At 35.8% G+C, this 72,089-nt stretch overlaps 2 protein-coding genes and 1 long non-coding RNA gene across 10 annotated transcripts; 2 read left to right on the top strand and 1 right to left on the bottom strand.

The window, feature by feature from the left end:
* Positions 1-32,474: 32,474 nt before the first annotated feature.
* Positions 32,475-35,062, top strand: LOC113358557. 6 transcript variants are annotated; one of them, XR_003364671.1, is made up of 7 exons: positions 32,475-32,715; positions 32,929-32,971; positions 33,566-33,807; positions 34,011-34,056; positions 34,263-34,354; positions 34,430-34,517; positions 34,616-35,062. XR_003364671.1 is itself a non-coding variant. In XM_026602155.1 (7 exons), the coding sequence occupies exons 2-6, from the start codon at positions 32,945-32,947 to the stop codon at positions 34,439-34,441; spliced, it is 468 nt and encodes a 155-aa protein (XP_026457940.1). In that variant the 5' UTR covers positions 32,475-32,715; positions 32,929-32,944; the 3' UTR covers positions 34,442-34,517; positions 34,616-35,062. The 6 variants fall into 6 exon arrangements, 2 of the variants coding, with proteins under 2 accessions (XP_026457940.1, XP_026457941.1); XR_003364672.1 differs by having other exon boundaries at positions 34,255-34,354; XR_003364670.1 differs by having other exon boundaries at positions 34,152-34,354.
* Positions 35,063-45,560: 10,498 nt separating this feature from the next.
* LOC113360588 (protein FAR1-RELATED SEQUENCE 5-like) lies at positions 45,561-46,911 on the bottom strand. The gene is made up of 3 exons (XM_026604085.1): positions 46,819-46,911; positions 46,520-46,651; positions 45,561-46,436 (listed from the first exon to the last, which is right to left on the bottom strand). Exons 1-3 carry the CDS (start codon positions 46,909-46,911, stop codon positions 45,561-45,563), a joined length of 1,101 nt encoding a protein of 366 aa, XP_026459870.1.
* Positions 46,912-47,228: 317 nt separating this feature from the next.
* On the top strand, positions 47,229-49,897 carry LOC113358556. Of its 3 annotated transcripts, none has more exons than XR_003364666.1 (3): positions 47,229-47,751; positions 48,535-48,947; positions 49,285-49,897. It is a non-coding gene; the product is annotated as an uncharacterized LOC113358556 (long non-coding RNA). The 3 variants fall into 3 exon arrangements; XR_003364667.1 differs by having other exon boundaries at positions 47,231-47,751; positions 48,535-48,840; XR_003364668.1 differs by lacking the exon at positions 48,535-48,947 and having other exon boundaries at positions 47,231-47,751.
* Positions 49,898-72,089: the final 22,192 nt, after the last annotated feature.

Raw genomic sequence — 72,089 nt, 5'->3', positions numbered from 1 at the left:
ATGCCAACCATGTCAGCCGCACCACTGTGCCAATGGCATGCCATGCCATCCACGTCTACCGCGCCAAGGAATTCCAACCATGCCAGCCGCACCACTGTTCCAATGGCATGCCATGCCAGCCGAGTCTACCGCGCCAAGGCATGCCAACCATGCCATCCGCACCACTGTGCCAATGGCATGCCATGCCAGCCACGTCTACCGCGCCAAGGCATTCCAACCATGCCAGCCGCCCCACTGTGCCAATGGCATGCCATGCCACCCACGCCGCACCATACCATGCCGGCCTTCCCTATACGGCTACCAAAACGAAGGCGTGCGAAGATCAACGGCCACCATTCCACCTTAGATGCAAATCTTAGCCATCCAAGGTCGCCAACCAACGCATGGTAACATTTGGCCCAAAACCCTAGTTTTGGCCACTACAAACCGCGCCAAGGCATGCCATGTCACATGTGCCAATGACATGCCAACCACCTTTCCGCACCATACCATGTCGGCCTTTCCTATGCGGCTACCAAAACGAAAGCGTGCGACGATCAACGGCCACCCTTCCACCTTAGATGCAAATCTTAGTCGTCCAAGGTCTCCAACCAATGCATGCTAACCTTTGGCCCAAAAACCTAGTTTTGGCCACGCCAAACCGTCCCAAGGCATGCCATGCCACATGTGCCAATGGCATGCCAACCACCTCGCCGCGCCATACCATGCCGCCTTCCCTATGCGGCTACCAAAACGAAGGCGTGCGACGATCAACGACCACCCTTCCACCTTAGATGCAAATCTTAGCCGTCCGAGGTCGCCAACCAACACATGGTAACCTTTGGCCCAAAACCCTAGTTTTGGCCACACCAAACCACGCCAAGGTATGCCATGCCACATGTGCCAATGGCATGCCAACCACCTTGCCGCACCATACCATGTCGGCCTTCCCTATGTGACTACAAAAACGAAGGCGTGCGACGATCAACGGCCATCCTTCCATCTTAGATGCAAATCTTAGCCGTCCAAGGTCGCTAACCAACGCATGCTAACCTTTGGCCCAAAACCCTAGTTTTGGCCACGCCAAACCGCGCCAAGGCATGCAATGCCACATGTGCCAATGGCATGCCAACCACCTTGTCGCACCATACCATGCCGACCTTCCCTATGCGGCTACCAAAATGAAGGCGTGCGACGATCAACGGCCACCCTTCCACCTTAGATGCAAATCTTAGCCGTCCAAGGTCGCCAACCAACGCATGGTAACCTTTGGCCCAAAACCTTAGTTTTGGCCACGCCAAACCGTGCCAAGGCATGCCATGCCACATGTGCCAATGGCATGCCAACCACCTCGCCGCGCCATACCATGTCAGCCTTTCCTATGCGGCTACCAAAACGAAGGCGTGCGACGATCAACGGCCACCCTTCCACCTTAGATGCAAATCTTAGCCGTCCGAGGTCGCCAACCAACACATGGTAACCTTTGGCCCAAAACCCTAGTTTTGTCCACGCCAAGGCATGCCATGCCACATGTGCCAATGGCATGCCAACCACCTTGCCGCACCATACCATGCCGGCCTTCCCTATGCGGCTACCAAAACGAAGGCGTGCGACGATCAACCGCCATCCTTCCACCTTATATGCAAATCTTAGCCATCCAAGGTCGCCAACCAACGCATGGTAACTTTGGCCCAAAACCCTAGTTTTGGCCACGCCAAACCGTACCAAGGAATGCCATGCCACATGTGCCAATGGCATGCCAACCAACTTGCCAGCCTTCCCTATGCGGCTACCAAAACGAAGGCGTGCGTCGATCAACGACCACCCTTCCACCTTAGAGGAAAATCTTATCCATCCAAGGTCGCCAACCAACGCATGGTAACCTTTGGCCCAAAACCCTAGTTTTGGCCACGCCAAACCGCGCCAAGGCATGCCATGCCACATGTGCGAATGGCATGCCAACCACCTTGCCGTACCATACCATGCCGTCCTTCCCTATGCGGCTACCAAAACGAAGGCGTGCGGCGATCAACGGCCACCCTTCCACCTTAGATGCAAATCTTATCCGTCCAAGGTCGCCAACCAACGCATGGTAACCTTTGGCCCAAAACCCTAGTTTTGGCCACGCCAAACCGTGCCAAGGCATGCCATGCCACATGTGCCAATGGCATGCCAACCACCTCGCCGCGCCATACCATGTCGGCCTTCCCTGTGCGGCTACCAAAACGAAGGCGTGCGACGAACAACGGTCACCCTTCCACCTTAGATGAAAATTTTAGCCGTCCGTGGTCGCCAACCAACACATGGTAACCTTTGGCCCTAAACCCTAGTTTTGGCCACGCCAAGGCATGCCATGCCACATGTGCCAATGGCATGCCAACCACCTTGCCGCACCATACCATGCCGGCCTTCCCTATGCGGATACCAAAACGAAGGCGTGCGACGATCAACGGCCACCCTTCCATCTTATATGCAAATCTTAGCCGTCCAAGGTCGCCAACCAACGCATGGTAACTTTGACCCGAAACCCTAGTTTTGGCCACGCCAAACCGCGCCAAGGAATGCCATGCCACTTGTGCCATGGCATGCCAACCACCTTGCCAGTCTTCCTTATGCGGCTACCAAAACGAAGGTGTCCGTCGATCAACGACCACCCTTCCACCTTAGAGGAAAATCTTATCCATCCAAGGTCGCCAACCAACGCATGGCAACCTTTGTCCCAAAACCCTAGTTTTGGCCACGCCAAACCGCGCCAAGGCATGCCATGCCACATGTGCCAATGGCATGCCAACCACCTTGTCGTACCATACCATGCCGGCCTTTCCTATACGGCTACCAAAACGAAGGCGTGCGACAATCAACTACCACCTTTCCACCTTAGATGAAAATCTTAGCCGTCCAAGGTTACCAGCTAATGCATGACAACTTTTGGCCCTAGTTTGGGCGCGCCTAAATAAAGCCAAAACCTTAAGTTTTTGCCGCGCATAAACCAGGCCATATTAAAGCCATACCGAGCATGCTTTCATGCCACTGTCTACCAAACAAAGGGTTGCAATAATCAACGGCTACCGTTTCTCTTAAGATGCAAAATCTCGACCGTCGAAGGCCACCACCGAGCCGGCAAGTCTCCCAAGATCAACTTGCCAGACAACAACAACATGCTACATGTTTTCCACGAAAACACTCGAGACATCAACAAATGTCACAAACTGGGGGATGCTCATGGGGTGTTGGTTTGGCGCTTTACAGCGTGCGGCGTACACTACGACCGTTATAAGACAGTGTCATAAGGATCAGGCGGTTAGTAAATACAGGGGGTAATGGCGAAACACTTTCTTTTATGGAACATCAATTCCAGGCGTTGCCGATTACCACCTCCTCCCATTTACTCATCCGTTTTCCATTTCTTAATGAGACCAGAGTACGTTTCACTTCGACTTGTATAAATAGGTCCTACTATTTCCACCGAACAACAAGTCAGGTCAGGAGGATACAACACTCAGAAAATATTTGCTAGTGTTCCATATGTTAGCTTCCCACTTTCTGATACAAGTCGTGAAACAACTACTCTTCCAGAATCAACTATTCTGGTCTCAACACTCTCTTCGCTTCCCTTCCCAAAACCAACCCTTCTCCTTCACTTTGTGACCGAAGCAAGTCTGGAACGACCATTTCTTGGTTTAGGCCGGATTTGTACAGATTGATCTCTCGAATCTAAAGTACTCCCTTGCAGTATATTGTTTAGGGTTTAAACTCATTTCTCACCCACACACCCGAAATTACCAAAATCAACAGAAATCGTTTTCACCCTCAAACAATCGCTTCATTAACTACTGCTTCATGATGGTGCTCTAGCAACAATCCCTTGAACTGGACGCTCCAAACTTGTTTCCTAAACACGTACTCAGCATACGTAACTCCAGTAATATATTCTTGCAGCGCAAGAAGACATTTTTGAACATTCCATGGTATTTTGTTTAGCACATCCTTCATATCCTTATCAGAATTGAACTTAAACACAAATAAATATTTCCCAACAATCTTAGTTTCTCTTTTCTTGTATTCTTTCCAGAGAGTATTCAAATCATCTTTGATGGCATAAGTTTCAATGTCTTCATCTGAAGTGATTAGTTTCCCAATCAAACTGTTTGACCAAGCAGTGGCAGCCTCTTTCAGATTCTTTGCAGAATCGATAACACCTCTGTTACCCTTGATAGAAGTACTCCTCATTTTTTCAGTGATATTATTAATGCTAGTATTGTTGGTATTGGTGTTACTGCTAGCCTCCATGGTATTACTGAAAAACTCTCTATTAGGGTTTAAGATATTCTTTGGGAAATGGTTATTCCAAGGTTTTTCTTTGCTTATATTTAGGGTTGTTATTATAGATAATGCACAACAGATATTTTGTTTCCTAAGTAATTGCTTAGAATTTTTTTGATTGGTAACTGGAAATCTTCTGTTAGCAGTCAACTGCATGTGATCCGAAAAAGAGTGAGGGTTCCTCAAATCACGGGAAAAATTAGGGGAATTTTTTTTTTTTTTTTAATTTTTCGAGTTTGGATCGGTGTTTGACTCAGAGGAAAAAATTGGTAATTCATGGTTACAAAAACTTGACTCGGGGGAGGATGATTTTTCTCATTTTGAGAAAAACTCAAAGTTGATATAATTTGATTTTGCAAAAATGCAGTATGAGGTCGAGCTGAGGTAGGAAATATAGCCAAAGGTGACAATACTGTATTGAGAATCAAGCATGTTTTGAAGACAAAGATCCAATATAGGAAGGAATCCATTGCACAATCAGAGGAACCTGCAAAATTTAGAAACCCATATCAGAGAAAAACTCGACTAAAATTTGATATGAAAGTTAGAAGAAGAAAGAATCAACAAATCTAAGCCACAAATTATATATCATAAACTAGATTGTAGATGAGAATCACTAATTGATTAGGGAAGAAGGAAAAGTTGTAAACATAAGAAACACCTGAGAAACAGTATACTAAAACACAGAAAAAGAATCTAAACACAGGAATATCAGGATTAAACATAGTAAGACAACAAAATATCTAAGCTAGAAATCATTTTTGAGAAAAAAATTTGAAACTGGGTTGACTCAGTGTCGCCCGATTCACAGAGCCAATTGTATATTTCAAAGTCAGGCTTCTTTCTGTGCTTGAAGGAACTTCATCAACAAAAGGTGTGTGGATACTTGAACTCACTTATCACTCAGAAGTCTCTTCTATTTTATCTCCTATTGAGACTAAGTCGTTTAGCTATATAGACTTTACATTAAATACACATTTGATATTTCGAGCTGAGTTTAACTTGCTTATATCTTTCTCGAAATATGTGTTGGAAAGCTTTTTGTTTTAACTACGTTCATCATTATTCTTTATGAAAGTCAAAAGATGATCATGTGAAAATATCCTTGTAACATCTTGCATGATTTGTTTGAGACAGTCATTTGATGTAGACTCGGAATGTTTCGTATTGATCATTCGATTACTTGAAAATTTCTTATAAGCTAATAGTTTGTGTGAGACATATATTGTCGTCTTCTAAGAATGTTTCAATGATTGAAATGGGAGTTTATAAAAATTAATCATTGTCTGGATATAGCATAGTACGCATACCCGTATGCAAACTGTTGTAAGAATAATTCTTGTCCGGGAACCATGTATGCATACCTGTATGCGAATGGTTTTAACTGTCAAAGTACGGGAACTAAGTTTGCGTGCCCGTTGAAAACTGTTTCACCTGAGTTCGATCTGGAACTACAGTATACGTACCCGTTTACGAACTGTCGGAAAAGATCAAGTCCAGAACTTAAGTTTATGTACCCGTTCGCAAACTTATGTGGTTAAATTTTAAAATCGGTTAAGTATGATTTCATACTCATGAACAAATACATTTATATATTAAGGAATGTAATATTTGCAAACTGTGGCTAAAATGTTCATTAACTGATTCTTTTGAATCAAACCGGTTTTGCTTCAATCGTGTCTTGCATACTTCAATGAGAATACAAACAATTGAAAAATTCTATGAGTAATACAATTAGATTCACTTGATTATCATTTGATGTAGAAGTGTTAAGATGAACATGGTTAAGACAAAAGTGTTCATATGGCTAACTTCATTTAACCACTGTTGAGCCAAATCAATATACATGTTTAGGTACGGTTACCCATATCTAAATGAAGGTATATTTTATTTGTGTGTAACAAGCTAAGACCATCTAACAGTGGAGAGATATTTCCTTGGTTTTGAGCAAGCTTAGATTGAATCTTACATCAGGTTTTCATCCAAAGGTGAATATTGAAAAAGAGGGGGTCTAACAACCTCACCCAATATTTCACTTAGTAATATGTATGGACTAGCTCCGATATACTTTCAAGAGAATCAACTAGACAGTCAGACTCAATCTTAAGAAAAGTATATCAAAGAGTTATATCTCAATTTCTCGATTCAATCCGCAATCAAACAAATAGGAATTTGCGAGCCTGATTGAATACAAGAGAAATAACTTGAAAGGTACCAAAGACCAATGTTCAAGGATTAATCAATTTCAATCAACAACCAAAGGTTGGATTTACCAATTGATCGATTCAACGCACAACCTGTGATATTTCAATTATATAACAAATTATAATGCGGAAATGAAATAACACAGGCACCAGAAGTTTTGTTAACAAGGAAACCGCAAAATGCAGAAAAACCCCGGGACCTAGTCCAGATTGAACACCACACTGTATTAAGCCGCTGCAGAAACTAGCCTACTACAAAGCTAACTTCGGTCTGGACTGTAGTTGAACCCTAATAAATCTCACACTAATTCAAGGTACAGTTGCGTTCCTTACGTCTCTGATCCTATCAGGATACTACGCACTTGATTCCCTTAGCTGATCTCACCCACAACTAAGAGTTGATACGACCCAAAGTCGAAGACTTGATAAACAAATGTCTCTCACACAGAAAAGTCTATAGGAATAGATAAATCTGTCTCCCACGTAAATACCTATGAGTTTTGTTCCGTCTTTTGATAAATCAAGGTGAACATGAACCAATCGATAACCAAGACTTATATTCCCCAAGAACAACCTAGAATTATCAATAACCTCACAATAATCTTAATCGATTAACCAAACAAGATATTGTGGAATCACAAACGATGAGACGAAGGTGTTTGTGACTACTTTTATATCTTTCCTATCGGAGATATAAATCTCAAGCCAATCTTACGATTGTACTCAATCACGATAGAAACAGCAAGATCAGATCACGCAATTACAGAGAAAATAGTTGGGTCTGGCTTCACAATCCCAATGAAGTTTTCAAGTCGTTAACCTACATGGTTTCGTGAAAAACCTAAGCTTAAAGGATAATAACCTCTAGTTTATGCAACCAGTATCACACAGGCGGTGTGGGGATTTGGTTTCCCAGTTGCTAGAGTTGTCCTTTATATAGTCTCCAAATCAGGGTTTGTGTTAGAGCATTGTTCGGTCGAACTCGCATGCGTTGCTATATCAAGCATGTGTGTCAATGTTAGTGATCAAAACCATAAGTCTTGATTTCTAGTGTATTATAGATAAGTCTCGGACTAGGATAGAAAGTGTAGTTGAGCTCAAGGACTTCATGGCGATTCATCTTACAAGTAGAAGAACTTCTCGACAAAAAGGTATGTGAATACTTGAACTTATCTATCACTCAAAAGTCTATCTACTCTATCTCCTACTCTTTGAGACAAGAAGTCGTATACTATATATATAGACTTGGATTATACACATTTGGTATTTCGAGCCGAGTATACCTCGCCTATCTATATCTCGAAATATGTGTTGGTAAGCTTTTCGCTTCGATCAAGTTTATCTTTACCATGTGACGAAAGTCATGATATGTTTCAATTATCTTGAAAATTTCTTTGACGAGAAATGGTGTAACAACTATATAACGTCCTCTAAGAATGTTTCAATGATTGAAATGGGAGTTTAGATTTTATAACCAATGGTGGACATAAGCATTGCTGTGGAAACACATTTATGTATAAGTCCTATCCTTGAACCAAAGTTTGCGAACTTTGTTGATCAAGAGAACCGGAAGAATGGCGTGAGCCAAGTCCGCGAACTGCCGAAGTTCTCAAACCCGAGAATTTCTGCTGGAGTTGACAAACTACTTGCGTGAAGCTAAGTCCGCGAACCCAGTCTGCGAACCGGCGAAGTTCTCATACCCGAGAATTTTTATTGGAGTTTGTAAACTCTACCCGGTAACTTAAGTCCGCGAACCAAGTCTGCGAACTTGAGAAGGTTATATATCTGAAGATGATTTCTAAATTTAAACATAAAAAGACTAAGGAATGCATTTTGCAAACCGTGGCTATAAAAGTTCATGAACCGATTCAAATGAATCAAATCATCTTTGCTTCAATTGTGTCTTGTGTATTACATAAGGTTTCCTTGCAATTGAACAACTCTCTAACTAGTTCATTTGAAGTCATTTGAACTAGTTATGGTGAAGAACAACATGGTTGATATGAAATTCTTAATGGCTAACCTTTTGGTTAACTATTGTTGAACCAACAAGTGCATATGTTTGGGTACGGTTAACAACCCCAGAAGCGTGCATTGTCAAGTGTGTGTAACAAGCTATGTTTTCGATCTAACGGTTGAGCAATATTAGCTTGAATCTAAATCAGGTTTTCATATAACGATGGATATTGATTGCTTTGTTACCAAGGTAACTTAATTGCAAACCCTGATTTGAAAGACTATATAAAGGAGACATCTAATATTGTGCAAAACTAATCCCCACACCTCACGCGTGATACTAGTTTGCATACTAGAGTCGGTTCTCCTTTAACCTTTGGTTTTCTTCTTCTAAAACCAGGTTAACGACTTAAAGACTTCTTTGGGATTATGAAGCCAGACCAATACTACTTTTATTGTAGTTGTGTAATCTGATCTTCCATCTTCATTCGTACGAGTACAATCAGATTGATTGGCTTGATATTGATATTACCGATAGGAAAGATATAAAAAGTAATCACAAACATCTTCGTCTCATTGTTTGTGATTCCGCAACATCTTGTTTCGCTGCCATACGATTAATATTGTTGTGAGGTGATTGATAACTCTAGGTTGTTCTTCGGGAATATAAGACCGGATTATCAATTGGTTCATGTTCACCTTGATTATTATCAAAAGACGGAACAAAACCTTTTATGGTTTATCTGTGGGAGATGGATTGATCATTTGATAGACTTGTCTGTGAGACAGATTTGTTTATTGTCAAACCTGTGATTTTGGGTTGTAGCAACTCTTAGTTGTGTGTGAGATCATCTAAGGGAATCAAGTGCGCAGTATCCTGTTGGGATCACAGGCGTAGGGAGTACAACTGTACCTTGGATCAGTGGGAGACTGATTGGGGTTCAACTACAGTCCATTCCGAAGTTAGCTTGGAGTGGGCTAGTGTCTGTAGCGGCTTAATATAGTGTTTGTTCAATTTGGACTATGTCCCGGGGTTTTTCTGCATTTGCAGTTTCCTCGTTAACAAAATTTCTGGTGTCTGTGTTATTTTTGTTTTCGCATTATATTTGCTTATATAATTGAAATAATATAGGTTGTGCGTTTGAATCAATCAATTGGAAATCCGACCTTTGGTTGTTGATTGATAATGATTGATCCTTGGATATTGGTCTTTGGTACCATCCAAGTTATTCCTTGTATTTGATTAGAACTCGCAGTTCTTGCTTGAGTAAATCAAATCAAGAAGAGAGATATAAACTCGTTGATATACTTTTAATTGATTGAGTCTTGTTGATTCTCTTAAAAGTATATTCAAGTTTGTCCATACAGATTGCTAAGAGAAATATTGGGTGGTGTTGTTAGAACCCCGCTTTTTCAGTTTGCAATCTAAGTTACCTTGGTAAGAAAGTATTCAATATTCACCGTTAGATGAAAACATGATTATATTCAAGCTAATATCTTTCAACCGTTAGATCGAACTTAGATTGTTATACACAAATGAAATGTAACTTCATTTAGGTTTGAGTAATCGTACCTAACGTGTACACTTTGTTGGTTCAACAATAGTTTACCAATGGTTAGCCGTACGAGCACTTTCATATCAACCTTATTCATCTTCACCATAACTAATTCAAATGACTCAAATGAACTAGTTAGAGAGTTGTTCAATTTCTTAGATCTTATAGAAGTATACAAGACACAATTGAAGCAAAATCGGTTTGATTCACTCGAATCGATTCCTGAACATTATAGCCACGGTTTGCAAAGATTGCATTCCTTATTATATAAATGTTTTAGTTCATGAACAAACCGATTTTAGAAAGTAACCTACTTAAGTATGAAAATGGGTACGCGTACTTAAGTAACCGGGTTGAGTTTGTTTTTCACTTTCAAACTCCAGTAGAAATTCACGGACGTGAATACTTACCCGTGAACATACTATGTTTATATCCAAAGATGGTTACATGTTCTAAACTCTCATTTCAATCATCGAAACTTTCTTAGAGAATGTTATATAGTTGTTATTCACAAACTATTTTTCATCAAAATGATTTTCAAGTTATTGAAATAATCAACATGACTTTCGTCACGAGTAAAGATGAACTTGGCCAAAGAGAAAACTTATCAACACATATTTCGAGAAATAGATAAGCGAGATAAACTCGGCTCGAAATAGCAAATGTGTATAATCGAAGTCTATATAGCAATACGACTTTTATCTCAAAATAGAAGATAGAATAGATAGACTTTTGAGTGATAGATAAGTTCAAGTCTCTACATAACTCTTTGTTGATGAAGTTCCACAAGTTCCCTTGAGTATTTCTTCGTCTTCATTCGATTAACGTCGTGGAGTCTAGAGTTCAACTACACTTACTATCCTAATCCGAGACTTAGCTATAAGTAGACTACAAATCAATACTTATAGTCTTTGATATAATTTTTCTTAAGATTGAGTCTGACTGTCTAGTTGATTCTCTTGAAAGTATATTGGAGTTAGTCTATACAGATTGCTAAGCGAATGTTTTACTTATAGTGATTTAAACTCAGCTCGAAATAGCAAATGTGTATAATTGAAGTCTATATAGAAATACGACTTTTGTCTCAATATATGAGATAAAATGGATAGACTTTTGAGTGATAGATAGTTCAAGTCTCCGCATACCTTTTGTTGATGAAGTTCCAACAGTTCCCTTGAGTAGTTCTTCGTCTTCATTCGATGAACGTCGTGGAGTATAAAGCTCAACTACACTTACTATCCTGAACCGAGACTTAGCTATAAGTAGACTAGAAATCAATACTTACACTTTTTGCAACTAAACTTGACAAACAAGCTTGAGATAGAAACGCTTGCGAGTTCGACCGAGCAGTGCTCTAACAATATCCCCCTTTGTCAATTTTAGTGATAAAACTATCAATACATATAGAATACAAAATAAATAAACTTTGTAGCTTCTCTTCCAAATGCTTGATCTTCTTGGTTCTTCAACATTACTCGAAATATTCGTCACTTCCAAGTACTCCAATGAATCCAAAGGTATTCAATTCAGCATCATCGTTGTTGAAGATCCGTAGCTATAACAATGAGAAAACAATAGCTCTCAATCATTTTTATACAGTGTCATAGTATTATTACACAACATCAAAGTTCAATTGTATCACAACTTCGACAATAATACTATGGTGATATGTATCACTCCCCCTTAGTCAATACTCCATCTCACATGAAAACCACTCCCGTTGCATAATGATCCGAAAACCATATGAATTTGTAGTGTGAACTACACATTAATTCTCCCCCTTTTTGTCAAGAAAATTGGCGAAGGTACAAAAATTAGTGGGATCCTAATGAAATTTCCATAGAGACACTTCATGACCAAAAGAAAAGAACATAAAAAACTTTTTTTAGATGCAATCATATAGCCGAAACTAAATGTATTCATCAAGGAGTTTATAAAGATACAAGATAACCCCTATAATATTCTATAGCCGCACTCCCCATAAAGATTTCGCAATTAAGCACAAGTTCAATTAAGAACTCTCCCTCATAAAATGTCATTCCAAAAGGAACAACAAGAGCGACCTTACTTTCATAAGAAAAGAAGGATTTCTTTGGACATTACCAAATCACATGAAAACATGAATTTGTATCCAAAAATCTCAATTAAATTAACCACAAGAGAACCCATGATTAATTTAATCGGAAATGCTCACATAAGAAAAGTTACGGAGCCGTACAGTATTTACATAAAAAATATGGATCATGGAAGATCAATAATGGGGAATAAACAAAGATTCATTCTATTCTTCATCACTATTTGCACAATGACATATAATAGACTTTAATCTTTGTAAATAAAAGTTCATCATTTCTTCCATCAATATTTGCATAATGACGTAAAAGTCTTAACTTTTGTTATGTCAAAAGTTCATTCAATCTTTTATCAATACTTGCATACTGACATATGAAAGACTTAACTTTTGACCACGTATGGGACAATCATAGTTCACGGACGCAAACACGCATATCCCATAAAAAGTTGCAATATATGAAACCATAAATATTAATACTGCAAAATCATCTTCCAAATCAACTTTAGAATTTAACTAAATAAATCTAAAAACATTGCAAGATGAAAATCGTTGGAAATAGCTATGTGTACTCACAATAATGGTTATTCCAAACTCTAGTTATCCTTCTTAAAACACAAGAATAAATTCTCATAAGAAGTTTCCTTGACAAAAATCAAAACTAACTCTAAAACCAAAAACCGATAAAGTACGAAAAATTAATCATCATCTTCATCATCGGAGACCATAAGAGTGGCTTGAATATTATCTATGTCATCCTTGATTTCTGAAAACTTAGTAGCAATCACAAGCAATTGTTCTTGCACATACCTTACCTTGGCACTAATCTTACCTACATCCTTTAGAATTTGATGAAGAAGATTCATGGAAGAGGATTCACTTGAGACATCAAGGGTGTCACACCTTTGCCTCTTACAAGCATTCTCCTTCATACGTTTGAAAGTACATGGGCGAAAAAGCTTGGGAGTTCGAAGAGAGTTGCCGATATTAGCAATAGAGTGTTCAAGGAAAATTTGTCCAATCAAGCAAGGAAAGCCTAACTTCTTGTTGGGTGAAGTCATCGAAACCATTTGAAAAATTATATATCCATAAATATCGAGACTTGGGGTACCCAATTCAAGGAAATATACCAACTCCGCAAACTCGCGACTCCAACGAGAATTTTCAATTGTGGAGGGATAAAGATTAGAGATACCAAGCTTTCCGAACGACATCAAAGCAAGACTAAGATAATTAGTTGGAAACTTTCCTTCATTCCAATTAACACTCTTGCCACAAAGACCATGTGAGATGGTTTCATAAGATGGTCTTTCATCACTTGGTCTAGGAAGGCGAAAATTACCCAAAGGGATTTTGGTAATCTTTGAAATCAACTCTCTATTTACACGAATCCTTTGTCTATTAACCATGGTCTTGAATTCCATGTCGTCATGATTAACATCATAGATGTTAGCATAGAAGATTCTTGTAAGAGTGTCAAAACTTTCACCAAGACCATCAAAGATATTTCCAACATTGAATTTTCCAAAACAAATTAAATCCTCTTTATGTCCACTAATAAAATACAATTTCTTTTCTAGAATAAATCCATTAGATGAAATCCTTTCAAAAACTCTAGCACAAGAATTATTGACAAATCTTATCCTAAGAGAATTTTGGTTTATAGGAAAATTCATGCTAGAAGATGAAGATCCCAAGTTTTTTGAAACCATAAAATTCATCATCAAATCTAGAAATTGGAAAGAAATAGGAAGAAAACACTTACTTGGAATGAACCCTTGAATACCCTTTTTCTTATTTTTTTCCCCAAAGATGATTTAATGGAGGAAATACATGAACCCTAGAACGTCCACGTACGCGGACAAGATGGGAGAAGGAATAAGGTACCCGTACCGCTCCTTTATATATACCCATAGATGGGCTTGGACCCATTTCTGAACCGCGACCCACAAAGGAAATATAGGATTTTCTTTGATGTTCAAACACCAAGGATGTACAACTCGTGAAAACACACATTCGTGTGAAAAGACGGTGCAGTAGAAAGCTTATTCAAACATCTTAAGAAGGACAGAATAAAACATTAACCCAAGCATACACAAATCAAACCATTTCTTGCCCCATCTCAAGATATATACAAATGCAGTAGTGCCAAACAAGTTACCAAGTGGCAAGAATTGCAGAGAGACCCTCATGCACCATTTACGGTTGATATTTGTGAACAATACCAGTGATATAATCAGGGTTAACAGAGCTTTTTAACTTTCTTTTCATACGACCAGAAAGAATATTTTTCTGACATCTTAAACCTGTATCAACAACACGAGAGCTCGTTTCATTGAACTCACTTGACTAGGTCCTGGGGGTTTTCTGCATTTGTGGTTTCCACGTTAACAAAACTTTTGGTGTATGTGTTATTTCTTTTTCGCATTATATTTTTTATATAATTGAAATATCACAGGATGTGCGTAGTTAAATCAATTGGGAAATCCAACCTTTGGTTGTTGATTGAAATTGATTGACACTTGAACATTGGTCTTTGGTATCGTTCAAGTTATTTCTCATGTCAATCAGGCTCACAGATTTCTATCTGTTCGATTGCATATTATATTGAGAAATTGAGATATAACTCTTGGATATATTTTTCTTGATTGAGTCTGACTGTCTAGATGATTCTCTTGGAATTATATTGGAGTTAGTCCATACAGATTGCCTAAACGAAATATTGGGTGTGATTGTTGTACCCCCGCTTTTTCAATTAGTATCAGAGCAGGCAAACACGTTTAAGACCTCATAAGTCTGTGTTTGTAGCAATCTAACTTTATGGATAGATGTACTATCTCAAAAAACGCATCACCGGTTCAGAAACGTTCTGACTTGGTTCAAAGCTATGCTTCTCCTGAGAAAGCTATCACATCTTCTCCATTATCTGAAACTGTGTATAACTGGGTAACACGCCTAGATGAACAGTTGGATGATCTTTCGGATTAAAGTGATTCAGACGATGGATACGATGTTGATGAGGAAGTCTCGAAATACATCAAGCTTTTTGACCATCTCATAAAGAAAAAGAAGTCAACATCTTGCTTGGCTGAATTTCTGACCCCTCTCTGTCTAGAAAACAAGAAAATGAGAAAACTCTTTAAAGGTTACGATTGTGGATATAATCTCTTACAATCCCTTCTTAAAGATCGTGAAGAATATGTGCATTCGACGAATTCTAAATGTGAAAATCTTCGTCGAGTTCTCTTATGTTGAAAGAAGAACTTGCTGAATCTGAAGCTAGATGTATCTCTCACAATGTTGTTTTAAAGACAGATAAAATGTTTTCTCTCACGAGAGAAACAATTAGAGACTGAGCTTTCTGCTGCTCAGAACAAGGTAAATGTGCTGGAAGAAAACTTGAAGAAGTTTAATATTTTAGTTCAACGAAATTATCTACTATGGTGGGAGCTTGTAAGAAACATCGTGATACACGAGGTTTGGGCTTTGAAGGAATGGACGCTCCTAGCATTAGCAAGATTGATTTTGTTTGTACTAATAGCAATTTCCTGCAAAAAAAATTCACTAATGGAAAAAGTGGAAAATTACCTTATGCGGCAGAAGCGTCAATGAACAAAGTCAACCTCTTGTTCATATGAGAAAGTTTAATAACATTCTCTTCAGATGTTCTTATTGCGGAAACAAAGGTCATCTTGAGAACAGATGTCATTTTCGTTTGCGGAATAAAAAACTTCATAAAATTCTTATTTGGATGTCTAAGAAAGTAATCAAACTTGTTTCTCATATTATTTGCATGTAAAGATAACACACAGGCTTTTTACAATTGCAAAAATAATTGTGTTATAAGGACAAATGACTGCGTTTGTGATCCAATGAGTAAGGAAACTTCTTCAAACTCTTCTTCCGTGGCTAAAGGAAGTGTTGGATCAAAAGGGTCAATCGTTCCTGAATATATTCATATCAATAATCGTGTTTCGGAACTCAAGACCAGTATAAATAGACTCGGGGGTAGCATTAAGAAGGCAAGGAAGGAAGCAGCTCCAGGTATCTCTTGTCCTCCTCTTGTTAATTCTCTTGAGACTAACTCTATTGACTTCCCTGATGATGTTCAAGAAAGAAAAGGGGAAAATGTAAATACCCTTGATGAGCTATATGCTCGTCGAATTACAACTTGACTGCTTACAAGTGTGCATCCTCTTTGAGACCGTGTGGGGATGCTCATAATTCTCAAGAAGTTATCTTCTTCTTGACAAAGTGATCTTTGTTGTGTCTATTTTTTTCGGTTTAAAATTAAAATGATCATCTTACTGCTGATCCCTGCTCCGTTATTTATTACATGATGATCAATAACTCATGAGTAGATTCTCTTTGTTGCTCACTTTGAAAATCTTCGTTCTGTTTTTCCTTAATGACAGTTGATTTGTTGACTATCAACAATTAATTTTTTATTTATTTCCGAGATAAGATTTTCAGTCATAATTTAGAACTTGTTTTTGATGCTATCAAAACGTACTTCTAAAAATAGATTCCATTGGATCATTTGTTTTGAATTTGGTTCATAACCACGAACGTAAGTGCACCCAACCCATTACAAAACGTAAACGAGTAACCCTAGGGTTTGCCTATGAAAATCTCGTATATATATATATCATAGATTCCTTCTTATGATATATGCTCGTTCCGTAACATCAAGATCACTCTTGTGATATTATGGAGTGCACAATGGATGGATGCAAAAAGTAAAACAAAGTTGAAGAGGGAAAAGTCATTGAGTTTCACGAGAACTCTGTTTTCATAACCCGCTATCATGCAGTCGACCATGAAAACGATCTTCCAGTTCATATTTCATCTCAATTGGTTGGAAATCCTCTTCAAGATTTCGAGGTTGTTCGTGGTCAACTTGAAATTGCAACATAAATCTTGAGTTTCTGAAGATTGAACTGAAGAAAGCAACTAACGAACTTGTTTTTTTTCGATCCCTGGTTGCTGCTTATGTCTAAAGTTTTTTTTTTTTTTTTTGGTTCTTGTTTTGTCTAAGAAACTTCTTATGAGAATTTATTCTTATGTCTTAAGAAGGATAACTAGGGTTTGGAATAACATATTGCTGCTTATGTATAAATTTTTTTTTTTTGTTCTTGTTTTGTCTAAGAAACTTCTTATGAGAATTTATTCGTATGTCTTAAGAAGGATAAATAGGGTTTGGAATAACATATATTGTGATTACACATAGCTATTTACAGCGATTTTCATCTTTCAATGTTTTAGATTTATTTATTTAAATTCTTAAGTTATTTGGACGATGATTTTGCAGTATTAATCTTTATTGATTTTATATATTTCAAAAAATGTTATGTGATAAGTGTTTACGTCCGTGAACTATGATTGTCCCATATATGTCAAAAATTAAGTCTATTATGTCATTATGAAATATATTGATAAAAGATAGAATGAACTTTTGAGTATTCCGAAGTATTGATCTTTCCCTGATCCACTTTTATATGAAAGCACTGTATGGATCTGTAAGTTTTCTTATATTGAGTATTTCCGATTAAATTAATCATTAAGGTTCTTTTGTGGTTAATTTAATGGAGTTTTCTGGATACAAAATCATGTTTCATGTGATTTGTTAATGTCCAAAAGAAATCCTTCTTTTCTCGTAAAAGTAAGGTCGCTCTTGTTGTTCCTTCGGAAATGACATTTTAAAGGGGAGAGTTCTTAATTGAACTTGTGCTTAATTGTCATATCTGTGTGGGGAGTGCAGCTGTGGAATATTGTAGGAGTTATATTGTATCTTTATAAACTCCTTGATGAATACATTAAGTTTCGATTATGTGAAATCATCGAAACAAAGTTGATATGTTCTCTTTTAATCATGAAGTATCTTTATGAGAATTTCATTGTGATCCCATTAATTTTCGTACCTTTGCCAATTTATATTGACAAAAAGGGGGAGAATTATTTTGTAGTTCACACTACATACATATGGTTTACAGATCATTATGTAAGGGGGAGTGGTTTTCATTGTGAGATGAAGTATTGACTAAGAGGAGTGATACATATCACCGTAGTATCATTGTCAAAGTTTTGATACAATAGAACTTTGATACCGTGTAATAATACTATGACATTGTATAACAATAATTGAGAACATCTATTTTCTTATTGTTATGGCTAAGATCTTCAACAATTATGATGCTGAGTTGAACATGTTCAGAATCACTGGAGTGCTTGGAGTGACGATGAATGCAAGGAATGTTGAAGAACCAAGGAAATCAAGAATTTGGATGAGAAGCTACAAAGTTTATTTATTTTGTAATCCATATATGTTAATAGTTTTGTCACTAAAATTGACAAAGGGGGAGATTGTTACAGCACTTCTCGGTCGAACTCGCAAGCGTTGGTATCTCAAGCTTGTTTGTCAAGTTTAGTTGTTAAAACTATAAGTCTTGATTTCTAGTATACTTATAGCTATGTCTCGGATTAGGATAGAATGTTGTTGTATTACTACAACAAATTAACAAACAGAAGGATAAAATTGGTGATAAACACCTCCTAAATCAATTGATTAAGAAAATTTCAAAATGTTCAAGCCTTCCCGATAATACACATGTGAGCTTGGCGACACAATTTACAACTATTTGATGATGAATCCCAGCTTCACAGAACATATTACTCCACCAACCAGTTGCACACAACTTGAATTTCCACCGCAAGAAGTCAATTCTCAATAAGAAATTTAGACTGACCTCTTCCTGTTTATGTATACCAACGCCAACTTTAAACCATTCACCATAGACAATTTGTGCATCATTAAGTAGAACAGGACAAGAAAATTCCCCCAGATACGTGTAACACCAATGAGGATATTGGGTTAAATTGCATGTGTATACCTCCAGCAATTGAGTAAAATGTATATCCCAGTAAAATATGTGCAAATAAATCCAAGTGGAATGTAAAATCTGGAGCACACCACCTGCTTGTCTATCAACTATAACTATGAGTAATTCCACAGGAAAAAGCTTTGCAGAAATATACAAGAGTATATCGTCTTTCCCACCATTGAAACTCCACCATTGGGTACAAATACAAGGTTCATTTTGAGCATAAAGCAAATAACACAGTCCACCATAGAGCAAGTTAGAGTTCAAAAAAATTTCATTAAGCCAATCATAAAAGGAAACACCATCATCAAAACTCTTCAAAACACTATTACACAGTGTATCCAAGAATTCCAGTGCCTCTCCATGTTTAACAATCCATGCCAAAACAAGTATAAAAATTATATTCCTCTATGGAATTTTAACAAACAGTTGCCGCTCATCATAAACTTCAGCATCATTAGCACATAAAAGATAAATTGATTGCATAGATGAAAAATTGGATGTATACCCAAATCTAGAAAGCGATCGAAGAACCAATTTATCAGCACATTTACCTCGATCGAATAACAAACGCGAATCATCAAGTTTGAAGTCGTAACAAGCCATATCTGAAATTTTGATGATGACTGCAATAACATCAGTTTTCTCCACTTTCTCATACTCTAAACTCTCACCAATAGACAAATCCTTCTTTTCATGAAAGAAATTTGAGGAAATTAACCCTAAATTGAGAGAACCTTTTTCATCGTCGACAGCGGAACGAGTTGAAGTAACGACAGTTGAATCTTCTTCAAAGAAATAAGAAGGAATCAACTCTGATTCTGAAAATTCATCAACAGCTGTAGAATCGATTCTCATTCTGCAAGGAGATGTATATGATGAAGCATTATTCCTAATAATCATGAGTGATGTCACCCTCTAAAATGCCTTGGTTAGCTTTTTTAACCACCTCTGTAGTCTGCGATCTCGATCTACGACGTCCTTGTTCGTCAAATAATACCAATGACACTTAGAGCAAACATCTAATTTCTCTGATGTTATCCTTTCCAACTTCATTATAGGTACTAGTTTTCCATTCATTTCAACCCATTTTTCATCTATTAAATCAATGATAGGAAAAAAAAGAAATTGAGTGGATAGATCGGCTCTGATGCCAATTGTTGTATTACTACAACAAATTAACAAACAGAAGGATAGAATTGGTGATAAACACCTCCTAAATTAATTGATTCAGGCCAGATCTGTGCAAATATGCACAACCAACAATGGTTTCATTTCATAAACTGAATAAGATTTTCATTACACGGAATCTTGAGTATATAAAGCTATGTCACTCTCTAAATACTGACGATCACTAACAATCCACGTGGGCTAATCTAAACCAACCATTAACCCTAACTGAATATTATTAAAGACATACACTAATGTTATATGGGCACTCCTAAATAACTACTAATAGCACACATCTTGGTAGCCCCTACATTCTATACTACGACAAATTTGTGTAGTTGAGCTTTAGAATTCACGACGTTCATCGATTTAAGATGAAGATCTACCAAGGGGATATTGGAGGAACTTCATCAACAAAAGTTATGTGGAGAATTGAACTCATCTGTCACTCAAAAGTCCATTCTATTCTATCTCCTATTGAGACTAAGTCGTACAGCTATATAGACTTTACATTATACACATTTAATATTTCGAGCTGAGTTTAACTCGCTTATATATTTATCGAAATATGTGTTGGAAAGATTTTTTCTTTAACTACATTCATCATTATTCTTGACGAAAGTAAAAAGATGATCATGTGAAAATCGCCTCATAACATCTTACATGGTTTGTGTGAGACAGTCAATTGATGTAGACTCGGAATGTTTTGTATTGATCAATCGATCACTGAAAATTTCTTATTAGCTAATAGTTTGTGTGAGACAGCTATTTTCGTCTTCTAAGAATGTTTCAATGATTGAAATGGGAGTTTAGAACAATTAATCATTGTCTGGATATACCACAGTATGCATACCTGTATGCAAACTGTTGTAAGAATAATTCAGGTCCGGGAACCAAGTATGCATACCCGTATGAAAACGGTTTTAACTGCCAAAGTCCGGGAACTAAGTTTGCATACCCGTTTGCAAACTGTTTCACCTGAGTTCGGTCTGGAACGATAGTATGCCCACCCGTTTGCGAACTGTCGGAAAAGATCAAGTCCGGAACTTAAGTTTTCGTACCCGTTTGCAAACTTATGTGGTTAAGTTCTAAAATCGGTTAAGTATGATTTCATACTCATGAACAAATACATTTACATATTAAGGAATGCAATCTTTGTAAACCGTGGCTAAAATATTCATGAACTGATTCTTTTGAATCAACCTGATTTTGCTTCAATTGTGTCTTGTATACTTCTATGAGAACATAAACAATTGAACAACTCTATGAGTAACACAATTAGATTCATTTGATTATCATTTGATATAAAAGTGTTAATATGAACATGGTTAATACAAAAGTGTTCACATGGCTAACTTCGGTTAACTATTGTTGAGCCAACTCAATATACACGTTTAGGTACGGTTACCCATATCTAAATGAAGGTATATTTCATTTGTGTGTAACAAGATAAAACCATCTAACGGTGGAGAGATTTCCTTGGTTTTGTGCAAACTTAGATTGAATCTTAAATCAGGTTTTCATCCCATGGTGAATATTGATTACTTTGTTACAAAGTTATCAAACCCTGATTTGAATACTATATAAGGGAGAACTCTAGCAACTGAGAAACCTAATCCACATACCTCATGTGTGATACTAGTTGCGAACAGAGTCGATTCTCCTTTAACCTAGGTTTTTCCTAAAACCATTATAGGTTAACGACTTGAAGACTTCATTGGGATTCTGAAGCCAAACCCAACAATTTTCTCTGTAGTTGCGTGTTCTGATTTTACTTGTTCTATCGTATTGAGTGTTATCTTCTTTAAGATTTTCTCGAGATTTATCTCCGATCGGTGAGATATAAAAATTAATCACAAAGCTCTTCGTATCATTCTTTGTGATTCCACAATAACTTGTTCTACTACCATATAGTTAAGTTATTGTGAGGTGATTGATATTTCTAGGTTTTTCTTCGGGAATATTAGACCATATTATCAATTGGTTCCTGTTCAAATTTGATTTATCAAAAGACGGAACAAAACTTCATAGGTATTTCTGTGGGAGACAGATTTATCTATCATAATAGATTTTTTTGTGGGAGAGATATTTTTTTATCAAGTCTTCGACTTTGGGTCGTAGCAACTCTTAGTTGTGGGTGAGATCAGCTAAGGGAATCAAGTACGTAGAGTCCTGCTTGGATTCAGAGGCGTAAGGAACGCGAATGTACCTTAGTTGAAGCCTTACCCTAATTCCAGTAAGTGTTTTTTTCTTTATTTTTTTAATAGAATATGCATTTACGCATGTCTTTTTTTAATAGATCATGCGTTCAGTGTTTACTGACACCTTTATTTCTTGTTTTTACTTTCTTTTTCATACGAAAGGAAGGTTATTAATACTAAAGCTTCTTCTCGATCTGAGAGAAATTATCCAGAGTTTATTTTTCTTAGAGCCCAGTCGAGTGTCTCTCTAACCGACATATCTGATCCATAGGTATGGTCTGACCATTGTGCTCGAGTTGACTCAATTGAGTTAGATAAGGACCATGCTCTCCAGTTATTTCTTGATTCCTCTCGACCCGTCGACTTCGTGCCTTTAGCACCTGTTGGTATTCCAATTGCTCAATCTAGATATGCTTCGAAGCTTGCTGCGGTAATTATTACCTTTTCGTTCGAGTTAATCAATAATAATTCAACGAGATTTTCATCAGTTGCTCTCAACTTTTCTTGCGAACTTAATTTTCAATTTTTTAACTGATGGATGAGTTTACTAGTGTTTTTTTCGTAGGATATATCTGAAGTAAAAGTTTAATGAAGATACCATCTCAGTAAACCTTTCCAGACTCTATGTTCTCAGCTGAAAGATAAATTAGAGCTCGAGGGAGTGAATAATAATGAGTTATCTGAAATTTTAAAGAAAAGTAAAAAAGATCTGAGAGGCAGACTGGTTTCAAGAAAATTTTGAAGGCAACCTCAGTATAGTCTTTCCATCAATAATGTATTTGGCTTTTTAGCATGTTTGTTTATTCTTGGTTTTGTCCTCCTATTTGACTATCACCAACGGTTTAAGCAGACCAGTAGCCTTTTTCAAGCCTTCTCTTTAAAAAGAAAAAAAGAAAAAAAAACCAACACCTATGTAGAGCATTGTAGGTGAATGAAAGTGGTCGTTTTGTAGTATTTGTTGTAGCAAAAGTGTTCCTACAACACTCCTCGAGATTTATATTGAAAGATATAATCTTAACCGTTAAGTGAGTGAAGATTTATACCTGATGGATAAATTGTAGATCGTTTAGACGACTCATAATTTCCTCGTGATGCGTTCTTGATGATGAAGAGTTTCCATCTCAGCTCTCCAATGATCTTGGCTTTCTAAATATTATTGATGAATGAAGAGGGGGGGGGGGGGGGGGGGGGTACCTGCAAGGACACTCCGATGCCTCAATGAGTAAGAGGTCTAAGCAGGTTTTTGTGGAGAGAAAATAATTAGAAAATGTTTACCTTTCTAGTTGAAATTTCTCCTCTATTTATAGGTTGTAGAAGGTATGCATCAAGTCAATTACATGTCTGCATTCATTTTGATAATGTACCTAGACCAAACACTCTTCTGGTTCATCTTTATTTAAAATCAGAATTATGTATCTAGACATTAAAAATGTACTTAGTCTAATAAATAATTTATATTCATCCCCTCCTTCCAGGATGATCATATTAATTAATGTATTTTGACTAAATACACATCTAGATTAGTTCTAACTTCCTGGTTTTAATTTATGCCTGGTCTTACCATCAACAAATTCATCCACTTTTTAGGATACAATGAATTTAGTCACCTTCAATAAAGGCCAACATATTAGGTGTTTAACCCTTAATGGATGTAGGCTTCAATCCATGACTCAATTAAATGTTTTTGTTTAAGGCTAATGGGCTGAAGATCTTATTAAACCCATTCCATATTTACGTGGTCCAAACATCGCCCCCTCATAATTCCCAACTTTTTGGTGGATTAAGAAGAGTGTCCTGGATCAGTTGCTTCATAGTTGTACTCTGACGCCCCCAAGCTACTTGTTGAAGTGACATGGTAGTCTGCTTGCGAACAAGGTTGCACTTGGTGTTGGTGTTGCAGGATGAGTTTTCTGAGTTTAATACGAGCGAGTCTTGATGATTGTACTTGCTGCTGTAACAAGTCTTTTTGTTGCATTATGACAAGGTATTTTCTTTGCAATGTGGCAAGGCAACTACATCGAATTCTATAACATGTTGGCACTTCTCTTGGATAATGTATGGGTCTTTTGGATCAACAATTATTGTTGGTCTCATTTTTGAGAGCAGAGTTCCTGGTTGCATTGGCGCAAAACTTGGTGAATTTTTTTGCTTACTGAGAGTAAGACTTAAGTATCCACTTGTGAGGTGAGGATGTAGATGCCTGCATATGGAAGACTTTCTTCTCGTATTGTGGTTGCGGTATAATTTCACTGTTCAGAAAAAGCTAGCATATTTCTTCAGTGAAATATAGGTCTTTCTGCATAGATCGGTAAATGCATATGAAAATACTCAAATTGATGTTCCAACGATGATGGTGATGCAGAGACGTGATCTGCAACTTTTAGATAGTTGTAAAATATCACAACTACTCATGCATTAAGAGCTTGATAAGTGATGTTCTTCTGATGCTTTCTCGAGTGATGCTTCACTATATATCATACCTAACCAGTGGAGCATGAGGTAAAATATGAAACTCATTCCTTTGATATCTTCATATTATATAGCTTCTTTTTTTTTCCTCTTCTCCTCGCTCTTTTTCTCCATGTCCAACAAGACCTCTTCATGCAAATATTTTTTATTTTATTTTTCCTCTTTTTCTCCATCTCCAAGGATGCTTCTTCATGCAAATGATTTTTTTTTACCATTTTTTAAAGCTTCTTTCTGCAAATATACATAATATATATATTTTTTATTTTCCATTTTCGCTCCCGCTCCAACAAAGTTTCTTCATGCATTTTTTTTAATTTGCTCCATAAAAGCTTCTTCGCAAAATAACTTTTGTTCGTTCCAGCTCCGACAAATCTTATATATGCAATTTTATATTCTTTATTATTTTAGCTCCAGCTCCAGATCGGCCAGCAAAACTTTATAAGGTCATTGTTATTCTTAAGCCTGCGCTAAACCGGTTTAGGTTTAGCTTGCTCGCAAATTTGCGCAAGTATTGACTAAGACCGTGCAAGGAATATTTTTTGAAATATTTCCTATAATCAAAGCCAAGTTGGTTTGGTTCTCACTCCCCTGAGATGGGGTTCCGTTGCCAATGGAACATAGTACTTGCTATTCTTGAGCCTGCGCTGAACCGGTTTAGCTTGCTCGCAAATTTGCGCAAGTATTGACTAAGACCGTGCAAGGAATATTTTTTGAAATATTTCCTCTAATCAAAGCCAAATTGGGATCGGTGCTAGCTGTGCGAGAGTTATTGTTTAACATCTCTGACTAGTATGCCCGAAGTTTATGTCTGATCTTAGCTATGCGAGTGTTATTGTTAAACGACTCTGGCTAGTATCGAAGTGTGTGCATCATGCATTTTTTATGAATTGTGCACTTGTATGTAAATTATGCATTTGTTATAGGACTATGGAATACGAATATTGCAAACAAATTAAGCAATCGTTTAGGTTTACCTTATGAGGAATGGATCCAACATCGCAAATATGCATCCCGTAGTCAATTGTGAACTATTTCCAAGTTTCCGAAGTTCCAAGTTTTGGGCTCCATTTTGCTGCTCTTCACTCAATATAACTTCCCTTTTGCTAGCTTATCTATCAGGTATGGTCTTCCCCGGACGCCCCCAATTGTTCGAGTATCGTGAATAAAACTCGCAACGGTGTGTAGGTCCATTTTTTTTAAACTCGTTCAAGTTTTAACTTGTATCCATATGATGTACCAAGGGCGAATGTGCAAGCAAGTAACTCTGGAATTGGAGTAGAGACATAATGAAGATTTTTTCCTCTGATTTGCTGTGAGTATACAACTTGAGATTGCTGATATTTGCGAGGCTAGGCTAGAGAACGTGTGCGAATTGAATACATTGATCGTGCTGCAACTGAGGTCGAAAGTTGATGTTCATGTCACATATTGTTGATGACAACCCTTTCCATATGCATCGATATACACGTGTCATTATTTTATCTAGCATACGAAGAATTCATCCGTAACGAGATACATTGGAGACTATTTCCATAAACAACATCCATGGAAATTTTCTCTTATTTGAAGGCGAAACTTTCCATAATACTTTTTCTGATTTTCGAGGTATTCCCCTCGACTCTGGTTGTCAAGGAAATTCTCTCGCTCCCACCTGTTGTTCATCCAATGGCTAGATACCTATTGTCGTTCAAATTCTACGATGGCGTGATGCCTTTTATAGCCATCATTTTTCTTTGATACATTACTTGCTTCAGGAGCTTGCCTTTCTGATGATTCAGGTGTCGTATCATGATCACTTCGTACCCGTCGCGCTCGTCAACCCTCATGTGAAGATCATGCACGCTGGTGTAAAGCAATACTTTTATTACTTGTTTGCGGTCTCTTACCCAGTGAGGCCTTCAATAGTCAGTTTTCTTTATCTCACTCATGCAATATTTCACACAGACTCATATCTACGAGTGTTAATCCGTCCGATCCACTTGCACAATACGCGAGGCTACATGAAAGCCTCTATTGGCAAGGGAGTTTGGATGTGAATTTAACATGTTTGTTTGATGTTGATCTAAATATCATGGGTGATCAACATCGCTCCGAGTTTGTTGTATTCTCGCATCGGCATTGCCCTTCACATCGCTCTGACTTGCTTGTGATGTAGCAATGAATCTTGATTTGTATTTCTAAATATTCTTTCTCTGCCCCACGGTGGGCGCCAAAAGATGTTGTAGAAAAAGTGTTCCTACAACACTCCTAGAGATTTGTATCGAAAGATATAATCTTAACCGTTAAGTGAGTCAAGATTTATACCTGATGGATGAATTGTAGATCGTTTAGATGACTCACAATTTTCCTCGTGATGCGCTCTTGATGATGAAGAGTTTCCAACTCATCTCTCCAATTATCTTGGCTTTCTAAATATTATTGATGAATGAAGAAGGGGGGTACCTGCAAGGACACTCCGATGTCTCAATGAGTAAGAGCTCTAAGCAGGTTTTTGTGAAGAGAAAATAATTAGAAAATGTGTACATTTCTAGTTGAAATTCCTCTTCTATTTATAGGTTGTAGAGGGTATGCATCCAGTCAATTACATATCTGCATTCATTTTGATAATGTACCTAGACCAAACACTCTTCAGGTTCATCTTTATTTAAAATCAGAATTATGTATCTAGACATTAAAAATGTACTTAGTCTAATAAATAATCTATATTTATCCCCTCTTTTCAGGGTGATCAAATTAATTAATGTATTTTGACTAAATACACATCTAGATTAGTTATAACTTCCTGGTTTGAATTTATGCATGGTCTTACCATCAACAAATTCATCCACTTTTTAGGATACAATGAATTTAGTCACCTTCAATAAAGGCCAACAGATTAGGTGTTTAACCGTTAATGGATGTAGGCTTCAATCCATGACCCAATTTATTTATTTTAATATGAAATATAGATATTATTGAATTAAGCATGAGATTCTAATCGAGTTTCATCAACTGCAATAGTAGCCATAAGCCAAGATGGCAGATTAAGATGCCATTCTTGTGAACTAGGAAAACAAAGATCTTTTTTCGCTATATTTTCTGCAACATTATTTTCTTCACGATGGATAAAACTACACTTCCATGTGGTAAAACTATTAAGAAGATAAATAGAGTCTCCTATTATGCCTGCATTGGTCCACTTGACTGCTCCCTGAATCCCATTGATTGCATTCACTACACTTTGGTTGTCTCCCTCCAAATGTATGTGTGTAATTCCTTTCTCCTTCGCCCATTTAATTGCTCCATAAGCCGCCAATGCTTCAGCCTGTTCTGAGTCTAGTGCTCATGTGCATTGTCTCCTAGCTCCATGGCTTGCACCTGAAAAATCACGGCTTATTAGTCCAAATCCAGCTTGATTATTAAACTTGGAGAAAGCTGCATCAAAATTGACTTTGATATCTGGAGAGTCAGGTTTTCTCCAGATTTTAGTTCTAACTGCCTGAGTGTTTACTCTTCTGACAGGAGAGGAGACAGCTTGTACTCTTGTCCAGTCAGCCATATGGGTTTTAGTACTTACCACAATATCATTAGTTTTAACCTGCAAGTTATCAAATACCACACAACACCTGGATTTCCAAACATGCCACATAGTAAACAAACATTTTTGAATTGAGCAACATTAGTAGGTCTGTTTTGAGTATTGTTATCAAACCAGAGTTTCATCCAGTGATGAATGTCCTTACCCTGTAAGACCTGCAAACAACTAGCATCAATAACAGCCAGAACAGAAGAGAAAATGTGACAATCTAAGAAAAGATGTTGCAGATTCTCCTCATGATTTCTACAAAAAGGGCAAAGAACTTCTTGATATCTTGTGTCTAGAAGTTTTTTCCCTAATAGGAAGACAGTTATGAAGGAATTTCCACAAAAAGTGTTGAACTTTAATTATCAGGTTGGTTTTCTATAAAGCCTTCCAATCAATGTCATTACTATTTTGTGGATCCATGATCCAATTAAGTGTTTTTGTTTAAGGCTAACGAGCTGGAGATTTTATTAAGCCCATTCCATATTTACGTGGTCCATACAGCATTCATTGATACGGTCACAATCACATGTGAGAAAGTAACCAAGCATCCGAATCTAATGTGGATCTGAGGAAGTGATGCATGATCTCAACTTTATCAGCATATGGATCACTAGTTTGATGCGAGGGACTATTATCTTGATCTTAACTTCATTTATCATGTCATGTTGATAACCGATAGGAATTTGAACTTTAGTTGTGAAAATTAAATGAAAATCCTCTTTCATTCTTGTTTCTGGTCTCCATGTCCAATAAGTTACAAGTACATGACCCAACATTTTGGACTCAAAGACGGGAAAGAAAAGAACAGAAAAGGAGATTTTAAAAGTAAGAATGCTAGTAGCATATATCAGACGAGGGATTCCCTCACATTTTTATTATCACATTATCTTACATGTTGGGCGTCATTTTTATGAATTAAAACTAAACCGTAACGGATTTGAAACTAATACTTTGGAGATATGTTACCATTACATAGCTCTACTTTCCTACCGAAATATAACACCATCATCTACTACTCTGAAAATGAGCCGTCGAAAATCTGCGAATTTCTGGCCGTCGAAATTATGACCGGTAGATTGTGAGATTTTATATTTAGGAATGTGCTCATTTTTGGTAGGCATGTAAAACTTGGTAAGAGGAACACATCCTCAAAATATTAGCTTCAAATCCGTTACGGTTTGATTTTTATTCACAAAAATAACGTCCAATATGTGAGATAATGTGATAATAAAAGTGTCAAGGAATCCTTCCTCCATATATCACACGTCAAATTGATAATGGAATGCATCCCACTCAATCACTCACCCTCCCAGGAGTTAATCACAAGATAATCTCTGTTTCTTCAGGATGCAAATTTGTTGGCCGAGAAAATTGAAAACATCTTTGAGACAAACTAGCGAGAAATTTGGGTTTGGAAGTTCAAATTTTAAGGCCATTTTTTAAATTGAAGCCGATATGTCAACCAAAAATACACAACCAGAAAGCTGATGTGAAGAACCCCACCAGTGACTAAACTTTTAAGTCATGACTTTCATGACCTATTCATATCCACTTGAGGCGAGTACCGACTAGTTATGATGGAATTACTGTCGGTGGCCACCATTAATATAAAACCCGAATTAAAGTTGATATTACTGTTCCCAAATCAAAATTTGTGGTGGTAATGAAACCATAATTCCGAATCAAGACGTTGATTTTAATTGGTAATGAGATCACCAAAAATTAGAAAATTAGTATCTAAAACCATCCATATAGGGAACTTTTTTTTTCTTTGTACCCTACATGTTTATCGACTAGTTTAACATTTCAGTATCAAAGGTCCCATTAAGCCAAAAAGATGGAATTGTTTACTCATCTTAACGTTAGCTTTTAGCTTTAACAGTAACGTGAAGTACGAGAGTTTTTTCTTTCACAAAATTGGTTAAATTCACCAAGATCAATAATTTCTGGGTGAAACGAATATGTAAATTTGATATTGTTTAAATGGACAAAAATAGTCAAAATGTAAATAGTTTCATCTTACCAATTTTCGAATGTTTTTTTTTTTATTTTTAATTTATATCAGGATGCATCCAGTTTCATCCTCCTTCTTTTTTAAATTTAAACCAGGATAAATCCAATTTCATTCTTCCTTTTTTTCTTGTGTCCATTTCACCCATACTAATTTTTACTCATCCATTTGAACCATGTTTTAAAAATATTTAGACAAATAATCCATTTTCCGCTTTCCTTTTGGCCAACCGAGTTATTTCTTTTCAACCCTCATTAATTTTGGTGTCTCCAACTATAAATACTTCTATTGCACGAGCAACGCACTTATTAGTTGAGTACGCATCATTTAAGCTTCTAAGCAGATCCATGCGACTCAGGGTGTGAACGGGACTAGCCTCAGCCCCATACAAGGGACCATGCCTCGTACAGTGATCAGTGTTAAAGTGTTGACTACCAGGATTACCATATTCCTAATTCATGTCCCACCATTAGATTAAGGTGACTGGTCAAACATTTGCCACGATTTAGATATCAACGGCAGACAAATTAGAGGTGGTTACAAAAGAGAACATTGATTAAGCGCGGAAAAGAGAACACCGACACTTTCTAGTCCGTTTTTGTAAGCGCGGAAAATGTTAACAGTACGGCAATAACTCGGCAGTTTGCAAGTTGAGATGTGCTTTTCAGCAAACGTAACACGTGATGGGGACGTCTCTTCGTGAGAATCCAACAATCCATGAGCATCCCCGTACATTGATTTCCTATAGTACTTATTTATTTTAAAGATCAACAATTTATAATCACATAAATGTTAATAATATTATTGAGATTACAATATTAAGGATTAAGAAAAAAAAAATGTTTACAGTTTACCTGATGAAATTGGGATATACCCAAATTAATTGGGGTATATCCATTTTATTTCCATCCAAATTAGTGTGCTAAGGGGTGTCTAAAAGGTGTTAAAAGACCAAATTGCCCAAAAAAAAAACCATGCCGACCAAAAATCCATCCAAAAAATTTCAAAATCCTTTTCCAAAACTCAAACTATGAAACCATATCAAAAAAAGAAAAATCAAATTTGCATTATAAGGGTTTTGAGATTGGGTACTGATGTGATTTTAATTTGTTGTAGAAAATGATAGTAAAACTTCGTTCAACTCGGGCTTGTAAAGATTTGATTTAAGAAAACACTAAAAACAAGGAAAATATATATACAAGATTGTCACAATATTGAGAGATACTAGAACTTCGGATTCCACCATTAATCACATTCAATTGGTTCATATAATGACTCGTAACAATTCTAGCTCTTTTGTTGACTATTTTCTTTGCCAAAAGTATATTTCTAAAACATTAGATGTATATCACAAGCATGGTGTATCGAAAGCTCTTACATCTAAGCATATATCATCAAACGAAATAACAACTAATTAGTGAAAATCATAAATCAATTAAAATAAGTGCAAAAAATCATAAAGAATCAATTATAGTTACCAAACAATTGTGATAAGGCTTTCTCCGTCGTCTTAGTGTTGAGGTTTAGCTCCTCATATCAAAAACAGGCTCAAAATAATAAATCATGGCTCAAAAGGTGTTTTTATTGAAGAGGAATAATAATATAGAGAATCTGCAACACTTGATAGTCGTTACAGAAGTCACTGTTACAATTTTATAAGACTGTAGAAGAATGGCAGAAGTCACTGTTACAATTTTCATCTAACGGTGAATATTGAATGCTTTGTTACCAAGGTAACTTGCACTAGTCCAGATGGGGCTATTAATCACGTTTTTAAATGACAGATTAATTACGTGATCAGATATTTACAGACAAGTTCCGTCATATAACGTAAAAATAGTTGGATCCATCATTTAACGTAAAATAATTGTCATTTTCAAACGTGATAAATTATTAGGTGTGTGATTTTATGATGTACCATTAAATTACAGATTAAATCCGTGAAACGTTTTAAAACTTTAATACGCCCACTACTAAATTACTAATCTTCTTCTGGGCGCCCAAAAGTGCGTTTCTAACAGTGGTTAGCCATCCTTGGTCCCACTGCAACAAGCGTAAACGCCTCCTTTCTTTAAAACTTAACTTAAAAGAAAAAAAAAAGGGATCGCCCAGCTAAACCCTAAACTATTAGTCGTCCTCTACTCGGCAGACACTACTCTATCTATTCTACCATGGAGTTTGCGACTCTCACCGCAGTCACTTCATCGCCATAATAAGGCTACAACCTCCAGTTTACCACCTTCTTGGTCTTCTTATTCTTCTTCACTCTTCAAATCAAAGAGAAAAATGAATTTTTAAAGAACCATCTCAATTTCTCAACTGAATTATGGTGAATTTTAAATTTCATTCTTATAACTTACTTATCTTTCTTTAATTTTAATTTTTGTATGGAATTTGTGAATCAATGTCTGATTTCGTTTTATCCTTTGGGTTTTTTTCGTGAAAAGGAAACCCTAAAATTTTTGATTTAGTATTTTTTCGATTTGGTGTTGTTTTATTTAGGGTTTGTGTAAGGTACTGACTTGTTGTGATTTACTTGTAGACTGCAGGGTTCTAAAATGGATGAATCTTTTCAATCATGTGCGGTAATTTGTTAATTTTTGCAATCATAAATCATTATTCATGGTTGACTTTAGATGATATATTGAGTAGATAATGAAAATCCAGACATGCAGTTTCCGTCTTTTCTGAAATTGTTATCCAGTTTCTGAAGTATGGTAAGGTATTTTTTGCTTTTTCCTTATGGAGCAATTATTGGGTTAGGTATTTTTGTTGCGTATTTGTAAGAAACTGATTAGCTGCCTAGGAGCATTCACTAGTACTTATTCTATTAAGAAAATATGTTTTTGTGTGATCATTGCATAATCTTCTTTAAGCTCAGAATTCACTGTGTTGATTACTTATGTTGTTCAAAAATTGACCAGGTTAAATTTGCACCTGTTTTCTGGTTTCTAGGTTGCACAGTTCTAAGACCTGCATCTTTGTTTCCACATGAATACTTTTTAATCCAATTGCTTGTCCCTTGTCTGCTCAAACTGCGAGATGTCATTTCTTCATGACCCTGAGCTGATGACATTTGTCGGATCATTTGTGGCTCCTAGATTTGTTTTTATTTCTGTCTGCACTGCACAAGGTACAAGTCATTATCTTATACTTGGTGTATTGGTTTAATATTGCAGAACCTGCTAGATGTTACCGGAGGATTAAGAACAAACCATATTCTAGGTACTGTCGTGGTGTACCTGACACCAATGATTAGAGGGATGAAAAGGGAAGGAGTTGATGAGTTCCCCTTCTATGTCCACTTTGTGAGTTGGGAGAAGGAAAATATCTCCACTGAGTCTTTGAAGGCTGCCCGTATCACCTGCAACAACTACATGGCCAAGTCTACAGAGAAGGATGTTTTCCATTTCAGAGTCAGGTACATCCTTCACTTATCTTGCATAGCAAAAGAAAATACTCAAATGCTGGATCTGATATGAGAGGAGCATTACGTAAATGTGCCAGAGTTAGCCTTCGTCAGGTCCTATTATCTGTTCGTTGTAAGGGTACCATTGGTTCTTTGTTTAATCTATAAAACTCTGGCGATGTTAGTTATTTCTGATGGATTTTTCTATGTTTCAGGTGTTGGTGCATATGTTTAATCCCTAATCTCCACTTTGATATTCAGGTGAATGCTTTTGCCATTTATACTTGATTAATTATAGATTGGGTGGTGTTGGTGGTGATACGTGCATAAGTTGGTAGATATTTTTGAATCCCCAGCGGTTTCTTGCAGTGGTGTTGGTGGTTGGTGATATTTTTCTTATCATTGTTTGATAATGAAGATAGTGCTTCTGCAACTGTTGGTGTTACGGGTGGTTGTTAGTGTTTCAGATGTTGACCGTGTACAAGGATTTAGGTGCGGTGGTGATAGTTTTGATCCATGGACAAAAACCAAGAGAAAATTCAGTCGAAGTCTAAGCAAGGTGAATTTTTATCCTAAGCTATGTTATTTGTACACGTCATGTTTTAGTGATCTGATGAGTATGATATTTTTATAGGAAAGCAAGTAGCAAAACAAAAGAAGAACGAGGAATATACGTGAAGCATTTTATAAACATACCCATGGTCATTATGGATCTCGTTCTGGTTAGTCTTTACATTTCAATTATACGGGTATTGCATTATTATGGATGACTTTTGTTCTACTAACATCACTTTATTTATGTTCCGAGTTTGCTTAACAGGCCAGAGAAGAAAAATCTGAGCTTGACGCCAATGGAATGAGTCTAGTTCCTTAGTTATGCTGTCATTGGACCGGTGTGCTTCTTGTATCTAGAAATTACAAATTTTGTTTGTTTGCCCTTTCCTCTCTAACAAACTGAGAGTTTGACTGCGAGACTGATGAAATCATGGATCCAAGTGATTTGTTATGTGATATAGATGGAGTACTTGGAGATGTTTCAAGAGTTTAGTACTTGGAGATGTTTCAAGAGTTTATGTAGACGAGATAGTACTTGGAGATGTTTCAGGAGCTCATGTAAGAGAACGGCCAACTGAGAGTTTGATTTGATTTTAAAGTTTTTAAAGTTTAATATGTAATTTTGGATTACTATTTTTTTTTTTTAAATTGTGTTCATCGATTCTATTTTTATGAATGTTGTTTTAGTAATTAATGAAAAGTTTATTTTCAACTGTTTTGTTAGGATTCATTTTCATTTTCAGATTTCATTTGATTCAGAATTCTTTTTCCAGATTCAATTGAAGCAAAATAAGACCAAATCTGAATCTGAAATCATTCAGATTCACAAATAAAATGACGGAACATTCTTGTCTGAATTAGTATTATGAAAATGCCTCCTAAATGGCATATGTCTACTGTTATTGTTTTTTTACATACAAAAACGGTGGTATTTAATAACAGGTTCCTAATGTGACTTTAAGTCACAAATTTTATTCGTCATACTTAATGATGTTCTCTATTTGTCATTTATAAAGAGTCACACCAAATAAATAACGGTTCGAATAACAGATGAAAACCGTGGGAAATCATGTTTTATAACAGACTTCACTCGTTATTTTTAGCCCCTTCTGGACTAGTGTTGGATTGCCAACCCTGATTTTAAAACTATATAAAGGAGAACTCTAGCAACTGGGAAAACTAATCCCACACCTCCTCTGTGTTACTAGTTCCATAACTAGAGTCGATTCTCCTTTAACCTTAGGTTTCTTCTCGAGACCCTGTAGGTTAACGACTTAAAGACTTTATTGGGATTGTGAATCCAGACCCAACTATTATATTTGTAGTTGCGTGACCTGATCTTGTTGTTTCTATCGTGTTGAGTACAATTGAAATAATTGGCTTGACATTTTATATCTCCGACAGGCAAGATAGAAAAATAATCACAAACAAACTTCGTCTCATCGTTTGTGATTCCACAATAACTTGTTTCGCTAGTCAATTAAGTTTATGGTGAGGTGATTGACAATACTAGGTTGTTCTTCCGGAATATAAGTCCGGTTATCAATTGGTTCATGTTCACCGTGATTTATCAAAAGACGAAACAAAAAATCTTGGGTATTTCTGTGGGAGACAGATTTATTCAATCCTATAGACTTTTCTGTGTGAGACAGATTTGTCTATTAAAGTCTTCGACTTTGGGTCGTAGCAACTCTTGGTTGTGGGTGAGATCAGCTAAGGGAATCAAGTGCGTAGTATCCTGCTGGGATCAGAGACGTAAGGAGCGCAACTGTACCTTAAATCAGTGTGAGATTGATTAGGGTTCAACTACAGTCCAGTCCGAAGTTAATTGGTAGTAGGCTAGTGTATGTAGCGGCTTAATACAATGTGGTGTTCAATATGAACTAGGTCCCGGGGTTTTTCTGCATTTTCGGTTTCCTCGTTAACAAAATTTTGGTGTCTGTGTTATTTCTTTTCCGCATTATATTTTGTTATATAATTGAAATATCACAGGTTGTGCGTTAAGATCAATCAATTAGAATATCCAACCTTTGGTTGTTGATTTACATTGATTGACACTTGAACATTGGTCTTTGGTACCGTTCAAGTAACTCCTCTTATATTCAATCAGGCTCGCATATTTCTATTTGTTAATTGCGGATTGAATTAAGAGTTAGAGATATTAAGCTCTTTGATATACTTTATTTTAGATTGAGTCTGACTATCTAGTTGATTCTCTAGAAAAGTGTGTTGGAGTAATTCCTCTAAGATTGCCAAACGATTTGTTGGGTGTGGTTGTTAGACCCCCGCATTTTCAATTTTAAACCTAATATTTTGCATGGGGATAAGAAAGTAAACTTATTTGCCCTCTCTTTGGAGTATTTTTTGTATTTTACATCGAATATAATAATTTAAAATAAAAAAATTATTGGAAAAATGACATAGAGGTCTAATCGAAACTTAGATATATAAAAGTTTTATTTAAGATCTTTAGCAGTCCATGTCATCACTCCCACTATGATGAATCTGATTTTTAGAGATAAAATTTATCTATTTGGGATCTAACATCCTATTATGACATAAAACAAATACTCTATCCCTGTTGTAGATGCTTTGATAAATCCATGATCAGATATAACTAAAATAAATTTAGACTAAAGTTGAAATTTTACAATAAAAATGAATAAATCAACATATTAGACATCAGTAGCGGTCTTAAGTCCCATTCAGGTTTTTTTTTTTTTTAACTTGTAACATACTTTTACCAAAAATATATGCTTAGTAAAAATTTCAAAGTGCTTTTAAAGATAACCATTTCTATTTTAGGCATGCTTCTAAACTTACTCAAGACAAGCTTTTAAAAGTTGGAAAAATAGAAGTTGTGGACTAACATAATTTTATATAATTGATTTTTCATTTTAAAAAGATAAATTTTATACTAGAATATTGCACAATTAATATATGTTTCCAGTTTCAATTTTGTTCTTTTAGTTTTATTTTGAAACAATTAATAATAAGATGATATTTATATATAAACGGTTACCACCTAACACGGACTAATTTTCTTATGAACATGCATTGATACTAAAATACCACCTAATGCAGGATAATTTTCTACCAGCGCATGTTCATAAGAAAATTGCTCTGATAACCAAGAATTTTTCTTGGGGTCGTGATACATTGGTTAGGAAACTATCATTTGGGATGGGACAATAGACTAAGCCAAGAACTAAGGATGGGCTAATAAAGCACTACTATTGAAATGGGCCTGAAAAATTCATAATCAACCGGACTCGATTTGGACAACCATAAGTAGAGAAAAATACCTAAATGATGCACCCATTTTCTAAACCACCCAAGCATCTTCATCTTTGGATAACCCAATATGAAAATACTCATCTTCCTTTTACCCACTATCACACCCCATTTCTTCAACCATATTGGAAATAAAACTTCCATCAGGACCACATCCAATTGGATCCCTGATCACCCCTCGTTAACCCAGAACCAATGTCAAGCGTTTTTCTTAGTTTCTGAACTTATTAATCCTAATTCCAAAGCCTGGATTCATAATCATCTGGATCAACTACCACCTCTAGAAAAATATAAGATTATAAACATTTACTTACCTCAAGGTTTTCCACCGGATAAAATTTTGTGGCTATTGACCAAATCTGGAAAAATATACTACAAATACAGGATATCGGATACTGAGACAACATTAGCCACAAAATACATCTCAACATCACCTACCACCCACAAGATATCTGTGAACCTTATTTCGTCCACCAAAAATACAACTTTCTTGTTGAAAGCAATAAATGAAGGTCTACCGACATTTACCATCTTACATAAAATCACCAAAATGAGTCAAACCTTTGTCCTAGATGTAACATACACCCCAGAAATAGCTGAACATATCCTTTATAAATGCAAGTTTTCCATATCTGTTTGGAACCTCTTAGACGATCATCTCGAATCAATGTTCCAACATCGTAGACCACCCTACCAATCAACCACCATCCCTCAGCTTCTGTAGATCAACCTACCTACGGTTGGGATAACTTCCTTTCGCTTTCGAATATGTGCCTTATGGATGGCAAGCAATGATTTAATATACGAAAAAAAACAGCAAGACCCGGATATTACTACACCAGGAATACACCCGGGTTCCGTCATGCCCCCATTTATACCAGGAGTGACAACAATATCGAATAACAACCTTATTCAGCGGTCATCTACAACAATTGAGGTTGGTTAGACTCCACCAGAACCATTATGAATCAAAATTAACAAAGATGTAGATGCACGTAGCCACCTGGGATCTGAAGGCGGAGGGTTCATAAGCACATATTCGACATTGAGTGTTATTGCATCCATGTCTCAATTTTTAGGAATTACAACAGCCTTGGTATTATAAATGTAGTCGTTTCTCATGGCACTCGGAAAGACATCAATACATCATCAATATACACAAATATGTTTGGAATCAGACTCCCAGACGTTGGTCTATTTATTCAACAACCATTTAAAACCTTCTTGGTACCTCGGTAAAATGACTGATGAAATTAAAGAAGACTACAATAAATCCACTGACATACATTACAATACAACTACAGAGAGGCCAATCAGGTAGCCAACACACTTGCAAAACCACGCTACAGATAAAAGCCAACAAGAAGTATTCCAAATCAATGTTTTTGATGTAACCTTGGATCATGTAATTCCTTCCTTTCTTCCTAATTACTTACAATAAATTATGCTTTAAAAAAAATGATACTAAAATAAATAATATCAACCAAAAGTACTATTTATTGTATTTTATTTTTTGAGAAAATGCCTTCATCTTCTATTAATAATCTTAAGTGAAGGTTACATAAAGATCAATTACATCAAGAAACTGAAATAAGAAGAAAAACATACTTGAAGTAGTACATATTCGAATAATTCGTCATCAAAAAGAGAAGAAAAATCAAAAGAACTGCCTAAAACAAGCATGATAGATCCGATTAAATCGGAGAGGGATGGTCTTCAAGGATAACCTGTCAATTTGGTAGATTTTCGTCTTGATTAAGAATTGCTCCATTTAAATAGGAGTAATATGCCAATCTTGACATGCAAATTAAAGATTCTAATTACCCAAATTATCATCGTGGTTGAAAAATTACCGACACAAAATTTACCAAATAGAATTTACAATTTGTTAAGTCCACAACATAGATATATTGAAGCTTACTAAACGTTTAACTTTTACTTTCACAACACAGCACAACAACACAACATAACAAAAACATACTTTTTTAAACTCACAGAATCTTTAAACTGATATACCAAAAAAAATCGGATACATAACAAAATCTTGTGCCATTGTCATTGACGGTTGATACATATACGTATCCACAGTTCAAAAACCATTCTTCCCATCCGTACACACGTATTACTTAGGCCAAGCACTATAGTTGGGCATTTCGTTTGGCTATAGATTAGATATAACCAAGCTAAATGAGAGTAATATTGTACCTCACTGTGGGAGAGGGGTTTGGATTATCCTATTGTTACAGAGACTTAGTTTCCGTCCAAAGAGTACAATACGAAAATTCAGTATCCGTACAACTTTTTTAAATTTTTATGATGTTGATAAATATTTGTTACTTAAACAATATTTAAGAGGAAGAAAAAAAGAGATATAATAAAGAAAATGAAAGTTTTAGTAAATAAACAAGTTAAAAAAGTAATATGAGAAGTAAAAGTAGGTTAAAAAATGAAAATTGGATAACAAAACTCAACATCCATCTAAAATGTCACAAAAACTTAGTTACCGTGGTAACCAAAACAAAATTTCTACGAGGCATGGCTTAGTATAAGAGGAACAGATCTGTTCCCTCCACTAGCTAAGATAATTCACCACATTAAAACCAAACTATGCCCTCTAATACCTTCTTTCGCGATAATTAATTTATTGGGCTGACCAATCGGAGGGTCCGAAGGGAGGAAGTCCCTTTTATGACAACCTTTTTTGTAAAATTAAGCATGACATAAATGTGCAATTTGATAAAAAAGATTGAATTGGATTTGGTGAAGATTATTTTAGTCAAGCCTTTTCACATAATTCCTTATGTATCCTATTTTATCAGGGGTATAATTGGCAAGCAAACTAGAATATGACATATAAAAAAATCCGTGCAACGGAATTTTACTAATTTTATTTCGTTCAAAAGATTTTTAAGAGATCCGCACAATGAGTACAAGCAACAATATCAAATCTAGAGTTTTTACGAAAAATACGCAGGCATTAATCTTTTTAGGCACAATTTTCAAAAATTGAATGCATAGTCATTATGCAAACCACCACAAAGGATGCATAACACGTTCTGCAGCCATATTTTGCCTAGCATTTTTTTAGGGCGACCCGAAAGAGTTAGGGGCGATTTTTTTATCCCCATCCCATAGGTGTGGTTATGGGATGTTCTAATGGTTTGAAAATACTTATATGCCCTTTTATAATCGGTAGTCTAATGGTTTTATCTACCGATTACGACTGTATTCTTCCTTCTTTTCGAATAAATTAAACTTGGGGCTACTATCACAATCGGTAGATAATAAACATTACGAAACTACCGATTGTGAAAGTAGAGAAATTCAAAATTCCATTGGTTTTTGAAAAATTTGAATATGGGACGACCACCATAATCGTTAGATAATCAACATCACGAAACTTCCGATTGTATAATCGGTAGGCAATTAACATCAAGAAACTACCGATTGTGAAAATAGAAAAAGCCAAAATTCCACTAGTTTCTAAAAATTTTAAATTTGGGGCTACTACCGCAATCGGTGGATAATGAACATCACGAAACTACCGATTGTTTAATCGGTAGATAATAAGTATTACGAAACTACCGACTGTGGAAATAGAAAAATGCAAAATTCCATTAGTTTTTGAAAATTTTGAATTTGGGGCTAGTACCACAATCGATAGATAATGAACATCATGAAACTACCGATTGTGGAAATACACAAATGCAAAATTCCACTAGTTTTTGAAAATTTTGAATTTGGGGCTACTACCACAGGTAGATAATGAATATCACGAAACTATCGATTGTATAATCGGTGGATAATAAATATTACGAAACTACCGATTACGAAAATAGAGAAATGTAAAATTCCACTAGTTTTTGAAAATTTGAAATTTGAGGCTACTATCACAATCGGTAGATAATGAACATCACGAAACTACCGATTGTCTAATCGGTAGATAATAAATATTAAGAAACTACTGATTGTGAAAATAGAGAAATCCAAAATTCGAATAGTTTTTGAAAATTTTGAATTTGGGGAAACTACCACAATCGGTAGATAATGACATCACGAGACAACTGATTGTACAATCGGTAGATAATAAATATCACGAGACTACCGATTGTATAATCGGAAGATGATGAATATCACGAGACTACCGATTGTGCTTATCTATTTGAACAAAAAGGTATAATCGGTAGATAAATTACTCTATTATCTACCGATTCTGAGACGTTAATGGCGCTGAATGCATTCAATCGTTTCTCTAATCAGTATTGAACCTTCAACATGATATTCTTCATGATGTTTCTAGCCTTCTTCTTCATACGATCCAAGTTTGTTGTTGATTTAAGAAAAAATGGTTTTCTCCCATTCTTTTTTCTTCTTCTTCTACTCTAAAACCCTAAAACTACAAAACTAAAATAATTTTCCTTTATATAAAATATTTCTCCCGGTTGTAAACTGAACTAACGATTGTCAAGGTTAAAATTGGCATTATGAAAAATAGGACATAAGGGGTGGTTTCATTTTAGGTTTGGGTGATCCTATTTTTTTTTATTAGTTGCCCCTAATTCTTTCAAGGTCGCCCCTAAAGACACCAGCATATTTTGGTTTATGCATCAACTAATTTTCCGTTGCAACTAATAAAACGATATACTCATTCAATTTTATGAAAAGTGATACTTTTAATTTAGACACAACTTTGGAAAATTGAAGTGGTGTTTCGTCTTCTTCGGCGGGCCCTTCCCACCCTGACACGGTGTCCTAGTAGCTAAGCGTATAATTAACAGATAGCTAGTGCTTAGCCTAATGATTTTTTGCCCCGACGGATTAATCGTGCTGGTGTTACATTTTTCAGAATTTTTTTATGGTTGTTTGGCAGAACGATTATTTGCATCTACGATTAGTACGTAGTAGTAGTGTAATACTCCATAATTTTTTTTCGTTTTCCAAATGCATTAAACACGTGGAAATGAAAAGTCAAACCGTCATAAATAAGTTCCACAGAAAATAAATCACGTGTCATCTCCATAAAGCTAATGGACGTCGTCCTCGAATACGAAGAGAGTAAGTCTATATAGATGGGTACTCCTTTATATACCCCTAAAAACACTAACAGTACCCCTTTATCTGCCTACCCTCCGAGGTAATCTTTCTACCCCATCAAAATATTTTTTTTTGCGTACCCCCGATAAACTACTGATATCTTTTCATTCACAATTATATACACAGTATATTCTATCTTCCACACTGGGTCGCTAGGGTTTTTGGTGAAGACTCGTGAGATTCATCTCATCAACCATAAAATTTATTTGTTTTTGATCGATTAATAGTGATGATGGATGGGATTGTTTTTAGTAAAGTCCTCATTGAACAACAATAAGTTTATCTTGTGATGGAAACCAGAACAAGTTGTGATTCATCCCAATTACCAGATTCTTCTTCGCGTGCACGTTATTCATTGGCCGATTAAAAATTTAAGTGTTGGACACACTGCCAACAAACACATATCAAAAGAACAAGCTTTCTTTCTTCTTCATTCTCTATTTTCTTTCATATAAAAAAAAACCAATAACAGAAGCAAAAATAATCCAAGAACAGAAACGTATATATAGTTTTCCAAACTGATGTCAGGGAGTGTTTAACTTCTTTCAAACAAAGAGAATAATAAATAGAAATGAGAGCGACAATCTCCAATAATCCTAGTGTAATCCAAAATAAGGAGGAAAAGTAGAAGGAATCCAACAAAGCCAACATGAATGAACATGAAAGAACAAGTTTTCTGAAAATTTAAGCACAAGACCAACTGCAACTCCATCAGCAAATTCATCTCCTGTCTTAGCTACACATGGCCAAGCTCCACCAAGATTTCACGCTTCTTTCATTGCTTAGTGTGTATGTGCAGTAGTAAACATATAATCATGTCACTGTTAAAAGAAATATAAGCCCCACAAATTTCAAATGCAGCATCAAAAAGTAAGAAATAACATAAGTTCACTTACAATATTCAAGGCTCATCGAGGTCTATGTCCTTTATAACCTACAAATTCTCGTCGAGGTCTATGTCCTCTATAACATGCAAACCTTGCCCAGGTTGTTTTTGCTCGATATTTTCCCATCCTCAATGCAGCATTTCCATGTGTGGATTCCACAATAGAGCCTCCTCGGTGCATATAGAATTCCATCCGTTGAGAACATGTGGTAAGGAAGCACCCGGTTTCAGTATTGCCTTAACGAAGTGTTCGTTGTCGAGATTGAAAATCGTCACAACCTTGAAATCTTCTGGAGGTTGGGTCCTCAACGGTAACCATGTTGCGCATCCCATATTCGAATACGATGAGAAAATACATTTGAATGCAGAGGCAAAAATATATTCCATGTCGGGAAAAAACCATCCAGTACCTACGGGTTGCAATGGGTTGTTTATATTGGATAGTGCGGAGTATACTGTTGTATTCCGTCATTCCATCAATTATAGGTACATACATGTCTGGGTACATGGTCAGTTCTCGCTCCATTTCTATCTTGACAGTCATCCATCCATCATCAGCACTCAACCCCAACATTTCGGCACAAGCTCGAAATCCACAATGCCCATCAGGTGCAACATTTTCCAGCCTCTCCACAACATCAGTCAGAATCTTTGGATTATAAAGATTTATTCCTCTAACCATATGTTGCAAGTACTCGTCGTCATACGATATATCCGGACTGTTTTTCTTGATCTTTTTCGTATACTTACTTCTTTGTTTAGGCTCGTTTGTACATTGTGCTTTTTCCTTTTCGACATTGTTTTACCGGGAAGAACACCATTTTCTGCTACTTCGTTCAAATCTGGTGGTGCATTCAGATCCGGCAAGTCAATACTATTGAAATCATCACCCACTACATGAGATTTCATTGCCTTCTTTCGTGGCTGCACTTTCTTTGATGCTGCTGCAGAAGCCTTTCCGGTAGATGGTCTTTACCAATCAGAAATATCCCTCTTTGTAGATGCATCTCTCTTCTTTTGTGCTTCTGTTTGTGCAATAGTTGGACAACCCCTGCTTGCAAATTTTTCTTTAGGTTCTTGCATATTTGTTTTACCCGGATCTGCAATCTCTATCAGCATTTCCAACATAAAATGCTTTTGCAACTCTGTGCAAGCTTCATATTTCATTATGATCTTCCCAGACGAAAATTTCTGCCACCTTTTCATGTACAGGAACCATAGAAAGCTGCTTCCAATGGTCATGTATAGAATCTATAGAAATAGGATTACAATTCTTATGGCTGTTGACAATTTCACAAACACATGGTAACCCATGAGTTTTCCGGATGACACACAAGCATTTTCCCCCAAAACGACTTTTACCCATATTAGTTAGTTCCACACTAATCAACTGCAAGCCAGCATGAGACACTTTATACACCAATCTCTTTGTAACCGGGCTTTGGTTATATGCGTGTATCGCGACGGTTTTACTTTTCTCTAATGAAGCTTGGATATTGATAACGCATGTTATCCATTGTTTGCCCATATCTTGCTAACATTTGAGAAAATCACCAGTGGAGCATTGAAGAATTTTTTTTAATGTTGCATGTTCGCTTTCAGCTCGATTTGTTATGGTAATACCTAAGTGTAAAATATTATTTGTCCATGCATGAACGAACTGTTCTTTACGAGCCAACCATTGTTTACGCAAATAACTTACTGTGGTAGGATATTTCATGCTCCAAGTCTTGAGAAAGTAAGTCAAATCAATCTCATACATTGCATGGTTTGCGGACCTCCAGACATTCTTCCAATATTTTTTGATGTTTTCTAGATATTTTGTTTCCTCACTGGGTATATCCTTGTCAAAATGTTTTGACACATTACAGAAGATGTGGAATGTGCATAAAAGGCGCGTAGCTTTAGGGAAGATTAAACTTACAGCATTCTGTAGTCATATATCATCATCTGTGACAACCACCGATGGAAGATGATTAGGAGAGTACAACTTCCTTAACCGCTCTAGAGCCCAAATATAATTCCTTGTCTTCTCCGCAGACATAAAGCAATACGCAATAGTGAAGCTTTGTGTGGTAGATGTCACACCCACAGCATGAAACAACGGCATACCCCATCGATTCGTTTTGTAAGTACAATCTAGTAACAGAATCGTGGGGAAACATTGTGCAAGCCTTGAACCATCTGGATGTGACCAAAACAACTCCAAAACTCTTCCCGAGCTGTCTTCTCTCCGGTTAGATGTCACATAATGATGTTCGTCTAACAATTGCAACAAATTATGCATCTTTGTTCGCCCTTCCATTACTTTCGTCCTGAATTTGGACTTGGCATTGTATATTGTTCGTGCTGTTGAAACAATTTTCTTATTTTGTCTCTTTAGCGTAGATAGAATTAAAGCGGGCTTCACTCCACCAACGGAAAAATAAATGCACAAATCTTTTTCAGCAGGATTTAACCTACCTGAAAAAGAATGGCCGGTTAGTGTTTCATAAGGCAGATGATTGTGTTCGCCATTTAAAACCCGTAATCGCCAATTCGTTCCATCAAAACATGTAGCTCTCAGCCGAAAAGGACATTTACATTTTTTTGTTCCAGTCGTCCTCGGTTTTCTCCTCAGACATCGTGTTACCGCACTTTTTTCAACACTTCTGTTAACACTTTTATACTCCCCAAATCTTTCACACGCCATTACAATGAAAGAGCCCTGTATTTTTGATTTTTTCTTGGACTTCCTAATTATAACTACTGTTTTTGTCTTTGTTTTCTTGTCGTGACACCATTTAATAACCTCTTCACGACTCGCAAATACCTGCAGTAGTATATGAAGTTATTTATTTGCAAAGAATTATCTTTAATGGTAATCTAAAATCCATTAGATAATTGAAACCGTACCTCATCAGTAGAGAATTCAGCCATCAAATCACAAGACTCTTGTGCTAGAGGAGATATTGGTTGAGGCTTTTCAAGATCAGTTTCCACTAGACCAGTAGATTCATAATGGTTTTCGATATACAACGACGATCCCTGTAGAAAATTATGCCTATATGTTAAATGCATATACAGAGTAACTAAGATCTTAGTTTCCATTGGGTCTAGAACATCATTTTTGAAGGGAAGAAATGACTTCAGTTGCACAACTTAAAAGATGATTTCAAAACACTATTATCTTAGAAAAAGTAATCAAATCATACCTCATGACGATATGGTTCGATCCCCAAACATTCCAAACGGGATTCTAACGATTCCATAGTGGAGTTATCTGGGGTTTCTGTATGTTCTTCCATGACATATAGTATATATCATCTAATGATCTAATAAAATTAAATTTTATAATTATTCTGGAAGAAAGATTTATTTGTTCGCATATACAGGGATTCATTCATTTTTGCCGATACTATATATTCTGCTATATATGGCTATTATGTAAAGAGGGGTACGGTTAAACAAAATTTAAAAAAATTAGAAAATCTTTATGTTAACCAACTTATAACTGACATAACTAACTGTAGAGGGTACCGTTAGCGTTTTTAGGGGTATATAAAGGAACACCCATATAGATAGACTCTCTTAGATTCTAGTCTCCCATTTTATTCGTGATTTTCTACTCGAGAAAGAGATTGAACAGACAATTGTCAGTTAACAAAAACCTTTTCAGGGAGACCAAAACACTTGTTAATCCGGTCAACAAGTAAAGATAGGTGGTGGAAACTGAGATCAGATGGTACATTAGTGAAGCAACCTGGCACTATAACCAAAGCAACGTGTTTCATAAAGAGCTGAGAGGAATAAGAAGAAGAAGAGAGAAGTTTCAGTTTCTTAAAAGTCTGACTGAATCGATTAAGATTTCAACAAATTTTTAGTTTCGTGTTTATAAAATTCTGATTCAGGATTGAGTTCTTGATGTTTTTATACCAGTTGAAGTGAAGAAGGAGAAGCGGAAGTACTGTAAATACTGGCAGGGTTAAGATTATTAGGGATAAAATTAGGATTAACTAGAAGAAGAAAGATAAGAGTTAGAATAAGAAGAGTAAGAGATAGATTAATGGATTTATGGGATAAAGTGATTTTCCCTGTTCGTAGGGTTTGGATTGCTTTTTCTGCTCGTGTTAAAGCTCGAAAAAATGGTATGTTCTTCTTTTCTTTTGCTTTTTTTTATCAAATTAATTCTTGTTTGCTGAATTCCTTATGATGTTTGCGGGATTTGGTTTATGACGATGTTTGCTTCTTATAATTGTTTCTTCAATTCGATTTGATTGATTCTGTTTAATTGTACTCTGTTTTTTTGGTTCTGTGTGCTGTAAATTCTGATTCTAGGAGTGAAGCCGAATTAATTTTTGATCTACACTTTGTTAGAGTTTTTGAGGCTAAACTTACTTAAATCTAAAGAAATCACATCTATTCATTGAATCTTTTTTGTTGTTGTTGTTAAATTTCAACTGTTTTCTTGGACTTCAAGTAGTTTCCATTTGGTTCAGCCGACATGTGAACTGTTGCGACTAGTGTTTGGTAAAGTTTAGTTGGATCAAACTGAGTTTCACACACCCGAATTACCCTATGCTCATGGACTAAATATCTGATTTTCTCTGCTTGTCCATGTTCTTCAAATCATCCTAGTAGTTTGTGCACAGGAAGAGACATTTTTGACGGAGTCTTTTAAAGAAAGTTTAAATGAATAGGACTTATTACTAAAAGAAGAGGTATGGCTGTGATGATAACACATGGAACTTGATTTGATTTTGTTGGTCCTACAAATCCATGTGCATCATATGAATGGATATGATCACAAAATCATTCACAAAAAGCCAAATCATTAAAGATCAAACGGTGATCCTTAATTTGGTGCTAACATTGGGTCCCTAATCTGTTGCTCATATAATAAATTCCTCTTATTTTTTCACTTGTGACAGGGAAATGCTAATTGGCTTCCTATTCTCAACCTCCCCACAATCTAAGCCCATCTTCATATCGAGATTCGCATTGAGAATCAAGTGGGGTTCACCATTCCTTAATATGGAGTTTAGATGGTAGGAAGGAGAATAGGGATAACACTGCTCCTTTAAATAAGAGACAAACACTATTCATTTATCTTCTGTGCAGTACCCTACACTATAAGTCTCCCTCTGTTTTGTCCCCCTCTTTATATGTAATGTAATCCTTAAAGTGAAATACACTGTATTCCTAGCTTACTTGCCTATATCAAGAAATTCAAGAAGGTTAGTTGATTCAGTAACTATTCAATTTCGTCACCCTTTTGTTGTTAGGATTTCCATCGGTTCTTATGGAGTTTATATGGCACTTTGTATTTAGCAACTACCAAGAGGTAGTGTATTTCTTTTCTAGCTCATAACTCTATTAGTTCCATAGACCTTAAACAAAATCGAAAATCTCTATAGGATTATCAAATTCCACACTTACGAATGCAATGCAGTGAGTTTGTTTAGTGACTAAAATTGTTTGGTTTTATATGAATTTGATAATCCCCTTGTAGCAGCCTTGACCTTTAAATACTCGGATTTTCTAATTGTTATTCAATGATGGATGGCTATATGACTCCTTCAGAGTCATTGCCGGTCTAATCATGATAAATTGCTATAAAATTAGTATGCTAATTTGTCATTTTGTACTGATGTCGTTGTTGGTTGTTGGGGTTTAAACAGGTGGAGGGCTATTGAAACTACACAATGATGTACAAACCTGGGAGTATCAAGATGTACAAGTAATGTGGGAAATGTTAAGAAGATCGGAATCAGAACTAATGAATATTTCTGGTCATCAATCGCATACACCTACCAAGCGTAAGCTACCACGTCCTTTTTGGAGTGTCCATGTCTGGTCATCGTCATCTCATAAAAACATACAATACGTCTCTCTAAACTCTTCTTCCCTAGAATAAAATACAAATAAGAAAAGTGGGTACAAGCTTTCTTCCAAATGTTTTTCTCACAAGAAAGAAAAGAATGCACATTTTCTAGTGTTTGATGATGATGAATCATTTTGATCATGGGATATGATGAATTCAATTCTGTGATCGCATAAACTATGTATGTATAGTAGTTGCAGTAGTAGGTACGAGTTATGTATGTATTTCTGTATGTAATATGGGGGGGGACCATGCAGCTGCTGGTAGTGGAGGTTAACCCATCCTGATTCTCATCCTTTGCAGACAAGAAGTAGGAAGAAAGAAGAGACTCAAAAGAGAGTGATGTAGAGAGGTGTTTCTTATGATGCCCTTTACAAGAAAAGGAAAAAAATCAACTTTTTTTTTAAGCATTTGTCATCTAGCTTTCATGGTGGTTCTATTACTTTTGCATCTTTCTTTTTCTTTTACGGTCCGTTGGTTTTCGATAGTGTCAAAATTTGGCGCCACTGAATGCCGACCGCTCAATCGGATTATCATGGTGGTGCTGGGACTAAAATTCTGCTGCCGCATCTGGATGACTTTGGGAGGGTACGAGCGTATTCAGTTGAATGAAGCTGAGAATTTCAGACATATTAGTAGTATTTGAATCGGTCCAATTAGGCTACTTTTTCAAGGCTTGGGCACTGGATTATGGGACATGCCTAGCTAGCTAAATTCTTCAACTGCGTGGCGGGAGTTTCACATCACTTCACTTCTTGTTAACACTGGCGGGAGTTTCACTTCACTTCTTGTTAACACTGGCTCACAAATTCTTAGGGGAGTAATCGTCATAGTATTATCAGTTCCAAAAGCTTTGCAAATTCGGCAAGATCCTTACCCCAGCCTTCGAGCTGACATAGTCATTGAGCAAAGCGTGTTGTTAAGAATTTTACTCCTGTCTGGGTCTGAAGTGATTTAAGCTGTCTGTGTCTGAAGCTGGGTTGCACTGACGGTGACGCGGACGCTACAAAATCTCAAAAAATTAGGACGTGGATACGTATATGCATATTTTATTTATAAATTAATTATATATATATATATAATCAAATATTTATACAACAAAGTCAAGTGTTTCGATCTCAAAAATTAGAAAATGATGTTAGAAGAAGAGATCGTTTGTTTATACACATCGAAGGTCAAGCGATCAATCACTATTAAACACATGGCACAATCAAAATACATTCTTAGAACAACACATGTCCAACCAAGGGTATACGTGATGTCATTTCCAATTACAAAATCCTAATAAAGACCTAAATGATTGATCTCAATGTTTATCTTTTTCATTTAGTAGTAAAAATAAGGAAGAAGTTTAGATGAAAACGAAAAAAAAAAACGCTTCAAACCCGAATCATCAGTGTGTCGGACACGCGTCGTGTCAGCGTCCCGTGTCCGATGCGAGTCGGACGCGGACACCGCTCGAAAAATACAACGTCCCTGCAACCCAGGTATGAAGTGATTTAAGCTTGAGTTTTACATGCACAATTTAGCGCAAGCCCGGAACATTTCCAATTTAAGGCTGCAAAATGCAAATCTTCAACAATGGATTATGAAGCGAAAATATTAGGCTAAGCCCAAACTATTGACTTATAGTGTTTAGCCTAAGGGAGCAAAATAGACCCATTATGTTATGAATCTTATGATTTAAAAAAAAAAAAAAATTATTCAAAGAAGAGTATCATTACAAGAAACTAGTTGGAAGCCTAACAAGCTAATTTCCAACATCGCACCACTACATTAGTTGAACAGGTTGTTGTACTAGCCTACCAGCGAGTCTTATGAGAAACCAGTCAAGGGAACCGAAGCATTTAAGAGGTTGATTATGTCGCAAGGGGGCAAGCCAACTCTATTCCATTGTCAAATTTTGCAATATTGCAATTGTCGTGCAAGCCTACTAGCGAGTCTTATGAGGAACCAATCAAGGAAGCCAAAGCGGATAGGGCTGATTATGTCGCAAGGGGGAAAGCTAACTCTACATTCCATGTCAAATTTTGCAATATTACGTTATTGGAGATTCGAACCTGCGATCTCCCAGATCGCATTAAACCTTTGAGGAAGGGGAATGACCAGCTGAGCTGGCTATGTGTTTTTATAAAAAAACAAAAAACAGATAAAAATGGATGTGCACTGTGCATTAATTCATACATCACAATGCCGCATCTAGGGTCAGAGCCATCCCATTGCAAGGGTGTGCACTTGCACCCCCTGCACGGCTGGCTCCAAACCCCATTTCAAGCCCAATTTGACAAAAAAATTTATATATAAGCCTCTCTTTTTTTTGCATCCATAGCAAATTTTGCACCCCCATTCTACAATTCTTGGCTCCTCCCTGGCCGCATCATGTCTATGTATCTGCACACAAAAAAAAATTGGCGTCTGCCAATTGAAAAGAAATATTTTCGGAGTTTTCTTTCAAAATAATACTCCAAAAATACCATACCTTATGACTACACGCCCGTTCACTTGGTTAAGTACTAGTTACATATGATATGTTAGAGCAAGTCTTATGGTGGAATCCATCATATTTCAAGTGTGGAAAAACCATGAAATGTCAAGTTTAGTGGCTTCCAAATTGGTGTTTTCCATGAAAAATCCAAGCAGTGTTCCATGGTTTCGTGTAATGGTCCGTGGAATCCATGATAGTGCTAATCAAATTAGCGTAAAACGCTATTCAGAATAGCGCATTAGAAGACGAAAAGCGCTAATCAGAATAGCGCTCAACGCTAATCAGAATAGCACAAAGCGTTATTCATAATAGCGCTTTTTTTTATCCGTAGATTTAAACGAGCTATTGGAAATCTAATGGCTGAGAAAATAGCGCTAATCTTAATAGCGTTTTGTGCTATTCTTAATTGATTTTTGTGCTATTCTGAATAGCGTTTTTTTAGCGCTATTCTGATTAGCGCTCAACGCTATTAAAATTAGCGTTTTTGTTGTTTCATCACTACACTTGCGTTTCCATCCACGATTCCAAATACTGAGGTGGCATGGAAGATGGAAGATGGAACTCTTCCACCATAAGACTTGCTCTTCGAGCGGTAGTCCAGATTAACTTTAGACTTTGGATCAATTTTAGGGGAGATTTTTATATTACAATAAAAATAATTTATTCTTAACAAAAACAAAAAAAATTTAAACAAAAATCATAACTTTATTGTAAAAACCAATAAAACAAAGAAGAAACGAACAAATTTAGGAGATAAAGAAAAGGGAAATTTTGTTAACGTGTGTTTTACTAGTAATGAGTTAAAGGTTTTAGCCAAGGTATTAAAAGCGTGAGGCATTTTCATTTTTAGGAAACGAAGCGTGAAGCGTCACTTCATGGTTGATGTTTAAAGAGGATGTTCTCTTATAAATAAATTAGTCGTAACTAGTAATTATAAATTTATTAGGAAGATAATATCTATATAAATTCTATATAAGTCTAATTATAATCAAAACAAAGCGTGTGCACACCAGTTCAACCTTCTCCAAGCTAGTGGGAGGTAGGGTGTTTGATTCCCCCTTAAGACATCCATATTTTCCTTTTAAAAGCTTTAAAATTTAGGCGCGAAAAGAATCGACTAAGTCAAAAAGCGCACTACACATAACCGCTTCGGAGTGAAATGCTGAAATTTGAAGCAAAGCGTATGCTCCGAAGCGTGAAGCTTACGCTTTATGAAAAATACGCTTCACATGACCGTTTCAGAGCGAAATGCTGATATCTGAAGTGAAGCATATGCTCCGAAGCGTGAAAAGTACGCTTTTAAAAACCATAGCCATAAAATTTACCTCGGTGTCTAAGTAATAAGCCCACGTTATCACGAGTATTTGTTTATAACATCCGTCTTAATCTATTTATATTTGTACCATGACATTACTATGTTGGAAATGGGCGTAACAACCTTTTAGCCCAGCAGATCTTGCCCAATTAAGGAAAAATAGACAATTGAGCCCTGGACTAAATTTTAAGTCCGCAAATACTAACAACCAATCAGTTGAAACCCTTTCCACAAAGGCGACTAGATACACTGTATTTACAAGATAAGTTGTACATGTCTACTAAACAAATCAGGTACGCATTCAAACCAAAAGGAATGAATATGGTTGGTTATCAGTTCAGATTTATAGTCAAAGCTTTATTATCCTGGCTAAAAATTGGGCCTATACCATTTAATTGGGGATTATAACTAGATGACAAAAAAAATCACTAGAAATCACTTCACACCACTCCTTATTAAAATAATTATCAAACTACCTATTTTATCCCTGATTAATTAGCACTAATTAATCATATTAGGGGTAATTTTATTTTGGATGTGAGATTATCTAATGTTAGAGAGTTCATCAAAACATCAACATTTTGATTTTTTTTTCGTAAAAGTTACACAGAATCGGTTTATGTTCATTCACTTGTAAACCGATTCTGGATTGGTGTTTAGAATTACCAGAGGACATCCATAATCGGTTTACTTTGACATGTTTTATAATCCGATTATGAAAATCGTATTTTTCTTATGACATATATAAATCGATTGTTTCCTTTCATTACCAATTTTCATTCATCGCTTATTATTGTAGGATGCATTTAGCACATGCATCAAGCCTTTAAACCCCTAGGCGACCCTAGTGGACGAGTTATAGTCTCGTGAGGGTTTATATAGAGGTCTACCCACAATACCTTTACAAAAAATTCTAAAGCCATTAATCTTCCTCTGACGAAGACGATACCGCATCCAAGTAGTCCGGGTTATCCTTCGGGATTCTATCTGCCAAGAAGTGGTAGCTTGCATCGAATGCGAATGCTTCCCCCTTTACTTCCAAGTAGCGCGCTTTCACGACTTCGTGCTACAAAAACACAAAAACAAGCATACATTTGTAGTGGTGTTTCGCTGGAAGATAACACAACATAGGATACGTAAAAAAAACCACAAAATTACTTACAAATTGTGCAATGGACAAGGCGCAGGGGCGAGCGTTAAATTCGCAGGTTGGAGAGCTAAAAAAGCAAGTATCGCATTTTCGATGACTAGGTGTCTTTCATGGATGGCTTGAACACTTCTTGCGTTAGGATTTCCAAATTCTTGGATGAATTTGTTGTGTACTTTAACCCAAATAATTGTTGAATCCTCTCTTTCGGAGGATTGACGTCTAAGCCGATTTTCCGCATACCATGCTTTCGTGATGCCAAATCTTCCGCAGAGTCGAATGATGCCATTTCTTGTATGTATATGTATGAAATCAGTAGTTGTGGAGTATATGAAGTGAGGGGGAATAAAATGATCAATTTTGGGGCAAATGGGGTCCAATGGTGAGGTCTCTATATATAGAGAAAGTCCCAACCGAATATTTGTTTTGAAAAACGTGTAATAATTTGAAATAATCGTTCCTTTAGAAGGACTATAAAATCCGATTGTGTTTATATGCCACAAGGAATCGGTCTTTCTTGTGACCAAAGTAAATCGATTAGAGTCATTTTAAATTTTGAATTTTCACCGACACTAATCGGTTTATATATTTCCATATGTGATCCGATTCTATAACATCCAGAAAGATTGGCCTGCATAATCGGTTTATAATGACATATCGATTAAACCGATTCTTGACATGTCAAGCGCGAATTATAGAGCAACACATAATTAGAATTAAAGCTTCAAGTTCATCAAATTCAACACGGATATCATCCAAAATAAAAACCTTAAAAGAGTGTTAAGAACTTAAAATAACCACAAGTCTTGTAAACTTAAACTTTTAATATCTAAAACTTAAACATAAGAACTTAAACAGCAGGAGCACCGGCACCAGCATCACCACCATCAGCAGGAGCACCAGCATCACCACCAGCAGGAGCAACAGCTTGTGCTTCAACCATTAGTTCCCACATATCTTGCTTTCTGCATGGACCTCCCTCCAAGATGAAATCATGTTTCTCCTCATCCTGGCGAAGGTGATGACCTCAATAAGCTCTTCAAGTGAAAGCTTATCAATCAATTCCAGGGCTTGTTCAAGCCGGGTTTCAGCTCCAAATGCAAACTTGTATAGGTTCCTCACCGGCACTCTTTGTGGTTGCCTCAAGATATCCTCCACGGTTAAATCGCGATTGTAGAATGGTAGGTATCCGAAGTCCATTCTACACAAAAAATAAAAAAAATCAAGTTAAAAATCGGTACATAAAGAAATATATGTAACCCGATTCTGAAGAGACCACTAAAATCGGTTTATGTGGTACATGTATAAAATCCGATTCTGAAAGAAAGATGAAAAGAATATATTAATCGGATTATACATATTACACATATAAACTGATTCTGGGGATGTATTTTCATATTTCATTTCTAAGCCAGAATCGGATAATGTTAATCCTAATGTAAACCGATTACTATGCATGCTCTTCATGGTCGAAAAAAAAATCAAGAATCAGTTTATTCGATAGGTCAATAAAAACCGATTCTGGGTGTAATAAGAGTTTTGATTTTCCAAAAACGATGATTTAAAGATGTAAATCAATAAAATAAGAAGATGGGTTGATGGAGATTTACCTTCTTCTTGATTGGATCGAAGATCGTTGGAGTAGAGGATGAAAAAAAATTTGATTAGGGTTTTGAGAATTTGGAAAGTTTATGATAGAAATGGAAAGATTTTTTAGGTTTGTTTTTTTTGATTTTGGATTTATTGAAAATAGAAAGTAGAATTTATATGAGTGAGTTTTAGAAATTAATGTGGGGGTAAATTAGTATTTTTTATAAGGTTTGGGTGCCTAGAGTAATTTGGGGTGTGAGAAGAAAAAACCTATAGGCCTCAATTAAGTGGTCTATGCCCCAATTTAGCCAGGTTTATTATCCTAAAAGGTAAGATGAATCTAGTTAGATACTTGTATAGATACATTTATATTATCCAGATTCATAAAATAAATTTAATTATTAAGATAAGGATGAACCTGGAGAGCATTTTGTCCAGGTACATAGTCAAAATGAATCCAATTGGAGATTTAACTGGATACATATTCTCTGCAACCTATAAATATTAGAGGAATTCCAATTGAAATATACACATTTTCCATTCATTTTCTCTTCACTGAAACCTGCATAAAGCTCGTACTCATTAAAGCATCGGATTGTCTTTGCAGGTACCCCCACTTTCATTTACCAAGAATTCTTGAAGAGACAAAGTTAATGAATAAACTGATTCATCAAGTAGCTAAAATTTTCTCATTTATCAGGAATGTATCACGAGGAATATTGTTGAATCATCAAACAGTTCATATCTCATCATCAAGTAAGAATCTAAAGGAATATTCTTGAATCATCTACGAATCTCGGGGCGTGTTGTAGGAATATTTTTTCTACAACAATTTGTTGTGTAATTCTTTTACATGACATTTGACATATATACAATTTGCTAGACTATGATGCTCAATTGTTAATATATTATTATAAAATATTTGTATATAATAAATTATTAAGTGCACTCCTAATTATTTTGAAATCTGAGCTTGGGTTAGAAATATATGAAAAAGCGAGGGTCTAACAACCACATCCAATATTTCGCTTAGTAATCTGTATGGACTATCTCCAATATACTTTCAAAAGAATCAACTAGACATTCAGACTCAATCTTAAGAAAGGTATATCAAAGAGTTATATCTTTATTCCTCAATTCAATCTGCAATCAAACAAATATGAATTTGCGATCCCGATTTAATATAAGAAATAACTTGGACAGTATCAAAAACCAATATCCAAGTGTCAATCAATTTAATTAAACAACCCAAAGGTCGGATTCACAAACTGATTGAACTTACGCACAAACTGTGATATTTCAATTATATAAAAAATATAATGCGGAAAAGAAATAACACAGACACCAGTAATTTTGTTAACGAGGAAACCGAAAATGCAGAAAAACCCCGGGATCAAGTCCGGATTTTAACACCACATTGTATTAATCCGCTACAGAAACTAGCCTACTCCAAGATAACTTCAGACTCGAATGTAGTTGATCCATAACCAATCTCACACTGATCAAGGTGCAGTCGCGTTCCTTATGCCTCTAGAACCACTCCGGATTCTGCGCACTTTATTCCTTTAGCCGATCTCACCCCACAACTAAGAGTTGCTACGACCCAAGGTCGAAGACTTGATAAACCAATCTGACTCACACAGAAAAGTCTATTATATTGATAAATTTGTATCCCACAGATATACCTATGAGTTTTGTTCCGTCTTTTGGTAAATCAAGGTGAACAGGAACCAATTGATATACCGGACTTATATTCCAGAATAACAACCTAAAATATCAATCACCTCACAATAATCTTAACCGTATGATAGCGAAACAAGATATTGTGGAATCACAAACGATAATACGAAGATGTTTGTGACTACTTTTTATCTTGCCCATCAAAGATTAAATCTCGAGCATATCTTAGAGAAGATAGTACTCAATCACGATAGAAAACAACAAGATCAGAACACGCAACTACAGAAAAAATAATTGGGTCTGGCTTCACAATCCGATGAAGTCTTCAAGTCGTTAACCTACAGGGTTTTAGAAAAACCTAAGGTTAAAGGATAATCGACTCTAGTCGTAACTAGTATCACACATGAGGTGTGGGGATTAGGTTTCCCAGTTGCTAGAGTTCTCCTTATATAGTCTTCAAATCAGGGTTTGCAATCAATGTTACGTTGGTAACAAAGCATTCAATATTCCCCGTTAGATGAAAACTTGATTAGACTCAAGATAATATCTTTCCGCCGTTGGATCGAACTTAGCTTATTACACACAAATGTAAAGTGATTTCATTTAGATATTAGTAACCGTATCTAAACGTGTGCACCTTTGTTGGCTCAACAATAGTTAACCAAAGTTAGCCATATGAACACTTACATACCAACCTTATTCATCTTAACCATAACTAGTTCAATAACTTAAATGAAACTAGTTCTAGAGTTTTTCAATTGTTTATATTCCCATAGAAGTATACAAGACACTAATTGAAGCAAAATCGACTTTGATTCAGTCGAATCAATTCATGAACATTATAGCCACGGTTTGTAAAAGATTGCATTCCTTAATATATAAATGTATTAGTTCATGAACAAACCAATTTTAGAACATAACCCACTCAAGTATGCAAACGGGTACGCATACCTAAGTAGCCGGATTTTGACTGTGTTCGGCAGTATGCAAAGGGTACGCATACTATTGTACACTTCCAAACTTCGGTTGATTCCAGTACGCGTATAGGTACACATACTATAGTACCCGAACTTCAACTGGCTTCGCCAGTATGCGTACATGTACGCATACTCTAGCTCCCGGACTTTACCTAACCTACCCAATATGCATACGGGTATGCATACCGTATTCCGGTCTTAGACCAATCACATATGAAGTACGCATATTGTGCTTAAATCCAATTTTGGTTAAGTGTTCTAAACTCCCATTTAAATCATTGAAACATTCTTAGAAGACGACAATAGATGTCTCACATAAACTATCAGCTTCAACGCAATATTCAAGTGATCGAATGATCAATACGAAATATTTCGACTCTACATCAGATGACTGTCTCACACAAATCATGTAAGATGTTACAAGACGATTTTCACATGATCATCTTTTGACTTTATTCAAGAATATAATATGAACTTGGTTAAAGGGAAAGCTTACCAACACATATTTCGAGAAATATGTAAGCGAGTTAAACTCAGCTCGAAATATCAAATGTGTATAATTGAAGTCTATATAGCTATACGACTTTTGTCTCAAATAGTACATAAAGTAGATATAATTTTGAGTGATAGATGAGTTCAAGTCTCCACATATATTTTGTTGATGAAGATCCACAAGCTCCCCTTAGTAGTTCTTCGTCTTCATTTGATGAACGCCGCGAAGTCTAATGCGCAACTACACTTTTTATCCTAATCCGAGACTTAGATATAAGGAGACTAGAAATAAAGACTTATAATTTTGGCAACTAAACTTGACAACAAGCTTGAGATGGAAACGCTTGCGAGTTCGACCAGGCAGCGCTCTAACAATCTCCCCCTTTGTCAATTTTAGTGACAAAACTATCAATACATATGGAATACAAAATAAATAAACTTTGTAGCTCTCAATCCAAATGCTTGATTTCCTTGGTTCTTTAACACTACTCGAAATATTCATCACTTCCAAGTACTCCAATGATTTTTAATGTGTTCAATATGTAAGTGAGTTAAACTCAGCTCGAAATATCAAATGTGTATAATTGAAGTCTATATAGCTATACGACTTTTGTCTCAAATAGGACATAGAGTAGATAGAATTTTGAGTGATAGATGAGTTCAAGTCTCCACATTTATTTTGTTGATGAAGATCCACAAGCTCCCCTTAGTAGTTCTTCGTCTTCATTTGATGAACGCCGCGAAGTCTAATGCGCAACTACACTTTCTATCCTAATCCGAGACTTAGATATAAGGAGACTAGAAATAAAGACTTATAATTTTGGCAACTAAACTTGACAACAGGCTTGAGATGGAAACGCTTGCGAGTTCGACCGGGCAGCGCTCTAACAATCTCCCCCTTTGTCAATTTTAGTGACAAAACTATCAATACATATGAAATACAAAATAAATAAACTTTGTAGCTCTCAATCCAAATGCTTGATTTCCTTGGTTCTTTAACATTACCCGAAATATTCGTCACTTCCAAGTACTCCAATGATTTTGAATGTGTTCAATTCAGCAACATAGTTGTTGAAGATACGTAGCTATAACAATGAGAAAACAGTAGCTCTCAATCATTGTTATGCAGTGTCATAGTATTATTATATATCATCAAAGTCCAATTGTATCACAACTTTGACAACAATACTATGGTGATATGTATCACTACCCCTTAGTGAATACTTCATCTCACATGAACCCCCCCCCCCCCCCCCCCCACACACACACACCCCACCCTCTTACATTATGATCCGTAAACCATATGTATTTGTAGTGTGAACTACACATTAATTCTCCCCCTTTTTGTCAATAAAAATTGGCAAAGGTACGAAAAATAGCAGGATCATAATGAAATTTCCATAGAGATACTTCATGACCAAAAGAGAACATATCAACTTTGTTTCGATGATTTCACATAGTCGAAACTAGTGTATTCATCAAGGAGTTTATAAAGATACAAGAAAACTCCTATAATATTCCACAGCCGCACTCCCCACAGAGATTTATAAATTGAGCACAAGTTCAATTAAGAACTCTCCCCCATAAAATGTCATTCCCGAAAGAACAACAAGAGCGACCTTACTTTCACAAGAAAAGAAAGAATATATGGACATTAACAAATCACATGAAACATGAATTTGTATCCAAAATACTCAATTAAATTAACCACAAGAGAACCCATGATTAATTTAATCGGAAATGCTTAACATAGGAGAACTTACGGAGTCACACAATACTTTCACATAGAAGTGGATCAGGGAAAGACCAATACTGCGGAATATTCAAAGATTCATTCTATTTTTCATTAATATTTGCATAAAGACATATAATAGACTTAATCTTTGCAAACAAAAGTTCATCCTTTCTTCATCAATATTTGCATAATGACATAATATGCTTAACTTTTGTCATATATGGGACAATCATAGTTCACGGACGCAAACACACATATCCCACAACAAGTTGCAATATATAAACCCATAAAGATTAATACTGCAGAATCATCTTCCAAATAAACTTTAAACTTTAAATAAATAAATCTAAAAACATTGCAAGATGAAAATCGTTGGAAATAGCTATGTGTACTCACAATAATTGCTATTCCAAACCCTAGTTATCCTTCTTAAAACACAAGAATAAATTCTCATAAGAAGTTTCCTAGAAATTAAGGCCTCTAAAAAATTCTTTATTGTCCCCGAACTCCTTGTCGTCAAGAGCCATAGTAATATAAGGTTCATGAAGTTAGGATTCAATTCCAACAGACCTTCTTGATTGATGTCGAACCAGGGCCTTCTGAATTTCGAGAGTCCTCAAGACAATAACCTTTATTTGATGATTATCCTTTCTTGTTTCCTCCAACTCTTCAAGAACTCCATAAAACTTATGTAGATTAGAAGGAACATCTCTTGGTTTCCTCACATTCCTCCTTTTTCTTTTCAAAGTTGAAGGTACAAGAGATTTACCTTTTTCTTTCATGATTGATAGCTTAAATCATATTAACATCTTTTCTATCAGAAGACATAATGCTTGGATTCTCCATACCAGTATGAGATTGTGAGAGGAATTCACAAATCAGACTCAACAAGCAATCTTGTGATATCAGAGAAGGAAGAATGAATGTAGGGTTACGGAACCTTTCTACACTAAAAGGATTCATGTGCGCACAATTCACAACCCTAAAGAAGGCAGAATTTTCGATTTTAACCCTCTTTTATTGATGAAACAGAGTAAAGCCCTTTCAATATCAATTAGATATGAAAGCATGGAAGAATTCCAAAATAGTGAAAACACAACCAAAAAAGAAAAAGAAAAAAATTCCTTTCTCTTTTCCTAAATCCCGAAGTGTGCAAACTCCTGTCTCTTTTAAACCAGGCACATGAGACAAGATGCACAACCAACACATTTAAGTTGTGTTGGGGTGAACAATAATATGTCCAACATAATCTTCTAGAATGGAATTCTCAAAACCCTGTTTCACAGACTGTATAGACCGTATTCTTTTATCTAGTGGTCTCATTTTTTCTTTGGAAATTAACTTCTTTGGAGAAGAGATGAGATTACATACCTCAGACGACTTCTGAACAAGTTTGATCTTGTTTGCTAATCAATTTGCTCTTTGTTTGAAGTTTGTTGACATATCTTATCTTATGTTTGTACTTGAAACACTTGGAGATTTCATGACCCTTGAGAGTACAATAAGAACATGTCAATATCGAGGATGGTTCAGACATCATAGTTGTGCAGGATGCTAGACAAACGATAGAACCTGAAAAATTAGAAATAGAATTTCCAGTATACAAGGAGAAATTCATTATGTGGTTGAAGTTTCTCCATGAAGAATCGAGGTTAATGTACGTATTGCTACAATTATCAAAATCAATATTTTCACAGAGGAGTGCAACACTTGATTTTTCGTCTTCATTTGAATAATAGAGATCAAACATTTCATCAAGAGTTGCAGCAAGACCTTTGTTTCCAGTGAATTTTCTACGATTCGGACACTCATTTGCAAAATGGACAAAACCTTTACACTTGAAGCACTGTCGCACATCCTCATCATCAGTATCCCTGTTTTGAGGAGGAACACGATTATGAGGTTTAACTGATGATCGACCTAGGTTTATCTCTAGAGAACCGTTTACTTCTCTTCAAAACAAGATCTCTAAACTGTCTTGTGATCAAAGAGACTGAGTTTTCAAGATCTTCATCTGATGAATCAATCTCAGAAGGATCATCTTCAGAGATGCCAACACTTTTACTTTTATCAAGTAATTTAGTTTTCTTTTGTTCTTTGAAAGAAACATCCTTTCCAGATTTGGATATATGCTCATGATCAAAGATCTTTAACTTCCCAACGAGAGTATTTCTAAAAAGCGCATCAAGGTTATTTCCTTCTACGATGGAATGTTTCTTAGAATCGTATCTAGATGGCAATGATCTGAGAATTTTCATCATAATGTCCTTTTTAGGAATAGTCTTACCAAGATGCATTAACAATTTCAGACACTTTGTGATTAAACTCATCAAATGAATCTTCATCTGTCATACGAAGGTTTTCCCATTCAGAATTTAGGTTTTGAAGCCTAGCTTATTTTTCACAGGTATTACCTTCAAATACGGTTTCTAAAATATCCCATGCATCTTTAGACCGAGTGCACGTAGTCACATGGTGCTAAAGATCTGGGGTAATGGCATGGATGATTGCATTCAATCCTTCAGAATTTTGCTTTGCAGCAAAAATCTCGACAACAACATAATCACTGGTATCCTTTGGAACAGTTAAATTTCCTATTGTAAGAACCGGAGGAAAATAACCATTAACAACATAAACCCATGATTGAAAATCACGCGCTTGAAGAAAGGCATGCATAACAATTTTCACCATAAGTAATTCGATCCATCGAAGACTGGCGGTGCGTTTATAGAGATAGCACTTCTGTCCATAGAGTCAGATCGCTACAAATACAAACTTGTGAGGTCTTAAACGTGTTTGCCTGCTCTAATACCAATTGAAAAAGCGGGGGTCTAACAACCATACCCAATATTTCGCTTAGCAATATGTATCGACTAACTCCAATATACTTTCAAGAGAATCAACTAGACAGTCAGACTCAATCTTAAGAAAAGTATATCAAAGAGTTATATCTCTATTGATAGGAATTTGCGAGCCCGATTGAATGTCAGAAATAACTTGGACAGTATTAAAAACCAATATCCAAGTGTCAATCAATTTAAACAACAACCCGAAGGTCGAATTCACATACTGATTGAACTTGCACACAACCTGTGATATTTCAATTATATAGAAAATATAATGCGGAAAAGAAATAACACAGACACCGGAAATTTTGTTAACGAGGAAACCGCAAATGCAGAAAAACCCCGGGACCTAGTCCAGATCTGAACACCACACTGTATTAAGCTGCAGCTGACACTAGCCTACTCCAAGTTAACTTCGGACTGGAATGTAGTTGAGCCCTAACCAATCTCACATTGATCAAGGTACAGTCGCGTTCCTTACACCTCTAGAACCACGACGGATTCTGCGCACTTGATTCCCTTAGCTGATCTCACCCACAACTAAGAGTTGCTACGATCCAAAGTCGAAGACTTGATAAACCAATCTGTCTCACACAGAAAAGTCTATTGTATAGATAAATTTGTCTCCCACGGATATACCTATGAGTTTTGTTTCGTATTTTGAAAAATGAAGGTGAACAAGAACCAATTGATATACCAGACTTGTATTCCCGAAGAACAGCCTAGAAATATCAATCACCTCATAATAATCTTAATCGTATGGTAGCGAAACAATATATTGTGAGAATATGAAGATGTTTGTGACTAGTTTTTATCTTGCCTGTCGGAGATTAAATCTCGAGCAAATCTTAGAGAAGATAGTACTCAATCATGATAGAAAACAGCAATATCAGAACATGCAACTACAGAGAAAATAGTTGGGTCTGGCTTCACAATCCCAATGAAGTCTTCAAGTCGTTAGCCGACATGGTTTTGGAAAAACCTAAGGTTAAAAGAGAATCGACTCTAGTCGCAACTAATATCACACCAGAGATGTGGGGATTAGGTTTCCAATTGCTAGAGTTCTCCTTATATAGTCTTCAAATCAGGGTTTGCAAACAATGTTACCTTGGTAACAAAGAATTCAATATTTACCGTTAGATGAAAACCTGATTAGACTCAAGCTAATATCTTTCAATCTTTAGATCGAACTTAGCTTGTTACACACAAATGAAAAGTGACTTCATTTAGATATGAGTAACCGTACCTAAACATGTGCACCTTTGTTGGATCAACAATAGTCAACCAAAGTTAGCCATATGAACACTTTCATATCAACCTTATTCATCTTAACCATACCTAGTTCAAATGACTCAAATGAAACTAGTTCTAGAGTTGTTCAATTGTTTATATTCTCATAGTAAAAGTATACAAGTCACAATTGAAGCAAAATTGATTTTGATTCACTCGAATCAGTTCATGAACATTATAGCCACGATTTGCAAAGGACTGCATTCCTTAATATATAAATGTATAAGTTCATGAAGAAACCGATTTAGAAAATAACCCACTCAAGTATGCAAACGTGTACGCATACCTAAATAGTCGGACTTGGACTGTGTTCGCCAGTATGAAAACGGGTATGCATACTATCGTACACTTCCAAACTTCAGTTTTCCAGTACGCGTAGAGGTACGCATACTATATTACCTGGACTTCAACTGAATTTGCCAGTACGCGTACATGTTCGCATACTCTAGCTCCCGAACTTAACCTGACCTCGCCAGTACACATATGGTATGCATACCGTATTCCGGTCTTGGACCAATCACATATGCAAGTACGCATAATGTGCTTAAAATCCAATTATGGTTAAGTGTGCTAAACTCCCATTTTAATCATTGAAACATTCTTAGAAGACGATAATAGATGTCTCACACAAACTATTAGCTTCAAAGCAATTTTCAAGTGATCGAATGATCAATACGAAACATTCCGAGTCTACATCAAATGACTGTCCCAAACAAATCATGTAAGATGTTACAAGCCGATTTTCACATGGTCATCTTTTGACTTTCGTCAAGAATATAAGATGAACTTGGTTAAAGCGAAAGCTTACAAACACATATTTCGATAAATATGTAAGCGAGTTAAACTCAGATTGAAATATCAAATGTGTATAATTGAAGTCTATATAGTTGTACGACTTTTGTCTCAAATAGGAGATATAGTAGATAGACTTTTGAGTGATAGATGAGTTTAACTCTCCACATACCTTTTGTTGATGAAGTTCCAAAAGCTCCCCTTAGTAGTTCTTCATCTTCAATCGATGAACGCCGTGAAGTCTAATGTTGCAACTACACTTTCTATCCTAATCCGAGAGTTAGCTATAAGTAGACTAGAAATCAAGACTTATAGTTTTGGTAACTAAACTTGACAACAAGATTAAGATAGCAACGCTTGCGAGTTCGACCGAGCAGTGATCTAACAATACATGCATGTAAAGGCCCACTAGTTCTAAAACCACATCATAATATTGATCAATGTTAAGTTGGTAACCTAACTTGTCTTGGACAAGTGGCATGTAGTCTATGCACTACTCACTAAGTCCACGTCCAACATATGTCGATATGAGGTGGCTCAGTATTGAGGCATAATACTGTTTTATCCATAAAAATATAACATTATGTTTATATCATTATATTTGAGAAAAATTTCTTCTAGGTTTAAAATATCATAATATGAATTTGGTTTTTACTTTAAAGAAATTCAATTTGTGAAGTTCATATGAATCATGATTCGGAAGTTAATCATATCGGTTCTTTTATCAAGATTATGAATTGTTTAATAGATTTATATCGAGAGTTGTAGTGATAATACCTTTTCATGGATTAAGATAAAACATCAAGAAAACGATGAACATTTCAATTTAAAAATAATCATTTTTAGCATAGATCATGATCAATTATTTTTTCTCAAAAAAATCTAGGTTCAACAATTTGGTGATGAATAAATTCGAACTAATGTCTATTATTCATGGTCAAACCTGTATTTTCTCAAGATGATGAATTGAATCAGAGGGATTCATGTCTAGAGTGGTAATGATAATACTTCTTAACGTATCAAGATAAATCAGCAAGAGAACAAGGGCCATATTTTTCCTTTTCAAGAATACGACCAAGAACGATAATTTAAAAAATATTAATAAATAAATAAAATAAATCTAGATTCGGACTAAAAAATAATATTTTTTGCCAATGTTTTGAAGTTATTCTCGTCCAAACCTAGTCATGTAGTCTTTGAAGTTTTATCTTATTATTTGGAGCAATTATTCATATAACTATCCGTTTTTTTCTTCTTTCTTTTTTTATTAACGCCTGAAATTAGTCTTGTGGCTTTTGAAGTTCTATTTTTATATGCAAAATATTAAAATTTCTTACCTTTTTTTCCCCTACTTGAAAGGGAGATGGTACCTAATATACCACCAACTTTTTTTGTTCGTGAACTTGTACGAACAATTCCTTCTAAAATCAATATCAGGTTCACGGATTTGTTTCCAAATACATATTGATTGTCAGAGTAAGAGATATAAACTCTTTATATAATTCCTGATTGAGATTCATTAAGTTGTAAACTTTATTTGAGTTTAGTCCATACAGGTTGCCTAAGAAAAAGTTGGTGGTGTATTTTGGTACCCTCACATTTTCAATTTGTACCTAAATAGATAGGACAAAGTGTATTATTATAAAATGCAAGGACGGTCTAGGTTTTAGGGATTCAAAGTTGTTTGCCTTGCTTACAAAGTCTGCATGGAACCTTATATATACACGCACCTAATGAATTGTGGGTTACTATTCTTAGGTGTAAGTACTTTAATATCTATCATCAATTGAAAAATACTTTATGGATTTGGTTTAGTATTTGCACATGATTAGGCATCATTTATATATATATATATCAAACAAAACAAGTTTTTGGCAAGTTAGGAATGAAAAACACATCAATGCTTTTTTAGGTACTTGGATTCAAAATGCATTGACTCCTATGTGCATCAGTTATCCTAATCCCAACCACTCTGTCTCTTATTTTATAGACTAGCATACTTTGAGCTGGTTCAGTAACTTTTCACCCCATAAAATAGTCAAAACATCTTAAATTCTAGAATTCCCATATCCGGAGAGGATAAACTCATATGGCCTCGTATCAAATCTGGCATTTTTATTGTTAAGTCTAAATATAACTTATATAGCCTCATATCAAATATGGATTTTTTATTGATAAGCCCCCAGTGGAAGAGCTCCCAAATGACTGCATGATAGCTTATTTTGATGGTTCTTTCGATTATCTTACTTATAAATCTGGTATTTGCATTCTTCTAATGATGTGAGAGGTAATTTCAAAAGAATGTAAAACCGAATTAGGTATATCAAGAGATCCCGAAGAAGTTGAAAGCTTGGTGGATTCTGAAGTTATCAAGTCATAATTATTGGATATGACTTGATTGATTTTGGATATTGATCTCTGGAATCTTCCAAGAACTCTCGCGGTATAATCAAGTTCACGGTTTTGTTTCTGAATACATATTGATTGTCAGAGTAAGAGATATAAACTTTTCATATAATTCCTGATTGAGATTTATTAAGTTGTAACTCTCAGAACTATATTTGAGTTTAGGTCATACATGTTGCCTAAAAAAAAGTTGGTGGTGTATTTTGGTACCCCCGCATTTTTGTACCTAAAGAGATATGCCAAAGTGTATTATTATAAAATGCAAGGATGGTCTAGGTTTTAGGGATTCAAGGTTTTTTGCTTTGCTTATAAAGTCTGTATGGAACCTTATACACGCACCTAATGATTTATGGGTTACTATTCTTAGGTGTAAGTAAGAAATTGAAAAATCCTTCATGGATTTGGTTTAGTATTTGCATATGATTAGGCATCAAATAAAACAAGTTTTTGGGAAGTTAGGAACGAAAAACACACTAATGCTTGTTCAGGTACTTGGATTCAATATGCATCGACTCCTCTGTGCATCAGTTATCCCAATCCCAATAACTCTGTCTCTTATTTCATAGACCAGGATACTTTGAGCTGGTTCAATAATTTTTCACCCCATAAAATAGTCAAAAGATCTTAAATTCTAGATTTCCCATATCCGTAGAGCATAAACTTATATGGCCTCATATCAAATCTGGCATTTTTATTGTTAAGTCTGCATATAACTTATATGGCCTCATATCAAATTTGTCTTTTTTATTGATGGGTCTTCAGTGGAAGAGCTCCCAAATGACTACATGATAGATTATTTTGATGGTTCTTTAGATTATATTACTTATAAATCTGGTATTGACATTGTTCTACTGATGTGACGGGTAATTTCAAAGAATGTAAAACCAAATCAGGTATAGCAAGAGATACCGAAGAAGCTGAAATCATGGTGGCTTATGAAGTTATCAAGTCGTAAGTGTTGGATACGACTTGATTGATCTTGGATATTGATCTTTGGAATCTTCCAAGAACTCTCACGGTATAATTAAGTTCACGGTTTTGTTTCCGAATACATATTGATTGTCAAAGTAAGAGATATAAACTCTTCCTATAATTCCTGATTGAGATTCATTAAGTTATAACTCTCAGAACTGTATTTGAGTTTAGTCCATACAAGCTGCCTAAGAAAAAGTTGGTGGTGTATTTTGGTACCTCGGATTTTCAATTTGTAATTACAGAAATAGGACAAAGTGTGTTATTATAAAACACAAGGATGGTCTAGGTTTTAGGGATTCAAAGTTGTTTTCTTTGCTTACAAAGTCTGCATGGAACCTTATACACGCACCTGATGAATTATAGGTTACTATTCTTAGGTGTAAGTACTTTAATATCTATCATCAATTTTATCATAGGAAATTGAAAAATCCTTCATGGATTTGTTTTAGTATTTGCACAGGATTAGGCATCATGTATATATATATATATATATATATATCAAATAAAACACTTTTTAGGAAGTTAGGAATGAAAAACACACCAATCTTTTTTAGATACTTGGATTCAAAATGCATCGACTCCTCTGTGCATTAGTTATCCTAATGCCAACCACTTTGTCTCTTATTTCATATACCATGATACTTTGAGAAGGTTCAATAACTTTTCACCCCAGAAAATAGTCACAAGATCTTAAATTCTAGAATCCCCATATCCGGAGAGGATAAACTTATATGGCCTCATATCAAATCTGGCATTTTTATTGTTAAGTCTGCATATAGCCTATTCTTAAGTCTGCATATAGCTTATATGGCCTCATATCAAATATGGCTTTTTTTTATTAATGAGTCTCGAGTGGAAGAGATCCCAAATGACTGCATATTATAGCTTCTTCTGATGGTTCTTTCGATTATCTTACTTATAAATCTGGTATTGGCATTGTTCTACTGATATGACAGGTAATTTCAAAGAATGTAACCAAATTAGGTATAAAAAGAGATCCCGAAGAGCTAAAAGCTTGGTGACTTCTGAAGCTATCAAGTGGTTCAAAGACAAAGTCATTATCAATTTACTTTAGGGGTGATGTTGTGAATGATATATTGTTTATAAATAAAAATAAAACAACAAACCAGATTAGCTGGACTAATTCTTTAATTCTAAAAGATTGTCGATCTTTGGTAGAACTTTTTTTTTTTTATGAATTTGAGTATCTCAGCAGAGACATGAATGATATGACTGATAAAGCTGCTGGATATGGTAGAAGTCACAATGTAACAGGTGAATAAGTGGATAGTCCTCCACACTTCATCTATCAATCCATGTAACTTCTATTTCATTAATTCATATTTTTCTTTCTGGTAAAACAAAATTTCCTTTTATAAAGTTTAAATATTTATCATCAAATTTTAATACAAGGTTACCATCAGAACCACATGATTGGGGCTTGAAAATTGAACTAGTTCGGTTGATTCTATTCATAATTTAGTGTATGATAATAGAAAATCTTCATTTCTGGTCTATTAAATACTCCCATAACTTTACTCAACTTAACAAGTATCATATATTTATTAAAGCTCGCATATACTTCTTACTCCCTCCAGTTTAGGAAAAGTGATACTTTCACTTTTTCAATTTGACCTATTTTTAGGCAAAAAAATAAAAATGTGAAAGTATCTTTTTTTTTTCTAAAATGGAAGTAGTACTTCTTAGTGTAAACACTTAAACAAGCTTTAACTAAAATTAAATTTTATACAAATAAAGTTTGGGGATTTTAATAAAGTGACACACTTCCAATTTGAAGTTCAAGAAAATGCCACCGTTTTTTTCAGAGTTTATTTAATGCCACACATTTGACCTTTTCCATCCCGTTTTTTTTGAGAAAACGGTTAACTGTCGTTAGTGCCTACGTGGCAGTAAATCATCCCTAGTAAAAGACATTTAACCCGCAAACCATCTAACTAGGACTGATTCAAATCGACCTAATAGTGTGAGTCATTGTCTAAGTTTGGACCAACACGGATTCAAGCCTAGACCAACACCGATTCAAGCCTCCATTGCACCATCAAATTCATTCTGTATCTTCATAACCAACAACACCACTCCCTTAAAAACAGCAGCGACAAGTTCTCATTTAGAACTATTTTCACGACTTGAAATCTCTGTCCAAAACTCTACTGAATTCCAAAACCATTGTAGTCTACTTCATCCACTCCAGAAATACATCCAGCCATGGCAGTCAACAGGCAGCCGCAACGAGAACTCGATTGTTGATTTTCGAGTGAAGAAGGTGGTTCAAGCAATTCAGGAAACACCTACATGCGTTCTGCTGGTGGCATATCAAATTCACATAAAACTGATTTATTCACTCTATCATGTCTTCAATCTAACACGGCTCCAAAGATGGGATCATTTCTATTCAATTAATCATACACTTAGATTTTAGTAAACTGCAAGGCATCAGTAGGATAGAAGAATGCTGGTGGTTGAGCAAACATACATCCGTTTCTTTTTTAGAACCCAAGAACCCACTTTGTTTGAACTTGAATCAACATCAGCAGCATATCTACTAGATCTACTTGATTCCATTACTACCGACATTTTGATTTGTTTGTTCAACTAAATTTTGCTTAGAGAAGTTCTTATGCTAGTTTGTCTCGAACAACAATTCCAGTATCACTAGCCACAACTGACTGCAATGCAGCTCCCCTCTACCAGTATCAGTGGAACTATATATCTTTTTTACATATAAGCAATTTCTTACAAGCATCTTCTTGATTCTCACCACTCTTACAATGACCCAAGAACAACTGCCATTAGACCCAATCTCAGCCACCGACTCCTGTAATTCATGACCACCATTTGATCAAAACCAAAT

This window comes from Papaver somniferum, chromosome 3 (genome assembly GCF_003573695.1).
Source record: "Papaver somniferum cultivar HN1 chromosome 3, ASM357369v1, whole genome shotgun sequence".
Lineage (NCBI taxonomy): Eukaryota > Viridiplantae > Streptophyta > Magnoliopsida > Ranunculales > Papaveraceae > Papaver > Papaver somniferum.
Note: the sequence above shows the minus strand (reverse complement) of the source record. Positions and strands in the feature narration are given on the sequence as shown.

What these genes read in the sequence shown, in the direction of transcription:
- LOC113358557 (XM_026602155.1), top strand. Translation starts at nt 32,945, where the DNA reads ATGGATGAATCTTTTCAATCATGTGCG. An exon ending in GTTTTCCATTTCAGAGTCAG is followed by an intron (nt 33,808 to 34,010) that starts GTACATCCTTCA and finishes TCTATGTTTCAG; the next exon opens with GTGTTGGTGCATATGTTTAA. An exon ending in ATCTCCACTTTGATATTCAG is followed by an intron (nt 34,057 to 34,213) that starts GTGAATGCTTTT and finishes TTGATAATGAAG; the next exon opens with ATAGTGCTTCTGCAACTGTT.
- LOC113360588 (XM_026604085.1), bottom strand. Translation starts at nt 46,911, where the DNA reads ATGGAAGAACATACAGAAACCCCAGATAACTCCACTATGGAATCGTTA. An exon ending in TCGAACCATATCGTCATGAG is followed by an intron (nt 46,652 to 46,818) that starts GTATGATTTGAT and finishes AATTTTCTACAG; the next exon opens with GGATCGTCGTTGTATATCGA. An exon ending in CTGAATTCTCTACTGATGAG is followed by an intron (nt 46,437 to 46,519) that starts GTACGGTTTCAA and finishes ATACTACTGCAG; the next exon opens with GTATTTGCGAGTCGTGAAGA.